The 60,948-nt window shown below is 38.2% G+C and overlaps 1 protein-coding gene across 2 annotated transcripts; it reads right to left on the bottom strand.

Annotated features, from left to right (window-relative positions):
- Positions 1–25,198: 25,198 nt before the first annotated feature.
- Tmem168 (transmembrane protein 168) lies at positions 25,199–57,265 on the bottom strand. 2 transcript variants are annotated; one of them, XM_038320125.2, is made up of 5 exons: positions 57,154–57,265; positions 44,384–45,641; positions 39,188–39,330; positions 35,428–35,702; positions 25,199–27,151 (listed from the first exon to the last, which is right to left on the bottom strand). In XM_038320125.2, the coding sequence occupies exons 2-5, from the start codon at positions 45,509–45,511 to the stop codon at positions 26,604–26,606; spliced, it is 2,094 nt and encodes a 697-aa protein (XP_038176053.1). In that variant the 5' UTR covers positions 45,512–45,641; positions 57,154–57,265; the 3' UTR covers positions 25,199–26,603. The 2 variants fall into 2 exon arrangements, with proteins under 2 accessions (XP_038176053.1, XP_038176054.1); XM_038320126.2 differs by lacking the exon at positions 57,154–57,265 and adding an exon at positions 53,011–53,034.
- Between the last annotated feature and the right edge of the window lie 3,683 nt (positions 57,266–60,948).

A 60,948-nucleotide genomic window follows, 5' to 3' on the forward strand; every position in this document is an offset into this window, starting at 1 on the left:
TGATTTTTCGAGACAGGGTTTCTCTGTGGCTTTGGAGCCTGTCCTGGAACTAGCTCTTGTAGACCAGGCTGGCCTCGAACTCACAGAGTTCCACCTGCTTCTGCCTCCCGAGTACTGGGATTAAAGGCGTGCGAGTTTGCTTTTTTATTGGCAAAAGTAAGCCACTGGGCAAGGAAAAGTGCCCTTGCTACCCTACTTGGACAAGCAGGACACAAAAGAGAGTGACTGCCAAACTATCAAGACAAGGAAGTATAGTTCTTCAGTTTACCAAGAATTCTACTTCACAAAAAGTCTGTTGAACATTCTAGGCCTTAATCCTGAAGGTGGATGCCCCAACATTGCAGAGAAACTTTGTGTGAACGCCCAGGCAGTCATCTGTTTCTGTCATTTCTTACATTTTTTTGGAAGTCACTTGCTTACAATTCCTGCTCACTAAGTTACTATTTCCTTTTCAGGTCTCTGAGATAGTTAAAAACCAACTAGTGACATTTATCATTTTCCTTGTTTAAGAGACTCAGAAAAACAATTCGCTAAAGAGGTGTAAAATGTATAAGGTTGGCAGATATCAAAAGATAGTTTTGGATGGTAATGCAAGTTATAATAGAAAGTAAATTAGGTACAAGACTTTGGACTCACCAAGATAGAATAGATAATATAGTATTTGCTCTGAATTTGTCAAATTTGTACTTACTTTATATATTGCATATAACTATTATATTTATTGTGTGTAGTTTTACTTGTATTAGTTATAGCCTTCTTTTTTATTTTAGACAAAAGGGGAAATATAGCAGTATTTATTTTTGTTTTAGTAAATAAAGCTTGCCTGAAGATCAGAGTGCAAAGCTAGCCACACTAGTCAGCCATACAGTCTAGCCAGAGGTGGCTCACACCTTTAAGCCCAGCAGCCACATTAGTTATCCGTAGAAGTCAGGCATTGGTGGTGCATTCATTTAGTATCATCATTAAGAGTACTATAAAGCAGGATAAGAATTTTTAGTTGAAGATTTTATAGACATCAGAGAGCTATAGTAGTTGGCTGTTTGTTTCTCTGATCTTTTAGCTTGAACACCATTGTCTGTCTCTGGGTTTTTATTAGTCATGCTACAGTTTTCTATTTTTCTCATATTTAATTTTAATGTCTTTTTGTTTTAATATAAACATCCCGATTTCAAGAAATTTCCACTTTACTCATTGATTTCAATATGGACACAGAGTTCCAATCTTATAATCCATCTCTGTTGTTGTTACTCAGATTGTCTTAGCTCTGTCTGTTGGTAGTTGTTCCAAACTGACCTCTGTATTTTTTTGTCTATGCCATGTCATTCTTTGAGCAATATTTTGCCTTCTTGAATTAACATAATCCAAACTCCTTTTATACTTTTGACACTCAACAAAACTAGTCAGAAATAATAATATCTCCAAACAACCCTGTTGTAGAAAAATAATGTTAAAGATTCAGGATCTGAGATTTAGTTATGATCCTTATAAATGCACAGTGGTCTTCTGTATCCTTGGCTCTGCATTAAGGATTCAAGTGGATGTAGGTCAAAAATGTGTGTTAAAAACTGATTTTGCTCTAAACATGACATTATTCCCTAAGCAATACAAACTTGCAATTATTTACATAACTTGCTTTTATCATTGATAATTTGAAAATGGCTTAAAGGATTAAAATAGAACACACATAAAGCAGAGACAAATACCACATTATTTTATATCAGAAATTTGAGAATGCACAGATATGAGTATCTAAGAATGTTCTAGAACTAGCTACCCATGGATATGGAGGAAGAACTATATTTGAAAATCTCTAAATCCAACATTTTAGGGGTCATTCTACCTCTATTCTTTTACTTTCAAATCTTTTAAAATAAAATTCAATCTTATTATTCTCATTTTTCCTTAGCTAAGCTATCCAATTTCCTATCATCCCATTCATATGTTTGGTGTTCAACCTATGCCAAATCATTCTTTTTCGTAGAATATTGCTTCATGATGTAACACCCCGTGCCAGATACCTAAATCATCAAAACTTGTGAATGTTACTGTTTGCTTTGAAATTATTATTTAAAATTGATATTTAATTATTAGTCTTAAATTTTTATTTTATTCTGGCATTTTCTATCTCTTTGCCTATTATATCTTCTTTTTTCCTATAAATTTATCAAAATAAATTTTAATTTATTTTAATTTTTACCTGTTAATAATATTTACAACTTTATTGTCTCCTTAATCCTCTTTCCTTAACATTCAATTTTATAAGTACTTCAATGGGCTACCACAAATTAAAATTACAATATAAAGGATGTGATACAACTGACATTGAAAATTTTAAAAAAAAAGAATTCTAAAATGTCAATAACCAGGTGATAAATACACATATGCCACATGTGAAATTATATAGCTCTAATAAGAAGCTCTTAATATTTCAAAAAGATTTCATAGTAAAACAAATAATAGCAAATGGGCAAGTTCTGGTATTTAGCTGAGTAGTAGCTGAGCACTGACTAGCATGTAATCTGATTTAATCCTTGGATTGCAGTTTAAACTAAAACACTATACCTTGTAGAGTGCCAGATTGGGAAGATGTTCAAAGTACTACTACCATGACTCTATACTCTTGATAATGGATCCAATTTTTCTCCTTATTAAGTGTGTTCTTCTTAACTGTACAAGAACATTGCAGAGTAGCATATAGTATATGTGTACACGTGTATGTATTTGTCTGTGCAGAACCACATATTTTTCATTATGGGTGATTAGAATGAGAGATTTACCCTTTAAAACATTCTGCAACTTGAAATGAGACAGAGGTAAACTGTAGCTTGAAATAGGTTGGGTCCTTCAGTAAACATGGACCCTAACTTTCCAAGAGACTGAGCAATTTGTTATTTTCAGTGTTTGAACTGGAAGGGGGCAATTTTAGGTAATTTTTATTCATATTTAGCTTCCTATAGCACTACAGACACTAAAACCCAAGCAACATGAGAATGCATAGAACTGTGTAGAATATTGGGCTATCAGGCCTTCTCCTCTATGATTATCTTTTCAGTGTTCCAGAGAAAAAAGCAGAACTGGTGTTTGAGCAGATATCTAAAAACCCATTTCATCATTTTAGTTCTCAGAAAAATTGGCAGCTCCACTGTTTATCCCTCAATATTCAACCAAGCATTTGGTCCCATGTTTGTTTGCAGCTAGAGTCCCCACTTACCACCAAGGACATCAATCTTCCTTCATTCACTTCACCCTGACTTGTTTATACAAACTACTCTGTAGTCACTTCACTAAAGAGCACACTGATTTCTTCTGGAATTTCTCTGACATTTCCACTTGCGTAAAGCATTTTCAGCCATTCATGTTTGACTGGGAGTAGAGTCCATTTTACCATGCTTTGTGAAAAAATGAAAATGAAATCAACTTATATTTAAAGATAGTGCACCCAATTACTTTAAGTTTTCTCCCTCAGGTCACATTAAATTTACAGGGAAATAAAAATTTACTGTACTATCAAGATGTAGAGAGTAGAAGAATCAATCATCAGACCTGAGATTTCAATACATGTCTAGACAATAAAAACAGAAAAACATGGCAATATATTTCAGAGAGGAGCAAGCTGTAACTGAGCAGCCTCAGAGAAGATTCTTTGAGAGAATCACCAACATTCAGTATATATAATTCTAGAAGGTTTTTAGACAGTAGTTCTCAACCTTCCTAATGTTATGACCCTCTAATACAGTTCCTCATGCTGTGGTGAATCCCAACCATAAACAATTATTACCACTATATAATTGTAATTTTGCTATTGTTCTGAGTTGCAATGTAAATATCTTGATTTTACAATGGTCTTAAGTGACCCCTGTGAAAGGGTTGTTCAAGCTCTAAAGGGGTTTCAACCCACAGATCTAGAAAACCATTGCTTAGTATCAGAGAGAATCAATAAATTGAAGGAGGAGTAGATGGGGGGAATGTGGAAGGTGTAGGAGGAAGGAAGGGAGTGGGAACTGAGATTTGTATGCAAAATTTCAAATAATAATAGAAGTTGGGCTCATATGACAAAAACTTTAAGTTTTTTAACAAAGAAATTAAAGGAAATATTAAAAAATGGAAAGATCTCCCATGTTCTTGGATAGATAGGCTCAACATAATAAAAATGGCAACCTTACCCAAAGCAATCTACAGATTTAGTGCAATCCCCATCAAAATAGCAACACAATTCTTCACAGCCATCAAAAGAACAATACTCAACTTCATATGGAAAAATAAGGAACTGAGAATAGCTAAAACAATCCCATACAACAAAGCAACTTCTGGAGGCATCACCATCCCTGACTTCAAACTGCACTATATATAGTGCCATAGTATTTAAAACAACATGATATCGGCATAAAAACAGACATATGAACCAACAAAATCAAATAAAAGACTGAAGCTGAATGGATAAAGGGGGAAATGTGAGTCAAATAATCCCAAACTTGTAGAAGGAAGCGGCGGGCTGTATCCCACCACCCGGCTAGCTTTACCCAAAATAATTACATGGAAACTGTATTCTTTTAAAACACTGCCTGGCCCATAGTTTCAGCCTCTTATTGGTTAATTCTCACATCTTCCTTTAACCCATATTTAGTAATCTGGGTAGCACCACGAGGTGTGGCTTACCAGGAGAGATCTTAACCTGCGTCCATCTCGGAGAGGAGCAGCATGGAGACTCCCTATCGAGACTGCCTGAAGCATCTCCCCAACTCTACTTCCTTGTTCCCACAATTCTGTTCTGTCTACTCCACCTACCTAATTTTCTGTCTCTTAAAGGGCCAAGGCAGTTTTCTTTATTAATTAACCAATGAAAGAAACATAGACAGATAACTCTCCTCCATCACAAACTGACTCCAAAAAGAGTATTCTAAGGTTTTTCTTTATTAAAGGGTAAAACTCATGGAACAGGTATGGGGTTCCAGCCTCAAGATATGGGGCACAAGAAGGAGAAACTGAGCTGGGCAGGCTAGTGGCTTTCTCTGGGTGCCCAAAATTCAAGCCCCAACCTGGTCCAGCCTCCCAAAGGCCATTGGCTAAAGGAGGTTTTCCCATCACCTCCTGCTTTTGTCTAAATAAAAGAGTTCTAAAACCAATCTATATACACTAAGAAAAAATATCAAGGGTAAAAATTAGAATTATAACCAGCATAAACAATATCAAACAAGAGTCATATGCTAAATGTTTTAATAATCATTCTATCCTAAGGAGTCTGTCTTGTATTAGAAATGGCTTGACTAAGTCATGAGAGAAAAGTAACTATGACTATCTAGTCTTCAAACCCATTAAAGACCTCAAAAGGAAAATAATATTACTTGAGTAAACTGGAAGTGTAATCAAGTAACTTCCAAAATATGCAATAGATGACAGAAACAACTGGCTACCTAGGTAATCATCCAAAGTCTCATATGCAAAGTTGAAGCAACCAACTTCGACTTAAGGTCTACTGTAACTGAGAGACCATTTTCAGAGGCAGGAAAATTTTTCAAAACCATACTACTCTGTCTTGGCAAGGTTTGGCAGTCTTTTTTCTTGTATCCTGCTTGTCCTGTCTGGACATCATGCACATTGTCAGTGGTTGAGGCATGGGCAGTTCCTTGCCCAAAGGCCACTTTTGCCAAGAAGAAAAGAAGCTCCAAATGGAGTGTCTTCAGAGTCTAACATTCTCTCAGGATTGCCAGGAGCAATCGTGCCTCACGTCAACAGAACCTTAAGTTATTTAAATGCCATGTTCTACAGAAGTGGTTGAAGTGGTTGGAAATTACATATCTATGCAGAATATAATCTTTATGTATCTAAAGAACAAAATTAGTCTGACTATAAGTATGACAAATATGAATGGCTTGACTTATAATACTTAATACCTATATAACTTAAAGACTAAGACTTCATATCAGTATAATAAACAATCTTTAAGGAACCTGTTTCACAAGATCCATCAGAGAGGTGAGTGTGTTCTTGACCCACAGCAGGAGCCCAGAAAGGGAGCACAGACATTACCCAACTCCCTTAACTCCCTGGTCCTTCTCCAGGGGCTGCTTCCATCTGTTACGGCCTCTTTTTTCCTAACCCATCTCAGCTTGATCCCAGAAACCCCCTCCCTTCTTCCTCCCTTCCTCGGGGCCATAAGATCCTCCTGGCTCAGCCTGTTCGGGAGCTGGGACAGGGTGGTGAGTGCAACCAGGCAGGCAGGAGTTCATTTGTTTCAATAGCCTGCCACCAGCAAGGCAGGCCTTCTCTCAGCCAGGTCCCTGGCCAGCAAGGGAATCTGATCCTGTATCAGAAGATCCATCGGATAGAATTTGAAGGAAGTGATGGGCAGGCGCCAAGGCAAGAATTCCTCCTTAATCTGAAAAACAACATGAAAAAACCAGACCCAGTGATCTTACAACAGAAGGACTTGAAGACCCTAATCCAGAAGAAATGGAAAAAAACTGACATTATGAAAGTGATAGAGTCCCTTAAACAGCCCTTAAAGAAATGGATGAGAAGTATAACAAAAAGTTTGAAGAAATGAGTAAATCCATAAATGATACCCTGGGAAACCAAGAAAAAATAATCAAACAGGTAATGGAAACAGTCCAAGAATTGAAAACTGAAATGGAGGCAAGGAAGAAAACATAAACCGAGGGCCGGCTGGATATGGAAAATCTAGATCAACGAACAGAGACTACAGAACAAGCATAACGAACAGAATACAAGATAGAACAAAGAATCTCAGATGCTGAAGACACCATAAAGAAAATAAACGCTCTAATCAAAGAAAACTGAAAATCCAACAAATTCTCATCACAAAACATTCAGGAAATCTGGGACACAATAAAAAGACCAAACCTAAGAATAATAGGGATAGAAGAAGGATAAGAATTACAGCTCAAAGGCCCAGAAAATATATTTAACAAAATTATAGAAGAAAATTTTTCCAACAAAAGGAAAGATATTCCTATGAATATTTAAGAAGCATATAGAACAGCAAATAGACTGGATCAAAATAAAAATCCCCTCACCATATAATAATCAAAACACAAAACATACAGATTAAAGAAAGAATATTAAGAGCTGCAAAGGAAAAACATCAAGTAACTTATAAAGGTAAACCTATCAGACTTACACCTGACTTCTCTATGGAAACCATGAAAGCCAGAAGGTCCTGGATAGATGTTTTGCAGAAACTAAGAGACTGTGGATGCAAGCCCAGACTACTATACCCAGCCAAGATATTGTTCACTATCAATGGAGAAAACAAAATATTCCAGGATAAAAACAAATTTAAACAATATGTAGCCACAAATCCAGACTTACAGAAAGTAATAGAAGGAAAATCAAAAACCAAGGAGTTCAACAATGCCCACAATAACTCAGACATCTAGCGACCCTTCACCAGCACAACTCAAAGAAGGATAACACACAAACTCTACTACCCAAAAAAAAAAAAAAAAATGACCGGAGTTAACAACCACTGGTCATTAATATCACTAAATATCAATGGACTCAATTCACCTATAAAAAGGCACAGGATAAGAGATTGGATACGAAAACAGGATCCAACATTCTGCTGTTTACAAGAAACACACCTCAACCACAAAGACAGATATCTACTCAGAGTAAAGGGTTGGGAAAAGGTTTTTCAAGCAAATGGACCTAAGAAACAAGTGGGTGTGGCCATACTAATTTCTAACAAAGTTGACTTCAAATTAAATCCATCAGAAGAGATGGAAAGGGACATTTTATACTCATAACAGGAAAAATTCATCAGGATGAAGTCTCAATCCTGAATATCTATGCCCCTAATATAAAAGCACCCACTTATGTAAAAGAAATATTACTAGAACTCAAGGCAGCCATCAAACCACACACACTAATAGTAGGAGACTTCAACAATCCTCTCTCACCAATGGACAGGTCAATCAGACAAAAACCTAACAGAGAAATAAGAGAATTAATGGAGGTTATGAATCAAATGGACTTAACAGACATCTATAGAACATTCCACCCAAATAGGAAAGAATATACCTTCTTCTCTGCAGCTCATGGAACCTTCGCAAAAATTGATCACATACTCGGTAACAAAGCAAACTTCCACAGTTACAAAAAAATTAGTAACCACCTGTGTCTTATCAGATCACCATGGATTAAAGTTAGAATTCAACAACAATACTACCCCCCAGAAAGCCTACAAACTCATGGAAATTGAACAGTCAACTACTGAACCATACCTGAGTCAAGGAAGAAATAAAGAAAGAAACTAAAGTCTTCCTTGAATTTAATGAAAATAAAGACAACATACTCAAACCTATGGGACATTATGAAAGCAGTGCTAAGAGGAAAGTTCAAACACTAAGTGCCCACTTAGAAAATGGAGAAAGCACACATTGGAGACTTAACAGCACACCTGAAAGCTCTAGAAAAAAAAAGAAGCAGACTCACCTAGGAGGAGTAGAAGACTGGAAATAATCAAACTGAGGGCTGAAATCAACAAAATAGAAACAGAAAACAATCCAAAGAATCAATGAAACAAAAAGCTGGTTCTTGGAGAAAATCAACAAGATTGACAAACCCCTATCCAAACTAATCAAACGGCAGAGAGAGAACAAGCAAATTAATAAGATCAGAAATGAAAAGGGGGATATAACCACAGACACAGAGGAAATTCAGAGAATCATTAGATCTTACTACAAAAGCCTGTATGCCACAAAATTGGAAAATGTAAAAGAAATGGACATTTTTTTTATAAGTACCATATACCAAAGTTAAACCAGGACCAGGTGAACATTCTAAATAATCCTGTTAGTCGCGAAGAAATGGAAGCTGTTATCAAAAACCTCCCTACCAAAAAAAGCCCAGGACCTGATGGTTTCATCGCAGAATTCTACCAGAACTTCAAAGAAGACATAATACCTGTACTCCTTAATATTTTTCACAATATAGAAACAGAAGAGTCATTGCCAAATTCCTTTTATGAAGCCACAGTTACCCTGATACCAAAACCACACAAAGACTCAACCAAGAAAGAGAATTACAGGCCAATCTCACTCATGAACATTGACGTAAAAATTCTCAATAAAATACTGGCAAACCGAATACAAGAACATATGAGAAAAATTAACCATTATGATCAAGTAGGCTTCATCCTAGAGATGCAAGGCTGGTTCAACATACGAAAATCTATCAATGTAATCCATCATATAAATAAATTGAAAGAAAAAAATCATATGATCATTTCATTAGATGCTGAGAGAGCATTTGACAAAATTCAATACCCCTTTATGATAAGGGTCTTGGAGAGATTAGGGATACAAGAGTCATTCCTAAATAAAATAAAAGCTATTTACAGCAAGCTGACAGCTAACATCAAATTAAACAGAGAGAAACATCAAAGCTAAAATCAGGAACACGACAAGGCTGTCCACTCTCTCCATACCTCTTCAATATAGTGCTTGAAGTTATAGCAATAGCAATAAGACAACATAAGGGAATCAAGGTGATTCGAATTGAAAAGGAAGAAGTTAAACTTTTGTTATTTGCAGATTATATGATAGTGTACATTAGCGACCCCAAAAACTCTACCAAAGAACTCCTACAGCTGATAAACACCTTTAGTAATGTGGCAGGATACAAGATCAAGTCCAAAAAATCAGTTGCCCTCCTATACACAAAGGATAAGGAAGCAGAGAGGAAAATCAGATAAGCATCACCTTTCACGATAGCCACAAATAGCATAACATATCTTGGGGTAACTCTAACCACAGAAGTGAAGGATCTATTTGACAAGAACTTTAAGTCTTTGAAGAAAGAAATTGAAGAGGATACCAGAAAATGGAAGGATCTCCCTTGCTCTTGGATTGGGAGGATCAACATAGTAAAAATGGCAATTCTACCAAAAGCAATCTATAGATTCAATGCAATCCCCATCAAGGTCCCAACAAAACTCTTCACAGACCTTGAGAGGACAATAATCAACTTTATATGGAAAAACAAAAAACCCAAAACCATCTTATACAATAAAGGAACTTCTCGAGGCATTACCATCCCTGACTTCAAACTCTATTACAGAGCTACAGTATTGAAAACAGCTTGGTATTGGCATAAAAACAGAGAAGTCAACCAATGGAATCGAATAGAAGACCCGGATTTTAACCCACAAACCTATGAACACCTGATTTTCGATAAAGGAGCTAAAAGTATACAATGGAAGAAAGAAAGCATCTTTAACAAATGGTGCTGGCATAACTGGATGTCAACCTGTAGAAGAATGAAAATAGATCCATATCTATCACCATTTACAAAATTCAAGTCCAAATGGATTAAAGACCTCAATATTAATCAGAACACACTCAGCCTGATAGAGGAGAAAGTGGGAAGTACTCTACAACATATGGCACAGGAGACCATTTCCTACGTATAACCCCAGCAGCACAGACATTAAGGGCAACATTGAATAAATGGGACTTGCTCACTGAGAAGCTTCTGTAAAGCAAAGGACATTGTCACTAAGACAAAAAGGCAACCTACTGATTGGGAAAAGATCTTCATCAACCCTGCAACAGACAAAGGGCTGATCTCCAAAATATATAAAGAACTCAAGAAACTAGACTTTAAAATGCTAATTTACCCAATTAAAAAAACGTGGCACTGAACTGAACAGAGAATTCTCAACAGAAGAAGTTCAATGGCCAAAAGACACTTAAGGTCTTGCTCAACCTCATTAGTGATCAGGAAAATGCAAATCAAAACAACTTTGAGATACCATCTTACACCTGGCAGAATGGCTAGAATCAAAGCACCAATGACAGCCTTTGCTGGAGAGGATGTGGAGTAAGGGGTACACTCATCCATTGCTGGTGGGAATACAAACTTGTGCAACCACTTTGGAAACAGTGTGGAGGTTTCTTAGGAAATTCGGGATCAACCTACCCCAGGACCCAGCAATACCACTCTTGGGAATATACCCAAGAGATGCCCTATCATATTACAAAAGCATTTGTTCAACTATGTTCATAGCAGCATTATTTGTAAGAGCCACAACCTGGAAACAACCTAGATGAAGAAACTGCGTGATATATACATATTAGAGTACTACTCAGCGGTAAAAAACAATGACATCTTGAATTTTGCATGCAAATGGATGGAAATAGAAAACACCATCCTGAGTGAGGTAACCCAGACCCAAAAAAGATGAACATGGGATGTACTCACTCATAATTGGTTTCTAGCCATGAATAAAGGACATTGAGGCTATAATTCGTGTTCCTAGGGACGCTAGGTGAGAAGGTGAACCCAAAGAAAAACATATAGTTATCCTCCTGGATTTTGGAAGTAGACAAGATTGCCGGGCACAAATTGGGAACTTGGGGGTGGGGTTGGAAGGGGGTAAGGGGATATGGGGAGAGAAAAGTGAGAAGGGGATAATGGGGAGAGCTTGGGGGAATAGGATGGTTGGGATAAAGTAAGGGTTGATATGGGAGCAGGGAAATATATATCTTAATTAAGGGAACCATTTTAGGGTTGGGAAGAGACTTGACTCTAGAGGGGTTCCCAGGTGTTCTGGAAGATGTCCCCAGCTAGTTCCTTGGACAGCTGAGGAGAGGGAGCCTGAAATGGCCCGATCCTATAGCCATAATGATGAATATCTTGCATATCACCATAGAACCTTCATCTGGCGATGGATGGAGATAGAGACAGAGACCCACATTAGAGCACTGGACTGACCTCCCAAGGTCCAAATGAGGAGTAGAACGAGGGAGAACATGAGCAAGGAAGTCAGGATTGCAAGGGGTGCACCCACCCACTGAGACGGTGGGGCTGATCTAATGGAAGCTCACCAAGGCCAGCTGGACTGGGACTGAAAAAGCACTAGATAAAACCAGGCACTCTGAACATGGCAGACAATGAGGGCTGCTGAGAAGCCAAGGACAATGACACTGGTTTTTTTTTTTTTTTTTTTTTTTTTTGGTTTTTTTTCAAGACAGGGTTTCCCTGTAGTTTCTAGAGCCTGTCCTGGAACTAGCTCTTGTAGACCAGGCTGGTCTCGAACTCACAGAGATCCGCCTGCCTCTGCCTCCCGAGTGCTGGGATTAAAGGCGTGCGCCACCAACGCCCGGCTGACACTGGGTTTTGATCCTACTGCATGTACTGGCTTTGTGGGAGCCTAGCCTGGTTGGATGTACACCTTCCTAGACCTGGATGGAGGGGGGAGGACCTTGGACTTCCCACAATTCAGGGAACCCTGACTGCTCTTCGGACTGGAGAGGTAGGGGTAGGGGAGTGGGGAGTTGGGGAGGAAAATGGGAGGTGGGGAGCAGGCAGAAATTTTTTAATAATAAAAATTAAAAAATCTTTAAACAACTGTGCAGCAAATAAGGAAAATGACCTCAAAATATAAACAATGTACAAGTATCTTGATCACAAGTAGAAATGTAATATGCAATATAACAAGTATAGCCTAAAATTGCACCAATATTTAAAATGTTAAATAGAGGGAGAAACATGCATGCTTACAATCTGACAAAGTAACTTTGCATAGGTGTACAAATATTGTAAACACAAATAGGACCATATTCAATATAACAAATATAGTTTAAACTTGTATCAATATACAAGAATCTATACCATGTAAATTGTCCATAAATAATAGCTCACAATATTCACATTATGCAATTAACAAATGATAACCAGACTACAATCCACAGCTCCAGAGAAGCTAGGCAACAAGGATAACCCTAAGAGGGATGCATGGATCACAATTCGAAAGGGAATTACATGAGATCTCCTGGGCAAACTGGGGGCAAAGGGGTAGTAGAGGGAACCGGATGGGGTATGAGAACATGAGGAAATAAGATGTTTGGAGGAGGAAAGGAGTGGGAGAGCAATGAATTAGATATTATGATAGAGAGAGCTATTATTGGGTTAGGGAGAAACCTGGTTCTAGGGAATTTCCCATGAATCCATAAGGATGATCCCAGCTAAGACTCATAGTCTTAATGGAGAGAGTGCCTGAATTTGCCTTCCCCTTTAATCAGATTGGTGAATACCCTAACTGTCATCATAGAGCCTTCATCCCGTGTAACTGATGGAACCAGATGTAGAGAACTGGGCATCCAGACAAAGAGAGGGAGAAGGAACCATATGAGCAAGGGGGTGGGGGTCAAGATCATGAAGGGAAAACCAACAAAGACAACTGACCTGAGCTTGTGGGAGCTCACAAACTCTAGACCTATGGCTGGGGAGGCTGTATGGACTGAACTAGGCCCATTGCATGTAGGAGACAGCTGTGCAGCTTGGTCTATCTGGTGGGCTCCTGACAGTAGGACCAGGATCTATCACTGGTAAATGAGCTAGCTTTTTTGAGTCCATTCCCTATGGTAGGATGCCTTTCTCAGCCTTGAGGCAGGATAAAGGATTTTGTTTCTGCCTCAACTTAATGTGCCAGGCTTTTTGACTCCCCAAGAGAGGAATTACCATTTGGGAGGAGTGGATAAAGTGTGGGCTGGGATGGAGAGGTTGGCGAGCTGGGATAGCAGAAGGGGCAAGAGAGAAAACTGTGGTTTGAATGTAAAATGAGTAAAAAATGAATAAATTTTAAAAAGAAATTGAACTCATTAACTCATTCTGCAGATAGTAGTTAAAGGTCTGTATATTGACCAATTGCCCATCTCCTCTGTACTCACAGACAGATTTTTAGGTGGAATAACCCAACAGTGCTCTCACCTAAGGGCTAAATCCTCCTTTCTTCATACCATGTGAGTAATCGCCAAAATATACAAGTGATGAATTTCCATCATTTTGATTAAATATGAAGCTTCATAACTATCAACGGTACTTACCATGAACCAGGAAAGTGAAGGCAGCCACTTTATATTATTCTTTCGTAAATACAAACAGGCATCCAATGCATTCAGATGTTTTAGGAAGCCTAGATTGCCAAGGGGAGACTATTTTTTTTATAATATCAATAAACTACTACATTTTTATTGTTCAAGCTAGGGTTTTTTTTAAATAGCACTTATTTTGAGCATACAATATGATTACATAACATTCCCTCTTCCATTTATTTCTTCCTAATGCTCCCATGAACTTTTTTTTTCCAGTTTATTTTTTATTAAAAATTGCCATCTCCTCCCCTCCTCCTCCCCCTTCCCTCCCCTCCCCTCCGCCCACACCCCCACTCCCTCCCTCTTGAGGCCAAACAGCCATCAGGGTTCTCTACACTATGTTGAGTCCAAGGTCCTCCCAACTCCCCCCAGGTCCAGGAAGGTGAGCAACCAAACTGACAAGGCTCACACAGAGCCCGTCCATGTCGTAGAGACCAAGCCCATCACCATTGTCCTTGGCTCCTCGGTCAGCCTCCACCATCAGCCACCCTCAGAGAGTCCGATTTGGTCGCATGTTCCATCAGTCCCATTCCAAGTGGACTTGGTGGTCTCCCATTAGTTCTGTCCTGCCGTCTCAGTGGGTGAACGCATCCCTCATGGTTCTGACTTTCTTTCTCATGATCTCTCTCCATCCGCTCCTCATCAGAACTTTGGGAGCTCAGTCCGGTGCTCCAATGTGGGGCTCTGTCTCTATCTCCATCCATCGCCAGGTGAAGGTTAAGGCTCACAGTGAGCCCGTCCATGCTGTAGAGTTCACATTCATTGCCGTTGTCCTTGGTTTCTCAGTCCTCCTCCACCGTCAGCCACATTCAGAGAGCCCGGTTTGGTCTCCTGTTCCATCAGTTCCATTCCAACTGGACTTGGTGGTCTCCCGTTAGATCTGTCCCACCGTCTCAATGGGTAAACGCATTCCTCACGGTCCTGACTTCCTTGCTCATGATCTCCCTCCTTTTGCTCCTCATCGGGACCTTGGGAGCTCAGTCCGGTGCTCCTATGTGGGGCTCTGTCATTTTCTCCATCCAATGCCAGGTGAAGGTTCTATGGTGATATGCAAGATATTCATGAGTATGGCAATAGGATCTGGACATTTCTGGCACCCTCTCCTCAGCTGCCCAAGGACCTAGCTGGGGGCGTCTTCCTGGACACCTGGGAACCCCTCTAGAGTCAAGCCTCTGCCAACCCTAGAATGGCTCCCTTAAGATATATAATTCCTTGTTCCCATATCCATCCTTTCTATATCCCAACCATCCTATTCCCCCAAGCTCTTCCCATCCTCCACTTCACACTTTTCTCGCCCCATCCCCCCTCCCCCCATCCCACCCCACCCCTATGTTGCCATTTTTTGTCCGGCAATCTTGTCTACTTCCAGTATCCAGGAGGATAACTATATGTTTTTCTTTGGGTTCACCTTCTTATATAGCTTCACTAGGATTTTTACGAATTATAGGCTCGATGTCCTTTATTTATGGCTAGAACCCAATTATGAGTGAGTACATCCCATGTTCATCTTTTTGGGCCTGGGTTACCTCACTCAGGATGGTGTTTTCTATTTCCATCCATTTGCATGCAAAATTCAAGATATCATTGTTTTTTACCGCTGAGTAGTATTCTAGCATGTATATATTCCACACTTTCTTCAACCATTCTTCCACTGAAGGGCATCTAGGTTGTTTCCAGGTTCTGGCTATTACAAATAATGCTGCTATAAACATAGTTGAACAGATTACAGAAATGAAAAAGGGGACATAACCACAGACACAGAGGAAATCCAAAGAATCATTAGATCTTACTACAACAGCCTGTATGCCACAAAATTGGAAAATGTAAAAGAAATGGACACTGTTTTAGATAAGTACCATGTACCAAAGTTAAACCAGGACCAGGTAAATGCTCTAAATAGTCCTGTTAGTCGCGAAGAATTGGAAACTGTTATCAGAAACCTCCCTACCAAAAAGAGCCCAGGACCTGATGGGTTCAATGCAGAATTCTACCAGAACTTCCAAGAAGACCTAATACCTATACTCCTTAAGGTATTTCATAATATAGAAACAGAACAGTCATTGCCAAATTCCTTTTATGAAGCTACAATTACCCTGATACCTAAACCACACAAAGACTTAACCAAGAAAGAGAATTACAGGCCAATCTCACTCATGAACATCGATGCAAAAATTCTCAATAAAATACTGGCAAACAGAATCCAAGAACACATTAGAAAAATTATCCACTATGATCAAGTAGGCTTCATCCCAGAGATGCAGGGCTGGTTCAACATACAAAAATCTATCAATGTAATCCATCATATAAATAAACTGAAGGATAAAAACCATATGATCATCTCATTAGATGCAGAAAAAGCATTTGACAAAATTCAGCACCCCTTTATGATAAAGGTCTTGGAGAGATTAGGGATACAGGGGTCATTCCTAAATATAATAAAGGCTATTTACAGCAAGCCGATAGCTAACACCAAGGGGAGACTATTAGAGACTAAACGACTGACATCAAATTCCAGAAGAAGCACGCTAGAAATCCAAACATGTTTTTGAAAGTCTAATTTACTATTTAGAAAAGTCTGAGACACTTAATTCATATTGTAAAAGAGAAACTGTAAACAGGGTCCTTGGAATTTAAAAATGTGATTGCCGAGGAGAAAGTATCATGAGAAGTACTGGAAGATAAACCCAAGGAAATCTTCCAAACTAAAGAACAACATCAAAAGGAACAAATACAAATACATGAGGCTCTACTTCCCAGTAGCATGGCATAAACAAAGTGAGTAGGCAGAAAGTATAGAAGAGAAAACATTACAATTTTAAGCTCTATGAAGATATAAGTCTTCAAATGAAAAGGGCTTGCTATGGAATACTCATAAAAATGTCTAAATTAGGTCAGGTGTGGTGGCTACCAGCAACCAGAAGGGAGAGGTCTGTGGATCTCTAGGAATTTGAGACTAGCACATTCTGCATAGTAAGTTTCAAAAGTTAGGTGGGGCTACATAGTGAGACCCTATCTAAATTAATAAATAAATACCCACAGAAATAATTACTAAATTACCTTTACACTATGATGAGTGTCTCAATAAAGGACCAAAACAATGAAATCAGTCAACCAGGGAATGAGACCTTTGGAATCAGGTGATAAAATAATTCATTCCTCCTTTTAAATTGTTTGTTGGATATTTTGTTGCACTAGTGGAAAACAACCACAATGTTCTGAATTGGCCTTTCTACAAAATAAGTTCATGACTGGTTACAGCACAGTGATTTGTTTTGATCCATGTCTGAGAAATCTGAACTAGAGCAGGAATGGGTAGGCACAGGAGAATATGCTTGATGGGTCGCTTCAGATTTGTATGCATGCCTAGGCTTCTCAGGGTGAGATTGTGAAGGGTTTTACTTTGACTAAAGGATGGCCCTGAACACAGGTTTAAGATGTGATAATATAGGTCATTACTGTAAGTGAATAAACCACAAGTGAAAACAGACCTCATAGATGCTATGATGTCTGATGAGTTCCCAAGGGAAGAGTAAGGATAACAGCCGAGTAAACACAGGTGGGAGATTCCCAGTAAAGAAGGATAAATACCGTCCAGAGGCACAGCTAGAGTCAAGTTACCATGTTAGAGAGTCCCAAATCTTTTCTAACCTCCTCACTTATACCTTACTTTACCCTACCCAACATCCTTCAAAGCTGAAAATTGAAGTTGAAAAAATGAAGATTAAGAAAACATTCATATTATTTCCTCACCTAAATAAAGAAGGTGGGTCTAACTAGAATTTTGATGACGCTGGAATCTTTGATCATTATTTCATGACTATACTGAAAGTGTATTTTTAAATTATGTCTAGAAAAATCAACAAATATTAACACATCCAATTACTTGGTGCCGGATAATTGCCTGTGTTCTGTCAATCACGTTTTAAATAAATGCTGATTGGCCAGGCAGGAAGTATAAGCAGGTCAACCAGATAGGAAGAAGAGGCAGGACAATGAGAACAGGAGAATTCTGGGAAGAAGGAAGCCCATTCCTCGCAGTCCTGCCCAGACCACAAAAGAAGCAGGATGTGACCTGACCCACTGAAAAAGGTACTGAGCCATATGGCTAATATAGATAATAATGGGTTAATATAAGCTACAAGAGTTAATAAGAAGCCTGAACTAATGGGCCAATCAGTTTATAATCTTCTGTAGACTTCTGTGTGATTCTTTAGGGCTAAACGGCTGTGGGAACTAGGCAGGGCAGAAACCCCAAAAGCAGGCCCTCGTGTTATAATTACTGAAATTTTCATCTTGCCACCCAGGATAAATTAGGCCTATCAAAAAAAAAATTTAGGAAGCCAGTGGAAAAACAAAGCTGTAGATATATTAGGCATCAAATCCATGGGATAGAAGAAGGCAAGTCACGGCTTCAGTGTGAAGTCTTCTAGAAAAACGTGCAGGCATATCTGAATTTTTCAGGCTCCTGGCAGACTTGAACTTCAAATATGCTAGGACGAAACTGCTAGTGCCATTAGAAGGTCATGCTGGGGCAGGATTCCCTTCTTTGTGGAGCTGGGTTATTTCTTGACTACATTGTATGTCTCTGGCCTGTGATACATTTCTTAAAAGGTCTAGAGTGAGAATAAGGACTAGATCTTCCTCTCTGGAGTTTGAGATCTAGTTACTAGATAACATTGAGTGGGAAGAATCCCACTTAACTTGCACATACCCTGACTCTCTGGTTTTATGAACTGATGAGTCTCACCTTGCATGTATGTGGCCATGTGAGAATTATTTCATACCTTCCGGATGCTGGCCATCTCTTTCCACCTCATTCTTTGCTAAACATAGCAGTGTACAGATGTCGAAGAAAAATCTCCATGCAAGCCGGGCGGTGGTGGCTCACACCTTTAATCCCAGCACTCGGGAGGCAGAGGCAGGCAGATCTCTGTGAGTTCGAGGCCAGCCTGGTCTACAAGAGGTAGTTCCAGGACAGGCTCTAAAAAAGCTGCAGAGAAACCCTGTCTCGAAAAACCAAAAAAAAAAAAAAAAAAAAGGAAAAGAAAAAAAAAAATCTCCATGCAAAGTTTTGCAAGTAAGCTATTTCATCCATGGTCTTGGTGGTTATTATCCTGCTTTCTACAAACAGATATTACCAAATGTTTCAATAAAGTTCAGGTGGAATGTGTTCCTGTCTCTAGTAAAATGGAACTTGTGGTGAGGAATAGCATTATAGACCAAGTTTAAATCTAGACCTAGTTCTCCAGAAGATCTAAGGCCTTCCCCTCCCCAGTTATGATCATTCTATCTCCAACATGCCATGGGTACTAATGATCCTACATTTATCTTTCAAACTCTTATCCTCAATAACTTCTGTTCATGCCTATCTGTTGACTGAAGTTTCTGTCTCACCCAGTCCTGCAGTCATTCAGTCCCACAGAAATATACAGAGGCCTATATTAACAATTATAAACTGATTGGTGTAGTTGCTTAGTCTTCTTATTAATTCTAACATCTTATGTTAACCCATTATTCTTGTCTGTGTTAGCCATGTGGTTTAGTACCTTTTTTGGCAAGACTGTCACATCTTGCATCCTTTGCATCTAGGTGACAACTACAGACAGCAACTTCCCTCTTCCCAGAATTCTTGTTGTCCCACCTTTACTTCCTGCCTGGCTACTAACTAATCAGCGTTTATTTAAAATTAAGTGACAGGGTACAGACCATTGTCACTCACAGCACCTGTCATCTACTCTGACAACCGTTGCAATCTGAATTCATAACTGTGATTCATACAGAGTATGGGAAAACCCATCTTGTACCAGATTTAAGTCAAAAGAACTCTCTGTCTGCTCTGCCAAGGTAGCTACTATGGTAACTGTGACAAATGTCGATAGTATGGAAATGTTTTTAATTGCATGAATTTTCTGAATATTTGCAAATAGTTCTTGATAAAATGAGAAATGGCTAGAGGCCAGAAACTGTCAACTGGTAAATCTAGTCTAGTAATCTTAAGAGCAAAGGTTCTCAACCTTCCTAATGTTGTAATTTTTAATACAGTTCTTTAGTTATGGTGACCATCAATCATAAAAAATTTTGTTGCTACTTCATAACTGTAATTATTCTGCTGTTACGAATTAAAATGTAAATGTCTATGTTTTTTGATGGCCTTAGACCATCCCTATGAAAGGGTTATTCAACCCACTCTGTCACCAACCCCACCCCTGTTCCCCACAAAGGGATCACAACTGATATGTTGAGAACCAGTGTCTTAGAGTGAAAGGGATAGGGTAGTTCTGACAAATATAGGGAGATTAAATTAGAAACAACAACAAAAAAATCAGGACTTGAAATAGTAAAGAAAATTATGGATATTTATCAGGTAAAGGCAGTAGGAATGAAAAATGGTTTTACAGATAGTAAAAACGTATTGATAAGACTTAAGAGTCTAATATGTTATGAGAATAAGAAAGTAGGAAAATCAAGGATAAAGCTTTGAGTAATTAGTAGAGTAGTGTCATCCATACATATCAGTCAAGGGAATAAAGCAATCAATGTAAGGAGGACTCTGACTGGCACATGAGGAATTTAAGTGGTCCATGAAAGGCAGTGCTCAGTACAAAAATGCTAAATACATGTGCTGAGAGCAGATGTATTTGTAGCACATTGCTGAGACAACTGACTAAGGGAGACACTTGAGAATAATCAGTGGGTTACAGCTGAACTTTCACATGTGGCTGAGGCTACTGAACAGAGCTGATAGAACACACAGTGAAATCCTCAGATTAATATACTAACTATGCAGAGAAGGGTTGGAAAATATACCAGCATACCAAGGATCATCTTGAGAGGTAGTAAGAAAATTGTTGTGGGATATTGGTATACTGTGTGAAGATATATTGCTGTGGTTTATTTAATAAAGAGCTGAAAAGCCAGTAGCTAGGCAGGGGGCATAAGTGGGACTTCTGGGCAGAGAAAGAGGAAGTAGGAGATGAATTGAGGTGTAGCAAAGATGCTAGGAGACATAGAAGAAGCAGGATTGGCTGTACAGGACAGAATGTAGATGAAAAATATGGGTTAATTTAAGTTATAAAAGCTAGTGTAAAACAAGCCTAAGCAAAGAATAAGCTTTCAAAATTAATAATAAGACTGTGTCATGATTAGGGAGCTGGCTGGCAGTACAGAAAATTAATAGTATTATAGAAACCAACCATAAGGAGAAGTAGTTAATAAATGCTGTGGACATCAATGAAATATCTACTTACCTGACAACAGGGAGTGGACTGGGAGTTCCAAGGAATATTGTCAGCAGAGGGTTGTAGGACTCGGGCTGCCATGGGTATAATATGTAGTGAAAGTTGGAAAATTAAAGAAAAACTGTGATAATCCTTTATATATGCAATATGTATGAGTATACACATTGTTGTTACATACATATGTAATGCATATAATGTAAGACTGAAGGACATCACTATTAAAGTCTCAAGAATACTCATACCACAGTCTGAGTATACAATGACAGTAGAGACACTAAACATGAACATTTGATTAGAAAGTAGTAACTAAAATGTTTTGAACCAGAGCTAAGTTTGAGACTAAATTTGGGTCTCATATTGGCATCAGAGAAGTTTTATAGTGTTATAGACCCAATTTCTGTCATTTTGTACAAGTCTACTACCCTAGTTTATCACTTAAGGAACAAAAAAAATGTTTACTTTAAATCATTAAATGTTTAGGAAGATGTGATTAAATCAAATGGAGAAAAATACTTTCAAACAATAATTAGAACATCAGAACAATACTCATGGTCATTTACAAAGTTGATTCATATGTAAAGGAAATAAAGAATTCAAGAAATAGACCTGGAGAAAGCTGTTAGGTAGGGAGAGTTGGCTATTGATGAATATGAATGTGCATAGCAAATAACGACTGAACACTATTTTCCTTACTAATATTTAGTTGTATGGACCAGAAAATCACTACAAGGACCTCAAGGAACCTAGAAATTGTACAAAACTGATTTGAAATGGCACCCATCTGAAATTTCACAGATTTGTACAAATCAATACTTTGCTCATTGAAATTTACTATTTGTATTTCAAATCATTGGGCCTCTTTTTAAAAAGCATTTTATACAGAATGTCACTAACTTCCAATATTATATCAAACATTTCTTAAGTATTCTGGAATAAGGTAGATAAAATTTAAAAAACCTTCTTAAACATTGGAATTTTTGAAATAATGTGAATTATATTTAAATTTAATGTAGTATTTTTTTCAATGATACACTGGTATGCATTTTAATATAAAAATACTTTTATGCATATAGAGTAAGCATTTCTGATCTAGAAAATACCCTGAGCTCCTTCATCATTCTCAGGACACTGCTATAAACTTATGGTTTGTGATAAACTGGCATTTTTAGATATAGACCAAATTAACAATAGCTTACTAAAATTATCTACCTCTTCTATTTTTAGTTCAAATTGACTGCTCAATTTGCTTTTCTTAATCAAGTAAGCCAGTATTTCTGTATTAAGACATGTAAAAAATATAAAAACAAAATAAAACCTTGGCTGCTTAGGTTACCAACCTTTAAAGTTTTGAGTCAGTTTGGTCCAATAATGAATGAACATTTCCCTAAAAGCAGACTTGCACTTTATACAGAGTAGTGCTCAAAATTACTACAGCTTAGATTTAATTATTTTATGTTTTACTTCTGTGCATTGAAACTAGTAAGGAAGACACTCTGAAAATGAGACTTTCCCTAACTTCTTATTAAATATAGTTAGTAGGTCTAGTTTTCTGGTTATGCAACTAAAATTTTCACTGATTAGGCAGTCACACTTTGTTCATTAGTCTTACTACGCGTCTCATTATCGACAAATCTTCAACCTGATTAAATGTAGAAATGGAGAAAATCCAACCTTTCTAGCCTAGAAAGGGAGCATGTAGACCAGAGAAAACAAAAATAAAAGTCAGAAATAAACTATTATTTACTTACTTGCTTATTTAATTTTAGAAGAAGGTTCTCATGATAGAGCCCAGGCTGATCCTGAATTCATGATTCTTCTGCCTCTACCTCAGGAGTGCTGATTTCCTACTTGCCTAAGACAAAATATTTAAATAGAGTAACAACATAATTGAAAAGTTATGGGGAGAAGTCTCCATACTGTGTGCATATATTTTTAAGATTTTTATTTTTTTAAATTTGTTTTTATATCCTGACCACAATTTCTCCTCCTGCCTCTCCTCAGCCCCATACCATCTCTCCCTTCCCCACATCCACTCCTCCTCCTCCTCCTCCTCTTCCTTCTCCTCTTCTTCCTCTTCTTCATCTTCCTCCATTTTTCTCTGCAGAAAAGGGCAGGTCTCCCATGGCTATTAACCAGCCATGGTATATCAAGTTGCAGTGAGACTAGGAACCTCCTATCCTATTATGGTTGGAGGAGGCAATCTAAAAAGGCATGGGTCCTAAGAGCATCAACAGAGTCAGAAACAACTCTTCTCACTGACAGGAGTCTCACAAAAAGACCAAGCTGCAAAACTGTCCCATGTATGCATAGGGCCTAGGTCAGTCCCATGCAGGCTCCCTGGTTGTCAATTCAGTCTCTGTAAGTTCCTATTAGCCCAGGTTAGTTGATTCTGTGGGATTTCTTGTATTTTCCTTGACCCCTCTGACTCCTACAATCCTTCCTTCCCCCAATTTCTCAGAACTCTGCCTAATGTTTGAGTGTGGGTCTCTGCATCTGTATCCATCAGTTACTGGGTGAAGCACCAATCTATAACGGAGTATCATTAGGAATCATTTCATTGATTGTTTTTTCAGGTCCTGTTTGGTTCTATCCTGGGTCTCTAGAGTATCCTACCTCTGGGTCCTGGTCCTCCAGGCAGTGTCAGGGTGAGCCTATTCTCAGGGTATCTATAGACAAACATAGTATGTACTTATAAGTGGCTATTAGCCATATAAAGTAAAGGACAACCATGCTGCAACCTACAGACCCCAAAAGGCTAAGTAACAAGGAGGGCTCAAGGAGGAGGATGCATTGCATGAATCTCACTGTGAAGAGGAAATAGAATAGACATCATGGGTGGTGGTGGGATTGCAGAAGGGCAAGCATGGGAACAGGAGGAATCAGGCTGTGGGGAGGATGAAGGCAGAGAACACTGGAGACAGTTGAAATCTGGGAGCACAGCCAGGCAAGAGCTAGAAACCTAGAGCGATGGATTGATCCTAGCTATAACACTTAGCATGGGGGATAGGGAGCCTAACCCGGCCCCCTCCTGTAACCAGGAAGACTTCCAGTGGAGGGATTAGGACACCAACCCAGACACAAACCCTTTTGTCTTGCCTACAAGATGGGCTGGGGTAAAAGTGGCACAGAAACTGTGGGAGTGGCCAACTAATGACTGGTCTAGCTTAAAAATGTTTTAAAAGGGAAGCACTTTTGTGATTTCAGAAGGTATGCAAATATTATGACAAATTGTGTTGAATACTATCCGCATATTATCACTGTTTTGTGTAACTGTAAGGTTTGGCCTAAATTAATTCTTTTCACTCCAAATAACAACTTCACATCATCACATGGAAAATGGCAATCCTGTGGCTATCTCATTGTTGATCTGTTCTTTCAAAATTTTAGATCATAGTAAGCAAATATTTTATCCTTCTTAAAAGGTTTTTCTTTGCACTGTGGATCACGATTTAGATTCAGTAGCTTTCATTTAGAATTTTATCCCAGAATTATTAAGTTGTTTTTATTTGGGGGACAGAAATATCAACCTAAGTGAGCAGACTATAAATTTTTATTAAGTCATATTTGTATTCCAAAAACTTTTTTGGTTGCTCTTACAGTACACACACACACACACACACACACACACACACACACCACACATACACGGCTTATGGTTTTAAATAGCTGCCATCTTTTGAATGTAACTCTAGTGCCATTTAAACATTAACTACTACTTTATAAGAAATGAAGAATATACTTTTACATTTGGCTTTCTCAGTAAAAACTATGCTTTACTTAAAACTAACCTGCTTGCTGTTGGATGAGAAACATGAGAAGGAAATTCTGCTTAGCGTTAACTGTTTTAAGAAGCCAAGTACTAAATAAATCCAGCTCATAGCATTTCTACGTCATTATTCAATAGAACAATGATGACACATCACACTAGTGCATTTATAAACAACACAACGCTGTATGCTTTCACATCAACCTGCCACCAAACATGAACCAGGCATTTTGCATAACTTCCACCTTTAATATAGTAAAATATTCAGGCACTCTTAACTTCACATTAAATGAAAATTTAATTTTTAACAAAATTTTATTCAAAGTATTAGGAATACAATATTCCAAACATAGAAATAGTCAGGCTGTAGCAATGGTGCATAGATAGTGGTATATAAGTTCCCTGGTGCTCTGACTTCTTCCTAAATAGAACTTCAGTTTTTAAGCTGGTAGAAAATGGTAGCTTCATTAACTCCTCTTTCTGAAGATGGAAAATGGCTTCAATGGCGAGAAGTCACATCACTTTAACAAAACTAATCTCCCAATTTATTTATAATTCCCTCTTTCAAAGATGAAAATTTAGAATGTAAGTATTATTGGAAGGGAACAAGAAGTAAACTACCTCTTAAGGTGATATCCTGATCAGTGCCTTTACTTCAACAAAACACTGAATGAAAGTTTAAAAATTACAACCACACCATTATGCTTACCTAAAATTGCCAACACGAATACTTTTTTACATAATACAATATAGGAATACAAAGAAAAAATGATCTGTTCCCATCCTTTGACCTTCAGCAGAAAAGTTTACAATAGGATCTGAAAAATAATTTTCATGGCAGAGCACTAACTCCACAGAGATACTTAAAACAGAATGAACTGGTCAATGAGAAATTGCTACATTTATTCTATAATAGTACTTTGTAAAAAGAATGGCAATTTACTTGGAAGGAATTGTATTGGAAATACTACTCATTAAGAAAACATAAGTTACCCTGAGAAAGACTCTTAAAAATACCAGTATTTTCAGAGTCCCTTACTAACATATGAAGAAACAGTTTGTAGGCTCTAAACTCTTTTTATTACCTACATCAACAATGTTTTCATCTCAAAGGCATTTTGGCCTTCTCTGCTGTACTGGTAAAGGTCATAACCAAGACATTTGGGTATGATGGAGGAAGGGCACACAGCGTTATTATGAGCAGGTCTCTTCCTGCTCCAAGAGTTTATTCTTTTGCAAACAGTCTTGGGGTAAAACCTATGAGTCACACACATGAAGGAATCATCTATTAAGTAAATTGGTAGTTTTCTTAAAATAGTAAACACATTAGTCTATGTTCTCTAATGTATGCCTAGAAAATAAGGCATTAAGAATTCTTCATTGGCCAGTGCAGAGAACAGACAACTGTTTTTCTTTTCATTGGAGAGAAATGAAAATATAACTTGAAAGTGCACTGCTATTTTTAACAACTCGTACACATTTACATTCAGCATTTTTATGGCCCTCTGTATACTTTTAGTACAAAATCATGCTTACCCCCAATATCTTACATATCCCATAATTACTTAAGAAAAGACAGTGAGAGCAGCTACAAAAGTAGCAAGATATTTTCCACAAATAAAAATACAGTATACAAAAAATGGCAAGTTAGTGATGAATGGTAACACGAACTCTCAATAGTATCTTTCCTTGGTGTCCAAACTAAGATTTGACAAGTTTAAAGCCTTGTCCCGTGTCCAGCACTGTAGGAAGAAACCAACTCATTTTCAATCTTTTCAAGCACCTAAAACAAGTTTTGCAGATCCAAAAAAGGTTCAGACCACATAACCAGTTTGCCAAATGTACTAATGGATATGTAATCCGAGGGAAATGTAACATCCAGTGCTTGGCTACATCACTTCCTGTTGGCAAGTGCAGCGTGTAGTCACTCCAGCGCTTGGACACGCCGTAGGCGGCTCTCACTGTGCGACCCTTCTCAGTCCAGCAGATGTTGTTGCTGGGGTTGCAGTTGTACTCTACCCAGTCTTTTGTGAAGTCACCCAGCTGTGGGGGGTCGGCTTCTTCGATATCTACTGTCTTCGCCAGCTCAGCTCCCTGAACTGCAATATACTGGTCATTAATCTTTCTCACTTCTTTCACCCACGGGGTTGAGTTCTCACTATCTAAGATGATAATAAGCCGGGAGCAGAAGGAACCGTTCTTTTCTCTCCACCATTCTAAAAGCGTATCAAGACGAAGTATGTCTCCACCTGTGAACAAGAAAAATCCAGTTCAGTGGTGATTTCTGAAGTCTCGTTCCTTTAAAATTTTAGAATATTAAACAATAACAAAAAAATGAAAAATACTTTCAAAGTGTCTTTTCAGAAGATACTTTTATTTTTTAAGATTTATTTATTTAGGGCTGGAGAGATGGCTCAGAGGTTAAGAGCACTGCCTGCTCTTCCAGAGGTCCTGAGTTCAATTCCCAGCAACCCATCTGTAATGGGGTCTGATGCCCTCTTCTGGCCCGCAGGCATACACACAGACATAATATTGTATACATAATAAGTAATAAATAAATATTTTTTAAAAAAGATTTATTTATTATACATACAATATTCTGCCTGCATGTATCCCTGTGGGCCAGAAGAGGGCACCAGATCTCATTACAGATGGTTATGAGCTACCATGTAGTTGCGGGGAATTGAACTCAGGAACTCTGGAAGAGCAGTCAGTGCTCTTATCCTCTGAGCCACCTCACCAGCAGCCAGAAGATACTTTTAAAAACATACATTTAGACCTATAACTTACATAAAAATATGCTATGGTAACTAAAGGAAATTGATTTTTATACCTATGTTCCTTGATTTACAATAGGGTTACATACAGATGAAAATCATTCTAAAATGAAAACAATATAAGCTGAAACAATATTCAATATATGGTACCTTCTAAACACAAACACCAAAGCCTACTAATGCAGTACATTCAGGCATTAGCTGTCTACCATTGTGACTGGCTGGCTGACACTGCCTAGCATTCCAGGATTATCACATTGCTGGTATGGTAAAGTATCAAAACATAAAATATGCTTTGCAGTGACTGCATCTACTTTTTACACCACTATAAAATTATGAAGTTGAACTACTATAAGTTAGAGACTATAGATAAATTTAGTAAAAGTAAAATTATACAGAAAAGCAAACATTCTACAGTTGTGTAGTAAAAGAGAGCTCATAATCCTCATGAAAACTGCCACTTGGCTTTTATGATGATAATTCATATTATGTTTTTACATAGTAGAAAATCAAAGGAAGACTTTGTGAAACTTTAAATAGAAAATTCAATTTTATTAAATTATTAATATTGCTAATTAATTAATAACTCTCAATAATTATTTACACAAATAACAATTCGAACAAATCCACACTCTTTCAGTTTTATCTCTGGTTGCTTGCACAGCTATTGTGGTTACAGGGATCCTACAGCTCAAATAGTAACAGAATAGATCTTCTAGATTCTAAGGTCACCTGAATAAAAAGTATAAACTCATTCAGAATACTCCACTAAGAGAAAAGAATGTGATAATGAAAGAAATAAAGAAAGGAAGAAAAGATGGGGAGGGAAGAAGAGAGGTAGGGAAGAGGAAGAGACACATGGGTTACTAAAGAAAATACAGTAAGTTCTGTTTACTGCTGTGTGCCAGGCTCAGTCACTAGAAGGAAAGTGCCATGGAGAATAACTCTAAAAGCATTGGGAAAGTAGAGTCACTACTTTACATATAGAGCCAGTTTATATCTCCAGCACCTACACTATACTAGAGGCACTGCACTTTTTGCTCAGCCTGCTTGGTTATCCAAAGCCCTTGTTTTCACATGAATTTTGTTAGGTCCAAAGCAGACACCCAAAACAAAGTGCTGCTGACAATGTCCTGAATGACAATCTGGACATCTCAGGCTGGACTTTGATCAGGCAAACAGAAAAACTGCTACCAGACAAACAAAACCTAAACTCAGCATTAATCAGAAATCTTGCAAAGTGGGTTTCTGTTTGCCAGGAAAAGTCATTACTTCCCTTATCCTTTACTGCCCCAACCCCTTAGGCGACACAAACAAGGGCATCTAGTTCCTGATTAACTCAAATAAGACTGCAACAGATCAAATGCCCAGCTAACTCCCAGGTTGTGCTAGCTCCCAGCTCACTCTAGCTACTCAAAATCCCAGACTGTTCTGACTCAGAAGCACCATCCACTACCCGTTCCTCAGAAAACTCGCAAGGCTTCCTGCCATCTGCTGTGTCTCTGCCCACCCTCAAGAGCCTGGCAGGCTGAGTGCCTCAACAAACCTTTATTTTTACTCGCAAAACACTTCTGTGGCTTCACCCACAGAGCCCTCACTTACAAACTTCAGGATGTTTCTCTTATATGTAAAGAATTTCATTAGTATTTAAGAGGGATTGCATGAAATCTGTAGATTTCCTTGCAATATGGCAGTTTAACAATATTCTTGTCCCACAATATGACCATGGGAGAATTTTCCATCTTCTTTTGCTTTCTCCAATTGGTTTCTTAGGTGTTTTATAATTTTCACTATAGTGGTCTTTGTCTTCTTCAATAGGAATATTCCCAGATTTTCATTTTGTTCTTTTTTTTCTTTGAGTCTATTATGAGTGGGAATGCTTTCCTGATTGAACTCACCGCTGATATACAAAACTGAAACTTTGTAAGCTTGTATCCTGTCATTATTCTAAATTTTTGTCAGGTCTATGAGTCTTGTGGCAGTCTTTCATCTTTCTAAATACAGAAAATGAAGGTACAGTGCACTTCCCTCTTCAGTTTTGCGCCCGAGGCAACTGTCCTAACTTAATCCACCCCTGACTCTGTCTCAATGAATAAAGGTTACAATCATGTTAATTCTAGGAATCTACCACAAGAAAACAATAAGGATAGAGGGAAACTTATAAATATTTCTTACCGCAGAAGTCTAGGCTAATACAAAATCTGAAACAAGGGGAAAAGAAATAAACTATAGAATAATCAGAATATTTTATAATAAAATAAAACTTACAACAATTTGAGAGACACAGAGAAACCCTGTCATGAAAAACCAAAAAAACAAAAACAAAAACAAAAAAACAAAAAACTTACAAAAATTTTATGAGGGAATGTTTAGATCATGAGGACAAGCACAACACAGAAGCTTATCTACAGATATGATTGTAGTAGGGATACCTGGGTATTTAGAAATCTGTTTCCTTTGCCAACAGAAAAATACTTTTTTCTATTTTCCAGAATGTCTAGGTAGAGCAACTGTAGATGACAAAAGGGCTGTGGACACAGACGACACTGGAGAGGCCTGGAAAGCTAAACCCGCAGCATCCTTCAAGGAAAGGAGATGTTTAGTGTGTCCTGGGATGCGGAGAAGGGATGCAGTTTACAGCCTAGTGATCTGCTGCTGCCTAGGGACCCAGGCTGCCCAGATCTTCTAGAATCCGTGCTCCACTTCCTGTAGTCCCTTCCCCTAGAACCGGGAATGTTATTTCTAGACCATGAAACTCATCCCTGTGAGTGATATTATTTAAACTTTCCAACAGCCTAATTGACTTCCATGTTATTTTAGGACCAGGCCAAATCCTGACTCCATGGGGTTTTTACTTCAGTCATTTTCCCTAGATGTACACTGCAAATATATATCACTCTCACTGGTTAAGAAAGAGCTGACCAGCTGATGGCTGGGCAGAATTTGGGGGGCAGAGAGAATGCTGGGAAGAAGGGCAGAGTCATGAGGAGATGCCATGAGATGCAGAAAGGTGCAGGATGGGCAGTATGCAGATGAGGTAAATGAGCCTCTGGCAGCACAAAGATTAATAGGAATGGGTTATTTTTTCTAAAATTTGTTATAATAAGTAGCTAAAAACAAGCCTACAGCTATTAGCTGAGATTTCGTAATTAATAAGAAGTTTCCATGTGGTTATTTAGGAGCTGGCAGAAAAGTCCCACTACACTTTAACTTGATCATTGTTTCTAAGTCAAGAACCCATCTTAAGTAGGAAGCCATTTGTACTTTGTAAAAAGCTTCAATGTAAATATGTCTTGAGCTTTGGTGTACTCACAGGGCTGAGCTGTTATAAGAAAACTTTTTTTCCAAAAGTTGTGCAAATATGACAAAAATGTCAGACTCTAGCCGGGCGGTGGTGGCACACGCCTTTAATCCCAGCACTCGGGAGGCAGGCGGATCTCTGAGTTCGAGGCCAGCCTGGTCTACAAGAGCTAGTTCCAGGACAGGCTCTAGAAACTACAGGGAAACCCTGTCTCGAAAAACCAAAAAAAAAAAAAAAAAAATGTCAGACTCTAGACATTCTAGCCCAGTACAGGCTACACCGAGTTTCACTCTTGTCTTTTAGAGAATCATTTCCCTCTTGGCTGGAAAGCCCAAAGGAACCCTCCACAGAGCAACTGTTACTTTAACAATTAGAAAAAGCTTTAATATGTTGGAATTTAGTAGAAAAATCCAACAAACTAATTAGAGAATAAGAATTTCTATTAAGATAAAACATACTCTTTGCTAAACTATCAAACTAATAAGAGTATTTTCTGTAATTTGCAATTTTGCTTATACTAGGACCTCAGAAGCCAGGCTATGTCACATTATCTGTGTATAACTAACTTATTCATCAACTTGTTATGAGAAAGGCTGAGGATGCAAACTATTTTATGCATTTCTCTAACACTCATATATACTATTAGAGGAACTACTTCAACACATGGTTTTCATGTACAACTAGTGTTCTTCCACTTTTTCTACAACTGTCCCAAAGGTAACTTTTCATGACTTCCAGATACATAATGTCTCTAGAGATCAGACTACACAGACTACAAGCAATTCCACAAATTCCACCCTCCTCAGAACACCATTGCTTTGCAGGGCACTCACAGCTATTTCAATATTCTTCAGCATATCCTACCCTAATTCTCTTTTAGCATCAACAGACACAGCAGTAATAATGCATTGTGAGTTATTTTTCTACTTTATTTTATTTTGTTCTGCTTTTTTATAGGTTTTGTGCTACTCTTGGCTTTTGGCCCAAATACAAAGCAGTTAACATTTATCTTCAATAATAGCCATTTGATATGTTTCAAGTAACCAAGACCACCTTTTAATGGTTCTGTGTAGCTGTGGTAAACTACTTTATAAAGTATCTGTATTTTTTTTTACTCTGTCTCTTTGATAATTGTCCTAATTGTTTTTTACCCATAGCAACAGTTCTCAAACTAAGGGTGGAAACACTTTTGGGCTTAAATGACCTTTTCACAGGGGTTACTTAAAACCATCGGAAAACACAGATGTTTATATTACAATCATAATAGCAACAAAATTAATTTATGAAATAGCAACAAAGATAATCTTATGGTGGGGGGGGGGGTCACCACAACACAAGGAACTGTATTAAAGGGTGGCAACATTAGGAAGACTGAGAATCACTGCCCTAAAGCAAGGAGACAGAATTATCTGTTTTAATACTAAAACTCCAAAAATCTACAAAGACTACATATTCTAAGTAGTGTGTGCTAACGTAAGGAACAAAAGGCACACTGAGATTCTCTTTCCCAAAGTAGCATTATTGTTAACTTGATGTTAATTTGTTAACCCAATTAAAATCTAGTGTTAATGGGTCATACTTCAAGGCTGCTGAGGAGATAGGTATTAAATTATCAGAGTTTAAAGCTCCTTGTTATTTGATTTGGAACAAATTAGAGCATTTTCCACAGAGCAGGCATGTTCTACTCAATTTCAAGGCAAAATCAGTGTTGCAAGGTTTGAGTCAGGCAGTTCTGAAGAGGGTTCATGGCCCCGGCTCAACCTGACTACTTTCAAATGAGGCAGGCTCCCCAATCCAGGGCCCCATGGCAGTTTGTATCCATGAACTATAAGATAAGACAGGGTAGTGTCATACTATACCATGGGATACCCACCATCCTTTCTTCATTGTAATTTACTTTCTTACTTTGTATAATAAACTCTACAACCGTTACAAAACCACAAACCTTTTTGGCTAACAAAGAAATTGCATAATGGCCAATTTACTGACAGTATATTTCAAAGACTATAAAGATATTACTCTAGAATGTTACATCTAGATTTTCATAAAAATTATAATTTTATCTTAAAATCAAGTTTACATAAATTGTTCCTAAGTCTTCATGAAACTTAATACCAAATTTAGATACTATCTTTTATTATCTTTTTTTCCAGAAAAGAGAAAGGTGGTATAAGTATTAGTAAGCTGAATGAGTAGGATTTAGTTTTTTAAAAGGCTTGAAATAAATTTCAAAATACTTAAGAAGAAAATATAAACATTCTAAAAAACATTTTTATTAGGTATAGTTCCTTTATGGAAGTACACATACAAGAGTTAGGCCAGAAATTCTTTTCTGAACTAGCTGAGTGCTACGCTGCAGACCTGCAGTCCCAGGCTCCACTCAGGAGGCAGTAAGGAGGATTGCTTGAGTCCACATGTTAAAGACAAGCCAGAGCAACACAAGGAAATCCCATTCCTAATACTGTCTTGTAACATTTTTAAATTAAAGGGATATGTGTATATCTAATAAAATTATGCCCCCTTCCACACAGGGCTTGCAAAGTTTATAAATATTATATTTACAAAAATCAGTCCTTCCTTTAGTCTGAGGTTTTATTCTATAAAGTGTTTTTAATGGACTAGAATTTTTCTATAGGTACTCTGAGTTAAAATACATAGACGCCTATTCCTTCCCTAGAATCAAGGTAGTCATGAAGACTCTTTTTTGGATTGTCATTCAAGACCTGTATGTTAGGGAAATGAATTTATATGCTTGTTCAAGGAGTTTGTTGTATTCCCTTTTGTATATCCTGCTCTTCTTGAAAATGGGTGATCCACGCTAACAACTCTCTGTTTAACCAGAGCATGCTCGCCTGAGTCAGGTGCCTGCTGATGTTGGGAATGTGGAACAGTGGCAAAATGTCTCAGGGGTCTGGCAGACCTGCGGTTGATCACAGGAAGTTACATGCTGCCTCCAGCTTCCACTGTATCCTCTGGAAGGCACAGAGGAGATCAGAGGATTTCACATGAAAATCAAATCTAATATTGTTTACCAAATACTAAGCATAGTAACTGATATTTAAAATATACACAATATTTGTTTTATTCACCAAACAAACATTGCATTATTTCATATTAAATTGCAAAAAAAAATTAAGTTTTTAAAAAAGCTGCTTTTATTTCTGATAAAGCCTCAGTTACAAGTCAGGCATGAAATTGGTGGGTTCAAGCTGGCTTAAAACCATCTGCTATGTGAGGTTGTTAGCTTCTGGAGTTCTCAACTGCAGCTCTGTCAATACCAGGCTTAGTTTCTCTGACTGGAGTGTAGGTAATGACTGACTTTTCGTCTATGAAACAAGGCTTCTGACAAAAACAACTTAGAGACACTAGGGCTTATTCGGCTCCCAGGTCCAGAGGCGTCAGTGCTCATGCAGCGGTGCAGCAGTGCAGAGGTCTCATGCATGGCAGCGGAGAAGTGGGGTGGGGGTGGGGTAACCTGGGACAGCTGGCTCTCTCTCCCATATTTACTTCACTCAGTCCTGCAGAACACTGCATCGCACACCTGCATTCAGGGAAGTTCTCCCCAGTTCCAGGAATAATTCTATCTGGAAATGCCATCGAGCATACCCAGAAGTCTGCTTTACTAGTCTCCTGGTTACCACTAAATCAAAGCGATTGCCAATAAATATCGAGCATCACACATATTTTATGACAACTCTATTACTGTTTTCATCTGAATTTAAAACTAGGCCGGATATAATTAAAATTATATGGATTATTTTCAAGCTAAAATAGGAAAATTACCTCACTTTATCATAATATATTCCATGGTTTTCTTTAACGTAGGCATTACTTAAGGCTGCTCCTACCAGGTTCCAAGTTCTTTTAGGTCCTGGGCACATACTAATCCACAAAATAAAGCCTAAAACTAATAAAATCTTTACTCTAGTTAGGAAGACTTACAAATGCATGTACTACTATAAGAGCTCACTTCTCTGGAGCTTCTCTTGGGGGAAAAACTGTTTTCTTTTCCTATATGCAGGTAAACTTAAGCTTTTCCCCTTCAGGACTCTAAAAAGTATAAATGCATCAACAATCTAAACTAACACTAAAGAGTTTAAGGCTTACAATGAAACTGCTCATTTTCTACTTTCCCTTGTTTTATGGACATGTTTACAACGCTTAAAGACTTAAAGTTAACAGTTCATCAGCTTCTAAAAGACACTACTGGTATGGAATGATTCTGAAAACACTTTAGAGAGACTGATCATAAGTCTCAAATCAAACACATATTTTCCTCTCTACTATAAGATTCTCAAATCCTTGTTACCGTTTACTAAAATGAAATAGGTAATCTCAAAGAAATCAGAAGTAACATATAGCCTTGGTCATCTGTGAAGCAGTGATCTGAGAGCTTTATTGCCTCTGTGTGACTGCACAACAGTGACACTGACAAAGGTCAACTTACCTGCTAGCGCCCACTCTCCTGAGCCATGGGTGTGCCCGCTGTAATACAAAACATATGTATCGTGTCTAGGTCCATCCACTGTCCGAAGTTCAAGGAAGGCTTTCAGTTTGGAATGTAGAGTATCAAAAGACAGTCCACTAGTGGAATAGTCACATCCATAGGTCTCAATCATATGATATGCAAAAAATCTTTGGATGGCATTGAGCATGCCAGTAGACCTCAAATTTAACTCTTGCACATGCTCTGGTGGGAGCAGTGTTGGCTGACCATCAGGACTGCAAAAGAGGGAAAAAATTATCCTGATTATTTCTGGATATCATATTATATTCTGGTTTTAGAAAGTATTAATTATTCTATGTTACATTCTCATTTGCCATCTATAATTGATTACCTAAAAACCATAATCAGGCCGGCTAACTAAATGGCAAGTTTCTCTTCTATTGCTCCTTTGAAGCTAAAAATTAAGTTTAGAAAACCCAAAACCCAGTTTCTAAAACTTGTATTTCTTATCAGTAAAACAGTAAAGACTGGAAGAGTATCTCATGAAATACATAGCATTATTCTTTGTCCCTATCCTTATTTTCTTATAAGTAACCAATATTGAATAAGAACCTTTAGGGTTGGAGAAATGGCTCGGCGGTTAAGAGCACTGACTGCTCTTCCAGAGGACCGGGGTTCAATTCCCAGCACCCACATGGCAGCTCACAACTGTCTGAAAATCCAGTTCTATGGGATCTGACACCTTCACACCAATGAACATAAAATAAAGAGAAATAAATCATAAAAAAATTTTAAAAAAAAGAATTTTTAAAAGCAAGATTGTACTAAATATTTCAAGAACACCTGAGTAGGAACTAAAAGGAAAGAACACTGTATTGTTGAGAAAACTAAATTCACATGTAAAACATGGGAAGCAAGAATGTGATTATATATTTAATTTCTGTGGTGAAAAACAGGATCTTTGTAATGTGTTCAAAATCTACTTAAGGTACAGTATAAAAACAGAAGAAATCATCTGTTAACAAATAAGACTTTAAAGTAGTTATTAAGACTTAACACTGACTGAAGACATTGACCTGATTCTGGAACAAATGGTATCCTGGGGAACACACTACACTATGTTTATAACCACCAGAAATGAAAAGTTTTAATGTTAAGGAACAAAATTCATCACTACTCTCCTCTCCAAAATGAAATTTCCATCAGAAAATGGAAAAACTCTAAATTTTACTTCTTGTACTCTCAATCCTATCCCAGTAATGCTTCGGTGTTTATTAAAATAAAATTTTTTGTATATTTCTGACTTTTAACAGTAACCAGGACAAAAATTAACTGTGCAAATTACTATTTCCACAAATTCTTTCTGTAGAACTGTCATGCCTTCCTTTCTGAGACCTTCCTGAAACACATGCATTTCTTAAGAGACTCTTCTAGTTCCAGTAAGCCTTTGATAAAAATGCACTATTACAAATTTAGGCCGAGCTCCAGGAGACCAGTCCAAGAGAGGAAGGGGCAACTACATGAGCAAGGGAGGTCAAAATCATGACAGGAAAACCCACAGAGACAGGTGACCCAAATTTGTGGGAGAATAATAGGAATAGAAGAAGGAGAAGAACTCCAGCTCAACAGCAGAGAAGAAATATTCAAAAAAATCATAAAAGAAAACTTTCCCAGCCTAAAGAAAAATATCCCTATGAAGGTACAAGAAGCTTAAAGAACACCAAATAGATTGGACAAAAACAAAAGTCCCCTTGCCATATAATAATCAAAACACAAAGCATACAGAATAAAGAATATTAAGAGCTGCAAAGGAAAAAGGTCAAGTAACATATGAAGGTAGACCCATCAGAATTACACCCAACTCCTCAATGGAAACCATGAATGCCAGAAGGCGGGCAGATGTGCTACAGACACTAAGAGACCATGGATACAAGCCCAGAATACTACACCCAGCAAAGTTGTCAATCACCATCGATGGAGAAAACAAGATATTCCATGACAAAACCAGATTTAAACAATACATATCCATAAACACAGCCCTACAGAAAGTACTAGAAGGAAAACACCAACCCAAGGAACCTAACTGCACGCACAAAAACACAGGCAACAGATAACCTCATACCAACAAAACCCAAAGAAGGGAAACACACAACCACTATCACCAAACAATAACCCCAGTAGAACAGACAATGAGAGCAACAATAAATAAAGGGGACCTCCTGAAACTGAGAAGCCTGTAAAGTAAAGGACACAGCCAATAAGACAAGAAGGCAGCTTACTGAATGGGAAAAGATCATCACCAACCTCACATCAGACAAAGGACTGATCTCCAAAATACATAACATTACTAAAGCTTAAATCGTGTATCAAACCCCACACACTAATAGTAGGAGACTTCAACACTCCACTCTCGCCAACAAACAGAAACCAGACTGAAACTTAACAGAGAAACAAGAGAACAGATGTCATGACTCAAATGGACTTAACAGACATCTAACAGTCCACCCAAACACAAAAGAATATATCTTCTTTTCAGCACCTTATGGAACCTTCTCTAAAATTGACTACATACTCGGTAACAAAGCAAACCTCCACAGAAACAAAAAAAATTGGAGTAATCCCCTGTATCTTATAGGATCACCATGGTTTAAAGTTAGAATTTAACAACAACACTAACTGCAGAAACCCTACAAACTCATGGAAATTGAACAGTGAACTACTGAACCATCCCTGGGTCAAGGAAGAAATAAAGACATTAAAAACGTCCTTGCCGGGCGGTGGTGTCGCACGCCTTTAATCCCAGCACTCGGGAGGCAGAGGCAGGCGGATCTCTGTGAGTTCGAGACCAGCCTGGTCTACAAGAGCTAGTACCAGGACAGGCTCCAAAGCCACAGAGAAACCCTGTCTCGATAAACCAAAAAAAAAAAAAAAAAAAAAAAAAAAAAAAAAAGTCCTAAAATTCAACAAAAATGAAGGCACAATGTACCCAAACCTATGGGACACTGTGAAAGCAGTGCTAAGAGGAAAGTTCATAGCACTAAGTGCCCCCATAAAGGAAGTGGGGAAAGCTCACACTAGTGACTTAACAGCACACCTGAATGCTCTAGAACAAAAAGACACAGACTCATCCAGGAGAAGTAGAAGACAGGAAATAATCAAATTGAGGGCTGAAATCAATAAAGTAGAAACAAAGAAAACAATACAAAGAATCAATGAGACAAAGAGCTGGTTCTTTGAGAAAAACCAATGAGATAGACAAACACTTATCCAACGTAATCAAAAGGCAGAGAGAGAACATCAAAATTAGCAAAATCAGAAATGAATGGGGAATATAACAACACTAAGGAAATCCAGAGAATCATTAGGTCATACTCAAAAACCTGTACTCCACAAAATTGGAAACGTAAAAGAAATTGGCAATTTTCTGGTTAGATACCATATACCAAAATTAAATCAAGGCCAGGTGAACAATTTAAATAAACCTATAAACTGCAAGGAAACAGAAGCTGTCATCAAAAGATCCTCCTTTTAAGGAAGGGCCTTTCTTTTAAAAGCTCATCCAGATTTCCTGATCCTATCTAAAAAATAGCTAAACATATCTATCAAAATATATTTAATCCTGAAAATGACACTATCACTTAAGTTTTATACACAAGGATGAAGTGCAAGAGCACTACATTTTGGAAGTAAAGTTGGGGAAAAATAATCTAAGAGTACTTTAACAGCCAAGTTGTTACTAAAGTCCAGCATACCACAGTACCTGCAAAAGTTGGTAGGGATCACAATCGCATAGCCAACAGAGGTTCCTCCTAAACAGTTACCAAGTTCATGGAAGAGCCCATGAGCCAGGGACTCCAGTGGCAAAACAATAAGAAACATGCTCAAGAAGATTCCATTTGTGGGCTAAAAACAAAACAAAACAAAACAATGTTTATATAGTTTGTGTATATTTACATACATGTGTATTGACTCACAGTTTTTACCACTACATTCAAAGACACAAATAACTGATAATCTGAAAACAATAAGAAAATGTACACATTTGTAGACCTGGATAAATTACCAGAGAAATGAATCTTAAACAGATCTCTAAGTCTTTTGGAAGTTGTAGCAAAACACGGCACATATTTTTAAAAATTTGTTAAGTAACACTCCATTCAAACTTAAAACAAAAATATAACAACTCTGATGTGAAAGAGTACAAAAGAAAAGCCATCTCTTCATGTTCAAGCAACACAGGCATCATTTTTCCAAATACTACTACCACTTTATCAAGGAGTATGCTTGAGGAAGAACTCACTATCCCCATTCCGTGTGGAGCCCATAGAATCCAGAAACTATGAGAATAAAATCTAAAGGAAAATCAATACCTTAAGGCTAAAAGAAGAATTTCATTTTTACATAATAGTTTACCTTTAAAAAACCCCAAACTCAAGTTGTCTAAATTGAAGATCACAATGAAAAAAAAAAAATATGAACATTTAAATACCTTTAAAGCAGCACATAAAAAACAGAAAAATTTTAAAAAGCCATGTTTAAATATTAACTGGAACTAAAAAGCAGGAAAAACAAGTGATCATTTAAGCTGAAATGAAATATAAAGATGATAGTTAATCCCACACTGTTGCTTTTTAATATTGGCACTACTCCAGATTCTTGCATTGCTGCTGCATAAGTAATGGTCTATATACAGGAACAGATGTCAACATTAAGGAGTGCTTCATCTGGTCAAAAGTACAAAATTTACCCATAATGAAAGAACAGATACACTGTCCAATTTGGTACACTCTCAATTATATAAATTATAGCAAGTTATAATTATTTAGTATACTCGATTTATGAATATTGAAAAATATAAAAATGTATAAGTGATTAAAATCACTTCAAGTAGTCTTTTTTAATATTCCCACATTTTGTATTATATATATATGTATGTATACACATACACACATATATCTAAAGTCACAAATATAGGGCTTAGAGAGATGGCTTAACAGCTAAGAGCACTTATTCTTGTAGAGGAACCTATTTCGATTCCCAGCACCCATTCAGCAGCTCACAATAGTCTATAACTTCAGTTTCAGGGGATCTGATGCCTTCATCTGTCTTCTGCGGGTACCAGACACACATGTCGTACACAAACATGCAAGCAGTATCATTCTTATAGAAATGTATGTGTGTGTGTTTGAGAGAGAGAGAGAGAGAGAGAGAGAGAGAGAGTTAGGAACACTAAAAATGTTAGGTAAAATATTTCTATTTACAAATATATTAAAATATAAAATATAATTTAAAGAATTTGAGATAGCTGAGAATGGACTTGGATTGGTAATATAGTCTTAGCCAATAAAGACCTCAACCGTTTCCCTTTTACTATATAATTTTCTGATTCTAAATCATTTGAAATCACTGGAAATTGGATAGATCCAGTAGAAGCCTCCCAAATTATATTTTATATGAATGTTACACTTGCTTTTCTGCAAAAGTCCAAGGAGAGATCACACACAGAAGCCAAGGGTGTATGAGCTGGGGAGGAAGGTAACAAGATCAATGAGGGTTAGAGAAAAAGATTTCATAGACAGATGAGTACAGAAAAGCTGCTCTTTAATTTTTTTCCTGAGTATACTCATTTACATTTCACAGAACACTGCGTAAAATAAAGATTTTGAAAGTTTTCTATGCCAAATAAATGAAAATTAAGCTGAAAAGTCTAATTTCCTGCAAGGAACAGTTCCCACATCATTGACAGCAGTTATCAAGTAGCAGCCAGCTGGGGTTAAAATATAAATACATTCAGGTGGATTTACATTAGTTTTGAACAGCTAAATTAATAAACCACTTAACAGGTATATTGCTGACCAGGACTGCCTCAAGACTTTAGCAAAGTATTATCTTAGGCTCTTCCTTAAATTACTGAATTTCAGTCTTCAGAACTTTAACTAATTCCACATGACTCAGATACATAGATGTTAGGAACAAGGCTTGGCAAGTTTTTTCTATAGTTAACATTTTAAGCTTTGGAAGCAGGTAATAAGATTTTTATTGAAACTACTGAACTATGTCACCTACGATGACAAAAATCAAGCACCAAGGAGTCCTAAAATCTATTCCTACATTTAGGAACAGGTCTTGAATACGCAAAGCCAAAAAATAAACAAACAAGAAGAAACCACTGAGGGGCTGCAGTTAAGAGTGCTTACTGCTCTTGCAGAAAATCAAAATTCAGTTCCTGGCACCCATGTCAGGTGGCTCACAACAGCTGCAAATCCAGCTCCACGAAATCTGAGACCCTCTGTGGCACCTACACACACATACAGTTTCTTAAATGAGAAAATACACATTTTAATATGTCTTAATATTGATAGAATTAGACAGAAAATTATCAAGGATATTTATACAAGAACAAAATCACTACCCAGCTCGCCTTAGCTCAACAGTACTGGAATCTTTTTCAGATTATTTTCAAATGAAGACAGACTAAAACCCTCGAGGTCATAAATAGATCTTCATCTCAACACTAAAATCATACAAATTGTGTCCTCCTACCATAACGATAAATCAGAAATAAAAAAGACTAATATTGGGAAATTCACAAATATTAGGATTTTAAACAATAAAAATATAAGTAACTCACAGGTCAAAGAAAAAATTAAAAGAAAAATTAGAAAATACCTTGAAAGACAGTATAACTCTATCTGAAAGACAGACATAGATCTAAATAAAAAAAGGTCATGTGGGAAATCTCATATTTACATTTAATTATGGTAGACATATATGCAAAGGCAATTCAGTTGGGTAAATGTCAGTCTCCAGTCTTCAGGAAGCAATTGGATATTCGTAAACTAAACAAAATTAAGGTCCTTATACTATAAACAAGAAATTAAAAAGAAGCATAGATCAAAATGTGAAGGCTAAATTGGTAAAGCCTCTGGAAGAAAATAAAGGAGACAAAACTTCGAAGACCTAAAATTGAGCAGATTCTTGAATAAAATACTAAATACACAGTCCATAAGAGAAAGAATTGATAACTTGATTTTATAAAGATAAAAGTGTTTACTCATCAAAAAGTATCAATAAGAAAGTTGAAACATAAGCCAGAGTGAAAAGAACATTTCTAAATCCTTAATCTTTTAATAAAAGATTTGTACCAAATACACAAAGACCTCTTAAACTTAAGACAAATAACCAAACTGAAAACTGGGTGCAAAATATGATTTATTGGGGCTGGAGAGATGGCTCAGAGGTTAAGAGCATTGCCTGCTCTTCCAAAGGTCCTGAGTTCGATTCCCAGCAACCACATGGTGGCTCACAACCATCTGTAATGGGGTCTGGTGCCCTCTTCTGGCGTGCAGGCATACACACAGACAGAATACTGTATACATAATAAATAAATAAATAAATAAATATTAAAAAATATGATTTATTTAAATATACCCATTAAATGAAATAGATCTTCATTGGGGATCTGTACATTTACAGCCCAGATGAGATACTATTTGTGGACTAACTTGAGTGATTTTGTCATGCAGGTCAACCTTAGGAAACACTGCCATCGAAAGTTAAACTTGGATACGATTCTCCTAACATTTCCTTTGCTGAAAGATTCCTAAGAAAGTTTTTGTGTGCTCCCATCGATGCAGACCACCGGTATATGCAAAACAGAAAAATCTAGTGACCAAGAAAGTATCTGGTTAACAGAACTGCATGACCTCGATAGGCACCATGCATGAATGAGGCTGACTTGGCAAAGAAAAAGTAGTTAAGACTGGGAAAGTGGCCAACAGAGCGAGGAGGGGAAGAAAGAGGAAAATTCTTGCTAGAGTTCTGACATCATTATAGTTCTGAAAGTCCCTCACTCTGGCAAGTGGGCAAGCTACCCTAAGAAAACATCCAAGATGTTTTCACCACTTGCTTGACTCCCTCACAGGCTCCTTGAAGCCCACACTGAATAGAAGCACCATGCCCAGGCAAGCGTTTATATCAAATGCCCTTTAACACTCACACCTGTAAATCAAGCAGCAGCAACAAACTGATGCAAAACAATTGAACCAAGAAGAGTTGCTTTTGTATGCCCACCTCCCAGCCTGAGGTAGAAATTACACAGTAGTTTGTCACATTATGAACAGTTTATAATCAAACTCTTTTTCATTATAGGCTCTCCCTCCATTTTTAATGGCAAAGATGCCTCAAGCTCTTCAGCATTAGCACCATGTTTAGCTGAACGTCAATAAATACTCAGGAGAAAAGAAGACAGACTCATGACTAATGCAGACAAAAGAGCTGAGGAGATGGGAATCTGGATCCCCAGAACCCGTGGAAAAAGTCAGGTGTGGTGGCATATGTCTACAACCCTAGTACTGGGAAGATAGAGAAAGGAGGATCCCTGGAATTGTTGGCCAGCTAGAATAGCCAAATCAGTGAAAGACCCTTTCTCAAAATAAAAAAAAAAAAAAGGAGGAGGGGGAAAGAAAAAAGAAGGAAAAAGAAAAGGTGAAAGTGATTGAGCAAACATATGACCTCCACATGCATGCACATAAGCAAACACATGCATGTGCATACACACACATAAATCACACATATATAACCTTAAAATTATTACAAACACAAACTCTTAAATGCATAGTTTGAATGTCTATAAGCATATTTTTATAAAACATTTTTGGACAACAAATACACCATAAAATCTATTTTTCTCTTGTCTAGAAGTCAGATTCTCTAATCTTTATTTCAGAAGTTGATATGGTACTACACATATAATTTCTTTTCAAATAAAATCCTAAGAAAAAAAGCTATGCCATAAATATGCTATACATAAGCCACAGAAGGCAGGTACAGGTTTAGGCTAGTACCAGTAACTCTGACTATCTCTTTAAAGTATAATCTTCAGTATATCTTTAAGAATAATTGGCATTGACATAAGAAAGTAAACAAAAAACAACAACAAAACACAAGATCTTACCTGCCAGGAGACTGCTCCCAAAATTGCTGTTGCAAGAAGACTAAAAAAGACTAACTGCTCTGAAATTAAGCAAAAATGACGCATCCCTTTGGATGCCATGATTCTATCAAGGCTATTGTTATCTGCCCTGTGATTGATATATACTTTATGGCAGTCATTTAATTTGGTATGAAATCCCCAAAGGGTTAAAAGAAAAATAATATGGCAAATCATCCAAAAAATTCCAAAAATGGAAAAGCCTGGTATCACAAAATACCAGAGATGAGTGTCTCTGAGTTTAAATGCTGAAAGAATGAAGAATGTAAGCTCAATCATTCCAATGAAGACCACCGAAAGTCTCCTGCAAATTCTTCCACGGTACAGAAAAGGTTTCCACCTTTCAGTTACTGAAAGTCCACTAAAATAAATGTCAAGGAAAGGATCGGTTATTAAGCAAATAAAAAAGCATGCAAAAGCAATTGGATTCTGGGGAGTTTCCAATGAAGAGAAAAATAGCAATACTGAGAAAAGTATTAAGTTTGGAATAGCTAGAAAGGACTTCATTCTCAGATCTATAATGAGCATGGCCAAAGCAATGACAAGCAAAATAACACTCAGAGATTTCTCCACCAGCATAGTTGTGCTGGCGATGGCAAACCCAACAAGTTCCAGAAACTCTACTGTGGTTAGTAAAGTGGGTCGATGGCGGACATAGCCAGAAATTCTCTCCACCAAAGCACACAATATCCTTAATACTATAGACGTCAGAAGCAGGTATTTGGTGGACTCTTCTTTCACATCATTTTTAAAGGATGAATTATCAAGAAAACATAGAAGGCCAAGCAAAAATCCAAACCAGAGATTGGAGAGACTTAGACTTGCTGCTTCCATTGAAAAGTAATAGTAGAGTATGCTGGCAATCCCGAGAACAAAGAGGCCGAGAATAAAAATCACCAAAATTAAAGAATTAGCTGTTTTTTCCCATCTAACATAAAGACCTAAACAGATAGCCACCAGTAAGTTGATCCTGGCTAAATAGCCAAGATATCGCACGGAGGAGTGCATGTTCACTTCTCTGTTTGCTTCTTCCAGCCTTGTCATTGCTAGATAGAGACAATGACTAAAGCAGTAACGCAGTGATTTACACATGTAATCTGGCAGTGCAGGGGTTTCCCGCGCGTCACAAAATTCACTTCTTGTACTTCATTCAACAAATCACATGTGGTGGTAGCTCCTATGCCAACATGCCAACATTTTCTCTGGTTTGCTTTATAGTGACCTAAGGAGAAGAAAAAATATTTCAGTTAATTATATATATTATTTTGTGTCATCTTCTTCTTTATACTAGATAAATGTCCCCCCACCCATTTTATTTTTTTCTGAGATAGGGTTTCTCTGTATATAGCCCTGGCTGTCCTAGAACTTGCTCTGGCTGTCCTGGAACTCACAGAGATCTGCCTGCCTCTGCCTCCCCAGTGGTGACAGGCATTAAAGGCATGTACTACCACCGCTGGGCCATACTACATAAACAAGAAAAAAACAGAGGTTTTTTCTGAAATCCAGTTCAAAGCTTTATTACACATATCTTAACAATAATGTTTTATGGCTTACAAATTCTACAAGTTACACAAGGAAAATGCCCATGATTTCTACTCATATGGTTAAGACTGTATCACTAAGTATCAGAGGAGTCTTTCTGTCAATGTTAATGCTGAATTTGCCTCATCTTTTCCTTTATGAGTATTCAATTTGGCTTATATCATAAGCACTTGGCTATGACATAAAAAAATGCCATTCAACTTTTAAATGGAGTAAAGGGCTTCATTGGTCTTTCTAATCTTAAAACACTAGTACACAGAGATGTCAACCCCTACTGCTGTCTTAATCTCCTACATCTCTTTACAAGACAGCTCTAAAAATACTATAAAATTTCAGTCTTTATATGGCTCAGCTAATAAACTTAGCTAAAAGTAAAATTTAACTCTATTAAGGTTACTCAGTCCCTAAAGCTGAGCCCTTATTCTAGCACTTTTGCTCCTACCAAAATAAAAATAAATTACTTGGATTATCACATATTATTCAAATCAATTGCTAAACTAATTACTCAAAACCCATATACTGGAATACTTACCAAGTCATGGTAAAGAAAAGAGAGAATTTCAAGTCTACTTTTTCAAAAAGTCACTACACTACAGCAATTATTTGTTAGGACCCAAATAACTATTTCAAACTTAAGGGCTTCCATAAGTTTCACTTAAAATACAATAACAGCTAAAATATAAATACATATATATGTATATATGAGCAAATGAGATATGCTCAATTATGAAGATTTACATGAGTTCAGTTTCTGAGATTCATAATGTTGAGAGAACCAACTCCTACAAGTTATCCTCTGAACATGCACAAACATTGGCCACACAAACACACACACACAAATACACATAAAAAAGAATTACTACTGAACTATCCATAGGTAGCTTTTCAATGTTTTCCAGTGTACTGTAAGAACTGGACTATTGCAATAGCTTATGGTCATACAATACTCAAAATATTCAGAAAACAAGCCGGGCGGTGGTGGTACATGCCTTTAATCCCAGCACTCGGGAGGCAAAGACAGGCGGATCTCTGTGAGTTCGAGACCAGTCTGGACTACAAGAGCTAGCTCCAGGACAGGCTCTAAAGCTGCAGAGAAACCCTGTCTCGAAAAAACAAAAAACAAAAAAAATTCAGAAAACAAATAGTTCACTGTCTGGGGTGGGTATCAGTACTATGGGGCTTTCCTAAAATGTACAAGGCATTAGGCTTGAATCACAGCAACAAGCACACACGCATCCTAAGAGGGGTGCACTAAAAGATACACTCAAACAGAACCATGAGATAACTTAGAATTAACCCCCAAGAAGCATCTGGCTGGAGAAAAATGTTTCTGGAACAATCTTAGGACCACTAGGATATTTCAAATGCCATTACTTTTTCTACTTTTTTTAGGTTCAAAAACATATTTTTATTTCAAAATCTATTTAGTAGGTATTCAAATCAACTTTCTTCTATAACATATTTACGTAAACACTTCTTACTATGTAAAATTAATGAAAATGTTTTTTTGTATATTGTGGATTTTTATATTAAGGAACTGATAAAATCTAGACTGCAAAACAGTTTTATAAAGTATTACTCTTATATACTATACCACACACATGGGGGAGAGGAAGGGAAAGGGGGAAAGGAGGTAGGGAGAGAAAGAGAGACTCAAAATATTGATGGTATAATATGGGGTAAGAATAAGCACTACTAGAGAGAGAAAACTTCACACACTATGCTAAAAAGGTACCACTCCACAATTATGAGACACCTCTTCTATGTTTCCTAGTCAATATTATTTTTGGTTGTTAGCCTAGCATTAATGGTGGAGTCATCTCTCCAGCCCTGGTCAATAATCTTTCTCACTCTGACTATTCAAACCTCTTTGTTCTCAACTCTCAACACCTACATCTTGAAGTGGGATTGCTCTCTATATGCTGTGACTACCATTGGTTAATAAAGAAACTGTCTTGGGCCTGCTCAGAGCAGAATAGAGGTACGCAGGGAAAATTAAACTGAATACTGGGAGAAAGAAGGTGAAGTTAGAGAGAAGCCATGTAGCCCCACCAGAGACAGATGCCCAAACTTTACCTGGTAAGCCATGGCCTCATGGCGATACACAGATTAATAGAAATGGGTTAAATTAAGATGTAAAAGTTAGCCAATAAGAAGCTAGAGCTAATGGAACAAGCAATGAATTAATTAATACAGTTTCTGTGTGGTTATTTCAGGAGTCTGAGCAGCTGGGAAACAAACAAGAGGCCAAGCAGCCTCCCACAACAAACTGGTGCAGACGTGGCTAACTAAAATCCACTTAAAACCTGAGAGAGCTTGCTTGACACTGTTTAGCACCGTTTCTTGGTAGCCACAATTTTTTTTCTAGATGAGCTCGTGGCAAGCAGGGGCACCCAGCTACTTTTAGAAAGGTGCAGTAAAAACGGTGCAACTTCTTTTTAAAAAAAAAAGTGTTGGCTTCCTGGTTCACCAGCACAAACAACTCTCTTTAATGGGAGGTCCAGCTATGGATCATTTAAATGGGGTTTGTGAGAATGGCTCTTAGAGACAGCAAACATGCCAAGTTGGATGGGGCAGAGCCAACACCCAGTACCACAGAGTCATTCAGCCCCAACCACGCACACATAGAAAAAAAAAAGGAGAAGAAGAAGCACTTCTGGTCAGAAAGTGATTACAAATACGCAATAAAGGCAAATTCATCTGGAAAAGGCCTCTAAATGGGTCACAGTACTGGATAAATGTACGTAGGCTTGGGAGAAAAAGAGTATAGAAAATTACAAAAAACAAAGTAAATCATTTTAAAAATGAAACAAGTCTTTAAAGAGACAGAGTACAGACAGTCATGGAATAAAGGAGTAAAGATAATAAATACTAAAAAGTAATAAAATAAATAAACCACGTAAAAATGGAATATACACAGAGTCTAGATTATGTATATTATTGTGTTTTCTTTGAATTTTTTGATTGTGAAGGAGCTAAGTAACCAACATATATACTTTAAAAGTATCTTGTCTTAAAAATTTGAGTCTAAGGATATGTTGCTTTGGAAAAGAGTTTCCGCTTTTGTTTCAACAGAACCTGTGGAATTCTTCAAGACTAATGTGGTTTGATGAACAAAGACCTTACCCAAAAAGCCACCATAAACACTCCCAAAAATTACTTCACCCAATAAACAGCAGAAAGCAATTTGTAGAGAACTACACCAAAATTCCCAAATATTGATTATAAATGTTTGTTTACATATAAAGGGGGGATATGCTATAGAGATATGCATTGGTATGGATCTTGTTCTATTGTTACAAATTTTAGGTCAATTTTGTTATATGTATATTTCTGCTCTTGATTAAGGTATTCTGCTTGTGCAGCTCATTTAAAAATGTAATTCATAATTAAGAAATACAGGTTAATAGATAATAACTATAATAGTCAATCTTGTCATGTTAATTAGGTTTTCTAGATATATAGAGATATATTTCACTGTTAGGTACTCTTCAAACCTTTCAGAGACTTCCAGAATATGGCATTTAAAATGTTTTAAGAACTTAGGACTTTTTAAATTTGATTTTTTTTTTTTTTTGGTTTTCTGAGGTCTATATTTTTTCATGGTTTATTTTTTTATATTTAAAAATTTCCATTTCCTCCCCTCCTCCTCCCCCTTCCCTCCCCTCCCCTCCACCCATACCCCCCCTCCCTCCCTCTCCAGGCCAAGGAGCCATCAGGGTTCCCTACTCTATGTTAAGACCAAGGTCCTCCCAACTCCCCCCAGGTCCAGGAAGGTGATCAACCAAGCTGAGAAGGCTCCCACAGAGCCCATCCATGCAGAAGAATCAAAGGAGGTCTACATTTTTCGCTGCTCCCCTCCCTGCCTCTCCAATGCCCTTCAACCCTCTCCCAAAGTCCCCATGCTCCCAATTTACTCAGGAGATCTTGTCTTTTTCTACTTCCCATGTAGATTAGATCTATGTATGTCTCTCTTAAGGTCCTCATTGTTGTCTAGGATCTCTGGGATTGTGATCTATAGGCTGGTTTTCTTTGTTTTATGTTTAAAAACTATTTAAGAGTACATATGATAATTGTCTTTCTGAGTCTAGTTTATTTCACTCAAAATGTTTTCTAGCTTCATCCATTTCCCTGCAAATTTCAAGATGTCCTTATTTTTTTTTCTGCTGTGTAGTACTCCATTTTGTAAATGGAGCAGAGAGAAAAGAACTCCACATTTTCCTTATCCATTCTTCGGTCAAGGGGCATTTAAGTTCTTTCCAGTGTCTGGCTATGACAAACAATGCTGCTATAAACATAGCTGAGCACATGTCCTTGTGGTACGGTTGAGCATCCTTTGGATATATACCCAAAAGTGGTATTACTGGGTCTTCAGGAAGGTTGTTTCCTAATTTTCTGAGAAATCACCACACTAACTTCCAAAGGGGCTGTACCAGCTTGCATTCCCACCAGCAATGCAGGAGTGTTCTCTTTATCCCACAACCTCTTCAGCATAAGTTGTCATCAATGTTTTTGATACTGGCCATTCTTACAGGTATAAGATGGAATCTCAGAGTGTTAGAAGTTGCTTACAATGCACTTTTTGTTTACTTAGGTAATATATCCTTCTGGAGTCTTTAATGGAGTTGAAGAATACATAGTTATAGTTTTCCTTAGTTATGCTAAATGATAAAGTAGGTATATGTAGAAGGAGCAGCGGGGCTGTGTCCCGCCACCCGGCTAACTTTACTCAAAACAATTACACGGAAACTGTATTGATTTATATACTGCCTGGCCCCTGGCCCGTTATCTGTAGCTTCTTATCGGTTGATTCTCATATCTTGCTTTAACCCATATTTAGTAATCTATATAGCACCACGAGGGGTGGCTTACCAGGGGAGATCTTAACCTGTGTCCATCTCTGAGAGGAGAAGCATGGTGACTGCATATGGCGACTGCCTGAAGCGTCTCCCCACTGCCTGCTACCCAGAATTCTGTTCTGTCTACTCCGCCTACCTAATTTTCTGTTCTCTTAAAGGGCCAAGGCAGTTTTTTATTAATAAAAGTAACACATAGACACTCCTCCATCATTTCCCCTTTTTCTGTTTAAATAAAAAAAGAAAGGCTTTAACTTTAACATAATAAAATTACATATAACAAAACAGTTATCATGCAAGAATTACACTTACAATATTTAAATCTATTTTATCTTTTATCATAACTAAGGAAAACTATAACTATTGAACCATTCTTCAACTCCATCAAAGACCCCAGAAGGATATAACATTACCTAAGTAAACAAGTCATATGCAACTTTCAAACTCTAGAAATGACAGAGACAACTTGCTGCCTGGACAGTCACCCAAAGTTCCTCTGTACCGTAGGGGCATCCATCTTCGGCCTTCAGGCCCATAGTATCCAGCAGACATTTCCATGAAGCAGGAAATTCCAAAGACAGTTCAGTTACTTTCTGCTGTGTCCTGCAGAACGTCTCGCAGACTCTTTCATGAATCAGGAACCCCAAAAGACCATCTCACCTTTAGGCAAGTTCAGCAGTCCTCTTTCTGTGGGTTCTTTTTGTCCAATTTATGCAACAGTCCAGGCAAGAGCAGTTTCTTGCCCAAATGCCTATCAAACTCCATAAGGAGCCTCTTTGATGCCCATCCTCCTCTTGAGGTAGATTGGTGCTGCCAGGAGCAGACGTGTCTCATTGTCATGAAAAACCCTAAGTTATTAAAACATTAAATGCCATATTCTGCAGTCTTTGAAAGATATGAAGAATGCCTATCTGAAATATATCTATGCACATCTAGAAAATCTAACTAACATGACTACAAGCTTGACTATTATTGATGATTATCCATTAACAACCTATATTTCCTAATTATACATTACATTCTTAAATGAACTACACAAACACAGTACCTTAATCAAGAAGAGCAGAAATACATATACATGTAACAAAATTGACCTTAAAATCCATACCAATGCAAATTATTCATCTCTATATCATATCCCCCTTTAAATGTAAAAAAACATTTATAAGCAATATTTGGGTATATGGGCACAGTTTTTTTCTCTCCAAACTGCTTCCTGCTGAATGGGGGCACTGTTATTTAGGTCTTTTATGGTATAACCTGTCTGTTAGGTTCATCTCAGTTGGCAGTTGAGTGAAGTAATTTTTTGAGGGAAATGTTCACAGCAACCTTTCAGGAGGGCGTGGTCTATCATACCATATTGGAATAGAAGCAATCCACAGAATCTCAACCTCTGTGAAAACAGAAGAAGAAACTCTTTTCCAAAGCATTATGTTCTTAGATCCAAATTCTGAAGTCATACCATTAAGATGTCCATTCTGGTCTAGCCTGGCAGCCCATATAACGAAATGTCTCTCTGTACTTAGCTCCTTTACAGTCAAAAATTTCAAAGAAAACACAATAAAATACATCATCCAGACTCTCTGTGAATTTTCCATTTTTATGTGGCTTATTTTTACTCTATCACTTTACTTTATTCTGTATCTTTAAAGACTTTACCCCCTTTTTTTAAGGCATTAGCTTTATTCTCTATATATTTATTTTTTTCTCTCTCAAGCCTACATACAGTCATCCAACATTGTGATCCATTTAAATGTCTTTTATATTTGAATCTGTCCTATTGTGAATCTGTAATTTTTTTACTATCCAGGAGCACTTTTGATTTGCACCTTTAAATCACTAAGCACTTAAGAATCTAAGCTGTAACATTCCTGGGTCAAAAACAGGAACTGCAGGTTTGCCACGCCCAGTCCAACATGGTGGAGCCACTTGTGCCTCTGAGCTGCAGAGCAGCAGACTGCTCTGAATGTTGGCTCTACCTCTCTCCAATTTCAAAATGGAGGATGTACCATTTTGTGCTAGCTCTGGGGCCGCCAGGTAGGAGCCGCACTCAGCATTTTAACTCTGAGACTGATCGTGCAGCACAGAAACTCTTTTCATCCAAGTTACAATAAAATCTGACATGCAGAGGACCGCGCAGCCTGGAAACATCTCTCTATACGGTGCAGAAATCCGCCATGCTCTCCTGCTCACCTAAGCCTGATTCCACCATCTGCCCAGGTGCACACGGGGAGCTCTGAGCCATTGGCCCGGTCTCAGCGCACTCTCCTTCCGATCCCACGCTGGAACACAGATATCCAGTCCCATAGAAGCCATTGAAATGCTGTAAAGCCAGAGTTTGAACTGGCAGCACAGCCCCAGAAAGCCGCGTTTTAAAATGACTCAGCTTTTTCTCTGCCGCTATTGCCGAAACAGCACGTCCTAGCAAACAGCAAAAAGTTGTGTTAAACTCTCTTTCTCCTTTATTTAAGGCCCTCTCAGGTTTTTAAGTGGATTTAGTCACCACGTTGGAGCGCCAATCTGTAGAAGGAGCGGCAGGGCTGTGTCCCGCCACCCGGATAGCTTTGCCCAAAATAATTACACGGAAACTGTATTAATTTAAATACTGCCTGGCCCCTGGCCCGTTATCTGTAGCTTCTTATTGGTTGATTCTCATATCTTGCTTTAACCCATATTTAGTAATTTATATAGCACCACGAGGGGTGGCTTACCATGAGAGGTCTTAACCTGCGTCCATCTCAGAGAGGAGAAGCATGGCGACTGCATATGGTGACTGCATATGGTGACTGCCTGAAGCGTCTCCCCACTGCCTGCTACCCAGCATTCTGTTCTGTCTACTCCGCCTACCTAATTTTCTGTTCTCTTAAAGGGCCAAGGCAGTTATTTTATTGATAAAAGTAACACATAGACACTCCTCCATCAGGTATAAATATTATAATTGTAATTCTTGCTTAATACCTGTCTTATTACATGCAATTTTACTATGTTAAAAGTTAAAACCTTCCTTTTTTTTTTTTTTTTTTTTGGTTTTTCGAGACAGGGTTTCTCTGCAGCTTTTTTAGAGCCTGTCCTGGAACTAGCTCTTGTAGACCAGGCTGGCCTCGAACTCACAGAGATCCGCCTGCCTCTGCCTCCCGAGTGCTGGGATTAAAGGCGTGCGCCACCACCGCCCGGCTAAAAGGATTTAAACAGAAAAGGAGAGGTGATGTGGGATTTCCCTCTGTATGCTGTGACTACCACTGGTTAATAATGAAACTGTCTTGGGCCTGTGCAAAGGAGAATAAAGGTAGGCAGAGAAAACCAAACTGAATGCTGGGAAAAAGAAGGCGGAGTTAGAGAGAAGCCATGTAGCCTCACAGGAGACAGATACCCGAGTTTTACCTGGTAAGCCGCAGCCTCATGGGAATACACAGATTAATAGAAATGGGTTAAATTAAGAAGTAAAAGTTAGCCAATAAGAAGCTAGAGCTAGGGCTGGAGAGATGGCTCAGAGGTTAAGAGCACTGACTGTTCTTCCAAAGGTCCTGAGTTCAATTCCCAGCAACCACATGGTGGCTCACAACCATCTGTAATGAGATCTGGCGCCCTCCTCCATGTGGGCATACATGAAGGCAGAATGTTGTATACATAATAAATAAATCTTTAAAAAAAAAAGAAGCTAGAGCTAATGGGCCAAGTGGTGATTTAATTACTACAGTTTCTGTGTGGATATTTCAGTAGTCTGAGTGGCTAGGAAATGAACAAGCGGCTAAGCAGCCTCCTACAGAAACATCTCACTGCATTTTTACTACATGACTGCTTCCTACAGGGCCATCAAATGGAAATTTAAGTTTCAAATAAATCCACCTCTATCTGCATATCTGAATGCCAGTCAAAACAAGGACCTCTCCTTTGTGTATCTTTCCTCCCATAGAATTTCATTCTCTCCAAACTCTCACTTATTCTTTATTCATTAGTACTAGAACATTTGTAGGTCAGCTTTTTAAAAACTACTAAACAAGGGGGTAAAGAGGAAAAAGTAATCTTTGGTCTCCCCATCTCTTCTGCTGTATTCAATTTTCTTCCTTCTTGACAGTTACGTTTGGATGTTCAATACACTCATTTCAAAACACTGAACAGTATAATTCTCTCTGTGTAACTGCACTGCCAACTTCTGGAACGATCAGCAAGTTCCTGAATACAACAGAACCTTTGCAGGATCCTGCACATTTTGTTTAAAACCTTGACAGTGTTGAGTACTATCATCGGAAAACTTCCTTTCCTTGGCTTCTAAAGTCCAAGGATCCAAATTTTCTTCCTAAGTCAGTGGTTTCTCCTTGGTTGTCATCTAAGTTCTTCATTTTCAACCCATCTTTTGGATACTCAAATCCCAACCCCAGGCTTTAAGCAATCTCAATTACTTCCATATCTTAATTATATAATTAAATAAAAGACAATATGGCTATATCATAGAATATTATGTAATTATTCTTATGGCACTTATTTTTAAAAGTATTTGCCCTTTCTGACTTTTTTTAAATGATAGCCAGAACTAGAAATTAAAACAAATTAAAAAACAGCAATCTAATTCTTTTCAGTTGAGTTGTCATATCTATTGATTTCATGGAATATTCCAGAGGCAAATAAAAACAAAACTGAATGGAGTCAATTAGTAAGTCACTGCTAAAGTTTATTTTTAAAAAATCTCAAGCTCGGGATATAGCTCAGGAAGCAGGCTGAGTAATTGGGAGGCCTGGGTTTGAACCCCATGATAAACCCCAACCTTCAATCTTGTATACTACTTTCACCTTATTTCACACTTCCCTCCCACTATTTAATCTTCAGTGGCTCTTGTTTCTTCTTTTTCCTTAGCATCTCTCTCACACTTCTTTCACTTCTTATTCCCAAAATCACCACCTCAATTTTGGCCACCATGCTCTCATGCTTGAATGTCTTCCTTTTTTTTTGTTTGTTTGTTTTCAATCTACTCTTGCCTTTCTTATAGAAAGTGTGTGTGTGTGTTTTTTGTTGTTTGTTTATTTGTTTGACTTGGGTTTTGGTTTTACGAGGAAGGGTTTCTCTGTGTAACAACCCAGGCTGTCCTGGTACTCAATTTGTAGACCAGGCTGGCCTTGAACTCACAAAGATCTGTCTGACCTGCCTCTGACTCCCACTGGGATCATAGGCATTCACCTCCATGACCCAGTTAGAAAGTGTGTTTTTAAAACCAAATTTTACCATGTTACTATGCTATATAAAATTCTCTAATGGCTTTTCATCCCTCATAGTACTGTAGTCTATAGACTTCTTTAGTGACTTTGAAACGTATTCTACATAGGGTAAGAATAATGTTCCCACACCCTCTGTTACTGCTCTTCCTCTTCCTCTATATTCCAAGCAAATGACATTTCGATTATAAATTAAATAAACACGCATGCCCTCTCTGGACACAATTCTTTTTCCTCCTCTTAATCCTAACTGCCTTCATCTGTGAAACTCTTCACTTCTGGGCTTAAATAATTTTCTTAGAAGAATCACCTCTCACTAGTCAGATGGTTCCTGCATGTCCTCTGAAATGGAAAAAATAAAAATTTGTTTAATGTCTGCATTGCTCACTAGGTCACAAGGTGTCCGGTGAGATTCGACTTCCACAATGCACGCTCAGTGATTACGAGTTTGTAATCAAGTTACACTCAATTTGTATATCTAAATAAAAAGGACTAATACAGAAATCACTACTTAACTACTGCGGATAAACTCAAGTGTACTAATACGCCACTACTAATTTCAGCTTTACTCCTGCCTTCACTTAATTTACATTTCTTCCAAAACAGAAAGTGCCCTCCGGGTGCCCTCTGTAAGGCAATGAATGGGCTTCAAGACACAGTGTATCCCTTTCATGAGCTTTCAGTGGAAATCTATTTCCGTCCCATCAAGAGGAAGTATCAAAACCTGAAAGAACCACACTGAGAAGTCAGGGTTGGAGAACTACGATCTTGCTTTTCTGAGTTCCTGCCAACAACTCTTTAGACCGACCGACCTCTTAACCAGAAGAAAGGCAACTCAGAGTCTAACTTCCTCCCTTCTGAGTAGTAATAGTAACTTGGCTCCTTAGGCCTCGACCGAGCGAGACGGGGAGAGATGGGGCCGGGACGCTGGCTCTTCGCCCCTGTCGGCTCCGAGAGACGACACAACGCGTGGCCCGGGCGGGGTGACGAGGGACACCCAGGGTCACCCTCCCTTGACGGCCGCCGACCCCGACACGCAGCGCTCCCGCCCGGAGGTCGGCGGGGCGGGGCCTGACCGGGGCGGCGGGGTCCGGGGCGGCGCCCAAGCCCTCGCTCCGAAGCCACTTACCTGACCGGCGATCGCCCCGACCCTCGCTCCGTCCGCGGCGAAGCTCGCAAAGCAAAAAGGCGTGGGGCGTCTGACTGCGACTCGGAACCCGGCGGGGGGGAAGCGGTGGGGAAGCGGTGGGGACGAGAGACCGAGACCGCCCTCACTCGCTCTGCACGGCCTCGGGAGAAACTTTCTCTACTACGAGCGCGACCGCCATGTTGCCGCCGACGACTCCGGGCGGTACGGATCGCCACCAGGGTCAAGCCGCGTCGCGCGCTTCCTTTCCCTGGCCCGGCCTCCCAGCGGCTCTCCACGCCCCGCCGCGAGCCTCTGCCAGGCAGGTGCGCCCAGCGCTGCACAGAAGCCAACGGCCCCAGCCTGGGTCCGGCTTTACCTACCATCGGGGGTTAGCAGCGAGAGCAGGAAACTAGAAGACCACCGGAGAACAGGCCCCTAAAGCCGCTAGGTCACCGCCTGGAGTGGACGGAGAGTGGACCAGCTTGGGTGGGACAGTTGCAAGTTGACTGCAAATATATACAGAAGGCGTTGCTGCTCTTTCATATAGATGGTATAATTTATGGCTTTGCATATGATAACCAACCTGCCTTTTAAATTAAGCCCGCCCCATTAATCCACATCTTGAACATCTTTGTTCGACATCCCTATTTCTCCCAGGCTCTGAAGGACTTTCAAACTCCACTGATGATTTTAATTTGCATTCTGATGTCCTTGAATTCACATGGTCGTGTTGTTGGGAGCCACATTTCATACACAGTTGCTGTGGTGACGGGTAATCTTAGGGGTTGAAATCTGCTTACAATTTTGGTCTCTCCTTCTATAAAATGGTAACAAAACCTTTCTCACAAGATTGTAAATATTCAGGGAAACAATGTGTTCATATAATGAAGTTTTTTTTTTTTTTTCTTTTTTTGGATTCTCGAGACAAGGTTTCTTTGTAGTTTGGGTGCCTGTCCTGGAACTAGATCTTGTAGACCAGGTTGGAGTTTTTAAAAAATATATCCAATACCTGTAAGAACACCTTGTTAGGAGGGCTTTAAACAATGGTCATTAAGTACAGTGACCAGTATACTTCCATCTTGAAGTGGAAGGGGAGATAATGGTTTCTAATCAAAATCCAGCTTGTAAAAGTGGGAATTTAAAGATGAGAAGCAGAGGATAGGAAGGCATGACTGGATAGAGAATCCCAAAGAGAAAATGGTCTTAGGAAACAACTCGGTGATTATGGTCTAACAGCATTCTTTCTGAAAGAGCAAGGGTTACCTAGAAAATGGGAAGATGAAAAAGAATGCTCTAGCGAAACTGACTTCAAAGCATTCTAGGCTAAAAACTAGATTTTACAAGGGTATGCACAGTTGAACCTGAAGACCAGGTTCTGAATGAAGCACGAATAAAGCTGGGCCAGGCTAAAAAGCATGAAGCCCCCTTTCCTTTCCAAAAGCTCCTCCTTCTGTTTTCATTTCCTATGGCTTGCAGCTCTCAGTGAGGTCAAAACATTTCAAAGCCCCAGCCTTCTCAAAAGTAAACAAATACTGATAACATCTAGCCTACAAGTTCTTCTATGGATTTAGGGAGAGTGTATGCTTTAAAAATACCTTACAACATTTAGGTGGCTTAGCCTTTCAGATAAAGCTCAAAATCCTTAAATAGGGCATGTGGGGGTTATCTAAGAGGTAGAGTGCTTGCCTTGCTCTGGCCTGGAGGAAGCACTGCGGGGGAGGGGTTTGTTAAATCAATGCAGACAAATTGTGTACTCTTCACCTTCATCTTAAACTCCCACGCACTCCCCTGCTCTTCACTCTAGCCTGCTTTCTCCCATTTCCTCGATGTAGGGCCAAGTCCAGTTTTGCTCACTATTACATCAGCATATAAATGATATAGAGTTAGCATTGTAATGTTTTTAAAACAAATCGATCAAATACTATTGGCTCTCACTAGTTCTCACCACTTAATTTATATTAGTTTTATCTGTGTATTTTTTTTTCCCTCTGTCCCTAAAAGTTACAGTTGCCTTGAGACCATTGAGGACCTCCATTCCTGAGCATGTGAATTTCGTTGTTTTCATTTAGTAATCTAGGAGCTTGTCACAGTCACTACATCTATAAAATTGAACCACACTCTGATTTGTATTTTACACATGGAAATAAAAAGATTGGCTTAAAATCCCTTTAGACTCTAATACCAGATCCATAACTTTTGACCCTCCTCCTCAGAGACATTGTCTTTACTTACATTTCTGCATGTCTTTTGTGGATACTTCAAATGGTTTTCATTTATCTGCTTTATACCCACTATCTGAAACCACTTTAGAGAAACTCCCAACAGAAGCTGAAATGACAAAAACTTGTACTTCAGTCTGGGTTTCAGACTTGACACACACGAGGTGGGTGATAACAGAGTAAAGAAAGGGTAGACACACAGATACACTTATAGAAAAGCTGGGATTAGGTAGGGCATACATTCTGATGGAACCACATATCAGCCTGGAAACTCAGGGCTTTTATTCTAAACCTCTGAACAAGGGGGTAGACTTATTGTATACTTACTATATGTTGGAGTGATGTGGGATTCCCCTCTGTATGCTGTGAATACCATTGGTTAATAAAGAAACTGGTTTGGCCTGATAAGGTAGATAGGTAGGGAAGACTAAACTGAATGCTGGGAGAAAGGAAGCAGAGTCAAGAAGAAGCCATGGAGCCACGGCCAGAGACAGACATGCTGAAACCTTGCTGGTAGGCCATGAACCTCGAGGTAAAATATAAAATAATGGAAATGCATTAAAGTAAGATGTAAAAGATAGCCAATAAGAAGCTAGAGCTAATAGGCCAAGCAGTGATTTAATTAATACAATTTCTGAGTGGTTATTTTGGGAGTCTGTGAAGCTGGGAAACAAACAAGCAGCCTCCTTACAACACTGGAGGAGTTAACTAATCTAGGTAAGTGGTGTCTATAGCTGAACAGTTTCATGTTATAGTCATCCAAGAAGAGGAAGCTGTGACTGGTAATTTTTGTATTCATTTGATTTAGTTAAAGGTCAATAGTTCTTAGTCATCTGTACTTGAACCGGAGAAAGACTTTGTCATTCCTCTGAGCCTGATTTGCTGAATGTCCATCCTTTCCCATGGGTCTGAAGCACTGGGATCCTTGACATGATCATGCCCATTTTAACAGATACACATTCACTCAGGACTTCATTTGTCCCACACGAAATTGTTCATCTAATCATGAGTACCACCAGGCCAATGACTTAGAAAAAGCTTTAACTGCAGGAGTGGAGCGGACAGCAGTAAGATTGTTAAGGCAGCTGGCATTCATTGTTAGTTATGTCACAATGCAAGATGCCCATTCTTGACAAGTGTAACCCCGGTACTCGCTTTCAATCAATTTTATGGGCTATTAAATCATTTGTGAATTGTTTCATGGCCATTTATTGACCTCATGTACTAATTATCCATTTGTAGTCTCTATCCATGGATTTCCAGACCTAGATCCTCAGGAGTCCTCTGAGCTTCCAAATATCCTGTAGATTTATTTCCTACTTCAATCAGCTATTTCTAGTTAAATAATACTAGCTATTTTGTGTTGCTCAGTACTAACACTCTCTTTAAAACAGACTTCTTCTTCCTCAAAAATGACCCTTAGCCTTCTGACCTTGAAGCCATTCTTGATATTATCATTTCTATATACTTTAGAATATTTTGTGCTTGAAGGTACATAAATCTTTAATCTGTACAATCCAGGGTGGTTAATTTGCATGGTTGGATGTGCAAGTACTCTTTCCTTGTCACTATATAA

Source organism: Arvicola amphibius, chromosome 2 (assembly GCF_903992535.2).
Source record: "Arvicola amphibius chromosome 2, mArvAmp1.2, whole genome shotgun sequence".
NCBI classification, from domain to species: Eukaryota; Metazoa; Chordata; class Mammalia; order Rodentia; family Cricetidae; genus Arvicola; species Arvicola amphibius.

Excerpts from the sequence above, each read along its gene's own strand:
- Tmem168 (XM_038320125.2), bottom strand. The coding sequence starts at position 45,511 with ATGTGTAAATCACTGCGTTACTGCTTTAGTCATTGTCTCTATCTAGCA. Across the intron at positions 35,703-39,187 it reads ATCCCTACCAACTTTTGCAG|TCCTGATGGTCAGCCAACAC; the intron begins GTACTGTGGTAT and ends CCTCTTTTGCAG. Across the intron at positions 27,152-35,427 it reads AGGAGAGTGGGCGCTAGCAG|GTGGAGACATACTTCGTCTT; the intron begins GTAAGTTGACCT and ends TCTTGTTCACAG.